The sequence below is a fragment of the Polyodon spathula genome, chromosome 6 (genome assembly GCF_017654505.1).
Source record: "Polyodon spathula isolate WHYD16114869_AA chromosome 6, ASM1765450v1, whole genome shotgun sequence".
NCBI lineage: Eukaryota > Metazoa > Chordata > Actinopteri > Acipenseriformes > Polyodontidae > Polyodon > Polyodon spathula.
In genome coordinates, this window is record NC_054539.1 from 716,390 (window position 1) to 788,478 (window position 72,089).

General features: G+C 41.8%; 1 protein-coding gene and 1 long non-coding RNA gene across 2 annotated transcripts; one reads left to right on the plus strand and one right to left on the minus strand.

The window, feature by feature from the left end:
- Positions 1 to 20,189: 20,189 nt before the first annotated feature.
- LOC121316620 (tRNA (guanine(37)-N1)-methyltransferase-like) lies at positions 20,190 to 20,934 on the minus strand (the record flags this gene model as incomplete). Its single annotated transcript, XM_041251661.1, has 3 exons — positions 20,917 to 20,934; positions 20,491 to 20,575; positions 20,190 to 20,281 (listed from the first exon to the last, which is right to left on the minus strand). Coding segments are annotated over exons 1-3 (195 nt in total), but the record flags the coding sequence as incomplete, so codon positions are not given.
- A 7,185-nt stretch (positions 20,935 to 28,119) lies between these two features.
- Positions 28,120 to 38,543, plus strand: LOC121316670. The gene is made up of 3 exons (XR_005950433.1): positions 28,120 to 28,318; positions 29,890 to 29,972; positions 37,820 to 38,543. It is a non-coding gene; the product is annotated as an uncharacterized LOC121316670 (long non-coding RNA).
- The last annotated feature ends 33,546 nt before the right edge of the window (positions 38,544 to 72,089 follow it).

Here is a 72,089-nt window from a genome sequence, read left to right on the forward strand (position 1 = left end):
AAAACAAGAACAACAACTCAGGTAAGACAACAATTAAATGTATTTATCTAAATGCTAGAAGTATCAGAAACAAAATTCTAGAACTTGAAGCTACTGCACTAACAAGTAACTATGATGTGATGGGTGTTACAGAAACTTGGTTGTCTGAGAGTGATGGCGACAAATATAATATTTGTGGATATCGACTGTATAGGAAAGACAGGCAGGACAGAAGAGGTGGATGGGTAGCTCTATACATAAGAAACAGTCTTGAAGCCCAGGTGTTAAACCTGGACAAAGAAAATAAAACTGAATCAATATGGGTCAGAATAACGGACAAAAATTCAAAGGACATAATAATAGGAGCATGCTATAGACCAGCAAAATAATCTGTTATACAATGACATTAGAAATGTGTGTAGCAAAGGAGAAGCCATACTAATGGGGGATTTCAACTTCCCATATAAAATGGGAAAACCCAGTGGGGAGCACGATGGACGAAATTGAAATGGTGGAAATGACAAATGACTGCTTCCTAACGCAATTTGTCAAGACAACGACTAGAGGGGAGGCATGCCTTGATTCAGTCTTTTCAAATAATGAAGACAGAATAACTAAAACAGAGGTCAGAGAACCACTGGCAAACTCAGACCACAGCATGGTCTCATTTGAAGTGCTTTTTAAAACCCCAAAAGTAATGACTAAAGCTAAGGTTTATAATTTTAGAAAGGCAAACTATGAAGGTATGAATCAAAGACTAACAGAAGTAGATTGGAGTAAAATAGAGAAATCATCCACAGAAAAAGGATGGCTGTTCTTCAAAAATGTAGTACTAGAGGTGCAAAACAATTACATCCCTAAAGTAGACAAATCTAAATGTAAAACTAAATTGCCCAAATGGTCTAATAGATCAATTAAAAAAAATATTCAGCGAAAAAAGGCACTTTACAGTGCGTTAAAAAGGGACCAAAAACAATGTACACAGAAAGAGTACACGGAACTGCAAACGCAAGTCAAAAATGAAGTTAGAAAGGCCAAGAGAGAAATAGAAATGAACATTGCTAAGGGGGCTAAAACCAATTCCAAAATGTTTTTCCAATATTACAACAGCAAGAGAACATTCAAAGAGGAGGTTAAATGTCTAAGAGATACAAATGGCAAAATCATAGATGAAGAAAAAAAAATAGCAAATATATTAAATGATTACTTTTCACAAGTTTTTACAAAGGAGGATATGGACAACATGTCCCACATGTCATCCAGTTCCTATCCAGTTTTAAATAACTTTAGCATAACCAAGGTAGAAGTGTTAAAGGAACTAGGAGCTCTTAAAATAAACAAATCCCCTGGGCCGGATGAGATCCTCCCAATAGTACCTCAAAGAAATGAAAGAAGTAATTTACAAACCGCTAACCAAGATCATGCAGCAGTCTCTTGACACAGGGGTGGTACTGACAGACTGGAAAATTGCAAACGTAATACCGATCCACAAAAAGGGAAACAAAACTGAACCAGGTAACTACAGACCAATAAGCCTGACTTCTATTATATGCACACTTATGGAAACTATAATAAGATCCAAAATAGAAAATTACCTATATGGTAACAGGGTCCTGGGAGACAGTCAACATTGGTAGGAAAGGGAGATCATGTCTAACCTGCTTGATTTTTTTGAGGATGCAACATTGATAATGGATAATTGCAAAGTATATGACATAGTTTATTTAGATTTCCAGAAAGCTTTTGACAAAGTCCCGCATAAAAGATTAATTCTTAAACTGAACGCAGTAGGGATTCAAGGAAACACATGTACATGGATTAGGGAGTGGTTAACATGTAGAAAACAGAAAGTACTGATTAGAGGAGAAACCTCAAAATGGAGCGAGGTAACCATTGGAGTACCACAGGGATCAGTATTAGGTCCTCTGCTATTCCTAATCTACATTAATGATTTAGATTCTGGTATAGTAAGCAAACTAGTTAAATTCACAGACGACACAAAAATAGGAGGAGTGGCAAACACTGTTGCAGCAGCAAAGGTCATTCAAAATGACCTAGACAAGATTCAGAACTGGGCAGACACATGGCAAATGACATTTAAGAGAGAAAGGTGTAAGGTACTGCTCGCAGGAAATAAAAATGTCCATTATAAATATCATATGGGAGATACTGAAATTGAAAAAAGGAATCTATGAAAAAAATTGTTTAGGATTTAGGAGTTTATGGTTTTTGTCTTCATGTCTTCATCTTGGATATATAGGATATATATATAGTGAAAAGTGTTGAATTTAAATATAATATTGTGTTCAGTTCTGGTCACCTCGATACAAAAAGGATTTTGCTGCTGTAGAAAGAGTGCAAAGAAGAGGAACCAGAATTATTCCCGGTTTAAAAGGCATGTCATAAGCAGACAGGCTAAAAGAAGTGAATCTATTCATTCTTGAACAAAGAAGACTAAACAGTGATCTGATTCAAGCGTTCAGAATTCTAAAAGGTGTTGACAATGTCGACCCAAGGGACTTTTTTGACCTGAAAACAGAAACAAGAGACCAGGGGTCACAAATGGAGTTTAGACAAAGGGGCATTCAGAACAGAAAATAGGAGACACTTTTTTACACAGAGAATTGTGAGGGTCTGGAACCAACTCCCTAGTAATGTTGTTGAAGCTGACAACCTGGGATCCTTCAAGAAGCTGCTTGATGAGATTCTGGGATCAATAAGCTACTAACAACCAAACAAGCAAGATGGTCCGAATGGCCTCCTCTTGTTTGTAAACTTTCTTATGTTCTTATGTTCTTATGTAATTCATTTGATATTATTCTACCCTGTAAATACAGGGCTTTGAATTTCTGGGAACTACTTATACAGAAGTTGGTTTGTTTTTTACTTCTCGTTTGAGTTGTAATACAAGCAGAGATGGTGCCTCTGTTTCTTTTGGTATATTTAGCTTATTATTTGTGTACAAATATTAATGACTTCCATCTGTAGCACTGCATGCTGTTTACTGGGTCTGGTAACATGACCCGCCTCCCCAGGGTTCTGCAGTACAGACTACTCATGAGAGGCCCATCCATGTAGTATCAGTAAGTAACAGCCAGACTGGCCCCCTGCTTGGCTGGCTTCAAGTCAGGGCAACAAGTTTCCCACATTATTAAACTATATTTTCCAGCCATCACACCACAGAGCTCAGCTTCGAGCCAACTCTCTGAGCTGCTAAATCTCTCTGCCTCGGTGTGGGCCAGTGAACAGATAATAGCTCTCACCTCCCTCTCTCTCTCTCTCTCTCTCTCTCTCTCTCTCTCTCTCTCTCTCTCTCTCCCGGGAGGATTTGTTCGATCACACGAAGACTCGAGTAGAGAGCTAGGTCGCCAGCAGGAGGTTCTCGAGTCACAAGCCGGTTGAGAGTCTAGGTAGAGAGAGGAGGAGGGGAGGGGAGAGCAGGTCAGGTAGGCGATAATAGGAGAGAGGGGGGCGAGGACTCTCTCTGCTTCCTCTCGCTCTCCCTCCCCGAGGAGAGTCTCTCTCCCCTCTCTCTCTCTCTCTCCCCTCTCTCTCCCCTCTCGTCTCTCTCTCTCTCTCTCCTCTCTCTCTCTCTCTCCTCTCTCTCTCTCTCTCTCTCTCTCCTCTCTCTCTCCTCTCTCTCCCCTCCCCCTCTCTCTCTCCTCTCTATCTCTCTCCTCTCTCTCTCTCTCCCCCTCCTCTCTCCCTCTCCTCTCTATCTCTCTCCTCTCTCTCTCTCTCTCTCTCTCTCTCGCTCTCTCTCTCTCTCTCTCTCACTCAAAATAGTAACTATAGATTTGTAGAAACTTGTATATTCTACAAACACTACTGTGTGGGGGAACAAATGGAACAGAAGTTTGCAAAGCAGCTAAAGACAGCCAGTGCTGTCTAGTGCCACCCTACACACAGCCATATCGAAAACTTAAAAACAGAAAATAAATGTTTTTGCAAGAAGTGTGATTTCAAACATCATAATAAGGCAAAGGGTTAGGGTTAGGGTTAGGGTAAAGAGACAGTGAAATAAATACAAATCTGTACTCTGAAGCCTACTTACCCTTTCAATAGTAAACTTGTATATATGGAAATCAAATATACCTGACAGGACAGTACAAAGCACAGTGTTCTGACAATACTCCTCCATTCTGTCACACTGTTTCCATGGTTTTCTTTGCAGAAAAAGGATGAAAGGGCTTACTTGAGCTAACAAGGCAGAGTTGTTATGATGTGCAGTTTGACATATTGAGTTATGAAAATGCCTGAGTCATATATTTCTGTGCATTCTGTGGTTGAATGTGGACTTTATGTGAATGTATACACCAGCACCCTGTATATTGGACTGATTGATCTTCTGCTTCATTGCCACCAGATGGCAATGTTGTATATCTTTTCTCAGCTCTGGCGCTATTCCAGCTATGCTCTGCACACAGACAGAATTAATTCAGTTTACAACATGGAAACTCGTCTCTAAGGCATAAGAGCAAAGGGCATCTAATTGAAAGCTGTGAAACAGTTCCAACACAAGCACTGCAAAAATGATTATTGTACTACAGTACAACAAGATGCTGTATTATTATCAGCAAGCACTCAGTCTCCTCTGCACTTCACCTGAGTACGATGCTCTGCATTACTTTATTATGTACGGCAAATTCTCGTACCCCTTATACAAGTTTACCACTGTACTTTTTGCATTGTATTTTTGCAGTTTTCCATTGCTTCCCATATACTCTGCATTTCCCATAGTTTACCCCGATTTGCCATGTGTATTAATTTTATTTATCATACCTCTCTGTGCTTTACCATGATTTCACTATACTTTATTACACTTTGTTATGCTTTTACTATGGGAGCTTTTATAAGTATATAGACTAAAAGAGTATATAGGGAAGCCAGCTAGTGTTGTCCTTTCTCTGGGGTGCTGGGGTGAAATCAGCCAGGCTTGCTGGGGGTAGGGTAGGGGCTGGTGGAACCCCTGTTAGATGTCTCCTCATGGTCAGTGATGTCCTTTCTCTGGGGTGCTGGGGAGAGATCAGCCAGGCATGCTGGGGGTAGGGTAGGGACTGGTGGAACCCCTGTGAGATGTCTCCTCATCGTCAGTGCTGTCCTTTCTCTGGGGTGGTGGGGTAAGATCAGCCAGACGTGCTGGGGGTAGGGTAGGGACTGGTGGAACCCCTGTTAGATGTCTCCTCATGGTCAGTGCTGTCCTTTCTCTGGGGTGCTGGGGAGAGATCAGCCAGGCTTGCTGGGGGTAGGGTAGAGGCTGGTGGAACCCCTGTGAGATGTCTCCTCATGGTCAGTGCTGTCCTTTCTTTGGGGTGCTGGGGTGAGATCAGCCAGGCGTGCTGCGGTAGAGTAGGGGCTGGATGAACCCCTGTGAGATGTCTCCTCATAGTTAGTGCTGTCCTTTCTCTGGGGTGCTGGGGTGAGATCAGCCAGGCGTGTTGCGGTAGGGTAGAGGCTGGTGGAACCCCTGTTAGATGTCTCCTCGGTAGTCCTGCTCTGAGCTGTTCTTCTTGTACAAGAGGGAGGCAGGCAGGCCCACTATGCTGTGCATCATCCCCACAGAGCCCTCTGTGCAGAATGCACCAGGTACAGCTGCAACTTCTCAATGCTGTGCAGACTCAGAGCGCAGATAAGAAGAAGCAGAATGTGCGGTAATGGATTTAGGGGCATTTAAGATTAAATCACAGCTCAAGTGCTCTGTACTATAACAGATTTAAGAAGGCAGATTTTTAGAAGCCTACAGTTAAATTACTGTATCCAGAATACCAAAACACAGTTTTTTGGGGAGTAAGATGATCCCTTTTTTTTAGTTTACCATGGCACGCTGACACAGTGTTTTTTAGTTTACCATGGAACGCTGACACAGTGTTTTTTAGTTTACCATGGCACGCTGACACGGTGTTTTTTAGTTTACCATGGCACGCTGACACGGTGTTTTTTAGTTTACCATGGCATGCTGACACGGTGTTTTTTAGTTTACCATGGCATGCTGACACGGTGTTTTTTAGTTTACCATGGCATGCTGACACGGTGTTTTTTAGTTTACCATGGCATGCTGACACGGTGTTTTTTAGTTTACCATGGCATGCTGACACGGTGTTTTTTAGTTTACCATGGCATGCTGACACGGTGTTTTTTAGTTTACCATGGCATGCTGACACGGTGTTTTTTAGTTTACCATGGCATGCTGACACAGTGTTTTTTAGTTTACCATGGCATGCTGACACGGTGTTTTTTAGTTTACCATGGCATGCTGACACGGTGTTTTTTAGTTTACCATGGCATGCTGACACAGTGTTTTTTAGTTTACCATGGCATGCTGACACAGTGTTTTTTAGTTTACCATGGCATGCTGACACAGTGTTTTTAGTTTACCATGGCATGCTGACACGATGTTTTTTAGTTTACCATGGCATGCTGACATGGTGTTTTTGCAGTTTACGATGCTTTGACCAAGCTTCTACCAGGTATCTGTGATTGACCATGTTTTAGCACACTATACTATGCTTTTTACCATGTTATACCTTTACTGCAAGCTGTCGCAGCTCACAGGAGGATAAAGTATTTCAGAGAGAAATTGCACAGGATAGCCAGTAGAGTAGAAGAGAACTGGTAGTGCTCAAGGTAGCTTCAACAAGTAATAGCACTTCTCCTGTAACCCCAGAGAGCAGGGTTTGCTTTTCCCATTGATGCTGTTCCCAGTACATCCAGCAGCAGGGTGGGGGAAGCTGCCGTCCCTTCACCTCCAATCAGGTACAGTGCCAGGGGCAGGTAACATCACCATAGCAATGAACGGCTAATAACAGTGATGTGTATCAGGAGAAGCTGGAATTACTGCTGAGACCACCTTGTTTAATAAACCAAAACCTTGGGAAGTTGGCTCTTTTGAGCAAAAACTATAACCCTATATATGTTTTTTTTTAAATTAAGGAAACCAAAAGACCAGTTAAAAGTACTGAATCCTAACATGCTTGACATTATTCCAGGCCCAGTAAAGTACTTTTGTCTGCTGTTATTGTGTATAAGCTGTAGATATAATTTTTCTTCTTTAATAACCAGTGTGCATTCTTTTCTACAGCAGTATGTCTTCATCTTTAGGAAGGCTGTTGTATAATAACTGTGTATTAATAACCAGTGTGCATTCTCTTCTACAGCAGTATGTCTTCATCTTTAGGAAGGCTGTTGTATAATAACCGTGTATTAATAACCAGTGTGCATTCTCTTCTACAGCAGTATGTCTTCATCTTTAGGAAGGCTGTTGTATAATAACTGTGTATTAATAACCAGTGTGCATTCTCTTCTACAGCAGTATGTCTTCATCTTTAGGAAGGCTGTTGTATAATAACTGTGTATTAATAACCAGTGTGCATTCTCTTCTACAGCAGTATGTCTTCATCTTTAGGAAGGCTGTTGAATAATAACCGTGTATTAATAACCAGTGTGCATTCTCTTCTACAGCAGTATGTCTTCATCTTTAGGAAGGCTGTTGTATAATAACCGTGTATTAATAACCAGTGTGCATTCTCTTCTACAGCAGTATGTCTTCATCTTTAGGAAGGCTGTTGTATAATAACTGTGTATTAATAACCAGTGTGCATTCTCTTCTACAGCAGTATGTCTTCATCTTTAGGAAGGCTGTTGTATAATAACTGTGTATTAATAACCAGTGTGCATTCTCTTCTACAGCAGTATGTCTTCATCTTTAGGAAGGCTGTTGTATAATAACTGTGTATTAATAACCAGTGTGCATTCTCTTCTACAGCAGTATGTCTTCATCTTTAGGAAGGCTGTTGTATAATAACCGTGTATTAATAACCAGTGTGCATTCTCTTCTACAGCAGTATGTCTTCATCTTTAGGAAGGCTGTTGTATAATAACCGTGTATTAATAACCAGTGTGCATTCTCTTCTACAGCAGTATGTCTTCATCTTTAGGAAAGCTGTTTTATAATAACTGTGTATTAATAACCAGTGTGCATTCTCTTCTACAGCAGTATGTCTTCATCTTTAGGAAGGCTGTTGTATAATAACTGTGTATTAATAACCAGTGTGCATTCTCTTCTACAGCAGTATGTCTTCATCTTTAGGAAGGCTGTTGTATAATAACCGTGTATTAATAACCAGTGTGCATTCTCTTCTACAGCAGTATGTCTTCATCTTTAGGAAGGCTGTTGTATAATAACCGTGTATTAATAACCAGTGTGCATTCTCTTCTACAGCAGTATGTCTTCATCTTTAGGAAGGCTGTTGTATAATAACTGTGTATTAATAACCAGTGTGCATTCTTTTCTACAGCAGTATGTCTTCCTCCCAAGCTCCGTCCTGTTTGTTTCACTGCCTGCCTGAGCACACGTAATAAAATAATAATAATCATTCATACACTTAACTAGCTGTGAGAGGGCAGAGTCCTGTCATTTTTACACCAGATTCAGCCTTTGACTCCTTTGATTGGACAATGCGGGGACACTCCTGTTCAATCCAACGTGCGATGAGACGTCGAAGATTAATGTAGAAATTATGGCCTCAGCTAAAACTAGCATTGCAGGAAAAGAAAAAAGAACAAAAAAAAATCTGTGATTTGTCCTACTGCCTTTAAACCAGTGGTTTTGAACCTTGTCATGTCCAGTACCACTGTTTCCAGCAGGGACCACCAGGTGTACCAGTAACTATGTGCAATCTAAAGTCCGATCTAAACTCACCACATAAACAGATGGTTTCAAATTTTTTACCGAAATTTAGTCCAGTGCGAACTGTCCATTTCTTTTTATCCCAGATAATTTTCTCAAAGATTCTCGCTTATTTTACAGGATATTGGAACCTCCTAAAAAACTGTAAAACTCAGGCGTCCTGTGTCTCTTTACTCCCTTGTGAATCAACCATGTCAGTGTTGTTATAATTGATACAGCATTTCCAGGGCATTCTCCTCAAAGTAATATCAGCCTTTGCAATAAACCATTATATAATATTAAAATTGGTATGATCTGTCCTGAGATTCTGCAATTCAGTAAAACACAACCATTGGGCATTTGAAGATATGTATGGAAATACGTATCACTCAAAGGACAAAATGTTTATTGTAGCCTATGGAAAAGAAGGAACAACAATATTAGTTATTTAAATCTGGTTCATTGTTTACAAACCATGCACAACCTCCACGGCTGGGAGGTTACTGGACATCCTCTGCTTTTGATCAACCTGAGGACACCTGTTTATTTGTCCTCTGTGAATCGTGCTTTAAACAGCTGCTGTAAAGCCGAGACCTATAAATACTCGACAAGTTTGCAATGAAAAACAGGAAGATGGAGTTGGGCAGCTAAACATCAGGTCAGGTAAGTTATTCTTTCTGTTTCTGACCGGGGAGTTGGTTCCAGACTCCCACAATTCTCTGTGTAAAAAAGTGCCTCCTATTTCCTATATTTTCCGCATAGTCTTCTTTGTTCAAGACTGAATAGATTCAATTCTTTAAGCCTATCATGCCTTTTAAACCTGGAATAATTCTGGTCGCTCTTCTTTGCACTCTTTCTAAAGCAGCAATATAAACTCCTATATAAAAGTTAACTCCTATAAAATAGTCAACATAAACTCCTAGGTCTTTTTCATAGATTCCTTCTTCAAATTCAGTATCTCCCAGATGATATTTATAATGCACATTTTTATTGCCTGCATGCAGTACCTTACACTTTTCTCTATTAAATGTCATTTGCCATGTGTCTGCTTAGTTCTGAATGCTGTCTAGATCTTTTTGAATGACCTTTGCTGCTGCAACAGTGTTTGCCGCACCTCCTATTTTTGTGTCACCTGCAAATTTAACTAGTTTTCTTACTATACCAGAACCTAAATCATTAATGTAGATTAAGAATAGCAGAGGACCTAATACTGATCCCTGTGGTACTCAACTGGTTACCTCGCTCCATTTTGAGGTTTCTCTCCCTGTTGGGATCAGGCTGCACCCTCCTCTATGATATTCTCTTGTGTTGGGATCAGGCTGCACCTCCTCTATGAGATTGTCCTGTGTTGGGATCAGGTTGCACCCTCCTCTATGAGATTGTCCTGTGTTGGGATCAGGTTGCACCTTCTCTATGAGATTCTCCTGTGTTAGGATCAGGTTGCACCCTCCTCTATGAGATTGTCCTGTGTTGGGATCAGGTTGCACCCTCCTCTATGAGATTGTCCTGTGTTGGGATCAGGTTGCACCTTCTCTATGAGATTCTCCTGTGTTAGGATCAGGTTGCACCTTCTCTATGAGATTGTCCTGTGTTGGGATCAGGTTGCACCTTCTTTATGAGATTCTCCTGTGTTAGGATCAGGTTGCACCCTCCTCTATGAGATTGTCTTGTGTTGGGATCAGGTTGCACCCTCCTCTATGAGATTGTCCTGTGTTGGGATCAGGCTGCACCTCCTCTATGAGATTGTCCTGTGTTGGGATCAGGCTGCACCTCCTCTATGAGATTGTCCTGTGTTGGGATCAGGTTGCACCTCCTCTATGAGATTCTCCTGTGTTGGGATCAGGTTGCACCTCCTCTATGAGATTGTCCTGTGTTGGGATCAGGTTGCACCCTCCTCTATGAGATTGTCCTGTGTTGGGATCAGGCTGCACCTCCTCTATGAGATTCTCCTGTGTTGGGATCAGGCTGCACCTCCTCTATGAGATTGTCCTGTGTTGGGATCAGGTTGCACCTCCTCTATGAGATTCTCCTGTGTTGGGATCAGGTTGCACCTCCTCTATGAGATTGTCCTGTGTTGGGATCAGGTTGCACCCTCCTTTATGAAATTGTCCTGTGTTGGGATCAGGTTGCACCCCCACAGTACCCACTCCCACTCCCTCCTGCTCCCGCCCTGCCCGCAGTACCCACTCCCACTCCCACCCACTCCTGCCCCACAGTACTCATTACTACTCCCTCCAGCTCCCGCCCCGCCCTGCAGTACCCACTCCTACTCCCTCCCGCTCCCGCCCCGCCCTGCAGTACCCACTTCCACTCCCACCCAACCCCATTCCTCCCCGCAGTACCCAATCCCACTTCCACCCTCTCCCGTTCTGCCCCGGAAGACGAATATATACCCAGAGATTCCCAATACATAGAATACATATACCTGGAGATTCCCAGTACACAGAATACATATACCTGGAGATTCCCAGTACACAGAATACATATACCTGGAGAGTCCCAGTACACAGAATACATATACCTGGAGATTCCCAGTACATAGAATACATATACCTGGAGATTCCCAGTACATAGAATACATATACCTGGAGATTCCCAGTACATAGAATACATATACCTGGAGATTCCCAGTACATAGAATACATATACCTGGAGATTCCCAGTACATAGAATACATATACCTGGAGATTCCCAGTACATAGAATACATATACCTGGAGATTCCCAGTACATAGAATACATATACCTGGAGATTCCCAGTACATAGAATACATATACCTGGAGATTCCCAGTACATAGAATACATATACCTGGAGATTCCCAGTACACAGAATACATATACCTGGAGATTCCCAGTACACAGAATACATATACCTGGAGATTCCCAGTACATAGAATACATATACCTGGAGATTCCCAGTACATAGAATACATATACCTGGAGATTCCCAGTACATAGAATACATATACCTGGAGATTCCCAGTACACAGAATACATATACCTGGAGACTCCCAGTACATAGAATACATATACCTGGAGATTCCCAGTACATAGAATACATATACCTGGAGACTCCCAGTACATAGAATACATATACCTGGAGATTCCCAGTATATAGAATACATATACCTGGAGATTCCCAGTACATATAATACATATACCTGGAGATTCCCAGTACATAGAATACACAAGACCAGTAACCAATTACTGAGTCATAGCTGTAGTAAGATAGCTTATGTTAACTGTGTGAAATTAGTGTTTTCGGGAACTTTCCAAAGTGCTTGAGCGTTTTTTTTGCGTGTGTCAAAATATGTATAGTAACTAGACAGTACTTGCACACTTAAATTGTACCATCTTTCCTTTGCTGTCTTCCAGAATGAAATGCCTATGGTCGCAGGTACATTTTTCTGGGGTTTTTGTGTGGAGGCATTTTTGTACATTTTGCCACAATTCTGTTTTAAATCCTCCGTATTTTAACTGTAATGTCGCTTTAAATCCCGCTAACAAGCCTCCATCCTGATTGTAAAAGCGAAGTCTCCAATAGAAATGTAGGGATGTGCTGTCACTCAGCAGCTGGGGCGGGTTTAAAGTATTCAGAACTAATCAATGACAGATACAAGTCAGAAAGGCGGGACGTTGCCCAGCAGCACTGGGAAATGTATTTATTTAGTTTTTTTTTTTTTTTTTTTTTTTTTTTTTTGTGAAATGGGTAAAGTCAACATGAATTGATGAACCATTTCCACAGTTTATTGGCTTTCCACTGAAAATCAGAAGCCCTACTTATAATATAAAACTAACAATGAATTTGGCTTATATTTTCTCACTTGAGCATTCCAGTTGGGAATAACATGACTAATAGAGAGTGATGCACCCCACCTAGATCCTTTTCATCGATTAATGTCAAAGAGATTCTGTTTTGAAAACCCCTCTTCTCTGAGTGTTCTTGATCCTCAGATGCATGACCCCCAGTATGTCTGATACTGTGCATCAGAAGTAGTGCTACAGGACTCATTTATTGTTAATGTGAATCACAGTCTGTCGTCAGAGACAGAGCTGGATTTTCGTACCACAATAAACTGCAGTCTTATTAATTGTACAAACAGCAATTCTGCCGCTTTTGATTAACCCAGAAATAATTGTTACAAGTGGCAACTGATTAAAATACAACATGCATTTCAATTGGGGACACTGAAAAACACACCAGCCTCCACACACCACATACAATAACATAAATGAAATAAGAAGAAGAAGAAGAAGAAGAAGAAGAAGAAGAAGAAGAAGAAGAAGAAGAAGAAGAAGAAGAAGAAGAAGAAGAATCTCTTATTTTGCAGGATATTGTCAGTGCTCTCAAGTTCAGTGTCATTTCATTGTTTTTGTATTTAGTCCTTGGGTTTATTCTGAGAAGTTGCAGATAAACACACTTGCTTTATCTGTTGTTGAGTCTGGGAGGTGAGCTTTAGATACCTCTTACTGTATATGAAGTGGAACTATAAGGGCAGAATCCCAGGTTACCGCGGATGGCTGTAGGGACACAGTGAAAAACACATTTTATTCGTTGATTAATAAAATGTGTATTTCAAAAACAAATACCAATGATTAGAATATACATTAAGTAAACCTAGTGTAGTTTTAGAATATGGAAAGTAAAACACAAAACATGCATGAGACATGTTTCTCCAAACAATTCTGATGTATATTCATTTGTGTTGTAGTGGCTGTTTCTCTTTTTAACAGGGCATTATTAGGTATCATAATAATGGCCTTACACTGAAGAATACAGTGAAACATGGGAGGTGGAGGTACTAAGTGGAGACTGTAATGGGCAGTGTTGTGCGATGCATTGCTGTTAATGTCAGTGAGATGAGAAGACCACAGATACAGATGAGCCGACTCTTTTGCATTGTGGTGAAGATTTTCTCTTGCGGGGCTACATAAGCAACAATATTCAAGCACCACACAATGTGGGAATTATATATATATAACCTGTAAAATGATGTTACTAGTTTTCCCAGAAGTTTCCTGTTTTTGAGGTTTTTCTGTATTGTCCTTGTCTGGATATGGTAAGTGAGGCTCCTTGTGGAAGGGGATGTTGCGAGGATTCCCAAGGCTGCCTTCCTGTAACAATGGCCCAATCAATCGGCACTGACACAGTAACTGCTCTGTTTCCGTCTGATCTCACACTCATCCTCTCAGGAAGCCTGAGGTGAATTTGTGACATCCTGCCCGGTCAGTTCCCCCTGATCCCCCAAACCCCCCCCCCCCCCCCCCCCCCCCTTCCAGCAGTCACCCCACAGGGACTCTGAAGGTCGGAGAGGGAGAGGGTGACATACAGGTCAGGAGGATCATATCCAGGTAGGTGAGGAGATCCTCCACCCCCACTCTCCTTGTTCAGAGCCCACTGGTCTTCCAGCCTCTCCTTCTCCTACTACCCAGTCAGTCCACCTGATCCTCCAGCCTCCCTCTGATCCTGGTCAGTCCCCCTGATCCTCCAGCCTCCCCCTCATCCTGGTCAGTACCCCGGATCCTCCAGCCTCCCTCTGATCCTGGTCAGTCCCCCTAATCCTCCAGCCTCCCCCTCATCCCAGTCAGTCCCCCGGATCCTACATCCTCCCTCTGATCCTGGTCAGTCCCTCTAATCCTCCAGCCTCCCCCTCATCCCAGTCACTTACTCTGATCCTCCATCCTCCCCCTCATCCCGGACAGTCCTCTTGATCCTCTGGCCTCCCGCCCTCTCCTGCACTCCCAAGTAACTGCCCTGAGTTTAGTGCTGGGGTTCAAATGGGAAGCAGTAGGGGGGTGGAGTGGATAGAGCTGTCAAAAGAGTTCAGGAAGAAAGTATAATTTCCCTTTTCTTTTGTTACATCGTCACTCTGCAGAGAATTCTCAGTGTGTGTGTGTGTGTGGGTGTGCGTGTGTGTGTGTACATGTGTGTGCGTGTGCGTGTGTGCATGTGTGTGGTGTGTGTGTGTGTGTGTGCGTGTGTGTGTGTGTGTGTGTGTGTGTGTGTGTGTGTGTGTGTGTGTGCATGTGTGTGCATGTGCGTGTGTGTGTGTGTGTGTGTGTGTGTGTGTGTGTGTGTGTGCATGTGTGTGCATGTGCATGTGTGTGTGTACATGTGTAGAAAGACAAGTTAGTTTGAGCTATGCTTTTTTTCTCAGCTAAAAAGTTGGTTTAACAGAAGCTCTTAATGCAATACATTTAGTTTATCCCCAACTTTCACGGTAGTGGTGATTAACCTTTCTTTCCCTCATTTTAATCTTTTTTGTTATTATTAATAATAATAAGAATAAGAAGAAGAAGAAGAAGAAGAAGAAGAAGAAGAAGAAGAAGAAGAAGAATCTCTTATTTTGCAGGATATTGTCAGTGCTCTCAAGTTCAGTGTCATTTCATTGTTTTTGTATTTAGTCCTTGGGTTTAATCTGAGAAGTTGCAGATAAACACACTTGCTTTATCTGTTGTTGAGTCTGGGAGGTGAGCTTTAGATACCTCTTACTGTATATGAAGTGGAACTATAAGGGCAGAATCCCAGGTTACCGCGGATTACTTCAATTATTCAATATAATGAACATAAAGAAAAGAGATAAGAAAATAAGAACATCAATTTGTTATCATAGAATCAGGCTGGGCACAGGCTGTTTCGTATGTACATAACCAATAGTTCAGTCAGGAAACTGTGATAGATTTATTAAAACAGACAACACTACTACACATATTTTACACTACATTCTTTGGCCTCCCCTTTCTACATACCCCTGTTCATAAATTAGCTTGCAGATAAGTGAACAGGCTGACTGTAGGCAAGCCATGGGCACTGGACAGGATAGCTGCCCTCCTCCATTAGACAAAGCCTAAAAGCAGGTGTTACAGGTGCATTGTTATGAATGTTACAGGGGAGTGCGTTGTTATGAATGTTACAGGGGGAGTGCATTGTTATGAATGTTACAGGGGGTGCATTGTTATGAATGTTACAGGGGGTGCATTGTTATGAATGTTACAGGGGGAGTGCATTGTTATGAATGTTACAGGGGGAGTGCGTTGTTATGAATGTTACAGGGGGTGCATTGTTATGAATGTTACAGGGGGAGTGCATTGTTATGAATGTTACAGGGGGTGTGTTATGAATGTTATTGTTATGAATGTTACAGGGGGAGTGCATTGTTATGAATGTTACAGGGGGAGTGCGTTGTTATGAATGTTACAGGGGGAGTGCGTTGTTATGAATGTTACAGGGGGAGTGCATTGTTATGAATGTTACAGGGGGAGTGCGTTGTTATGAATGTTACAGGGGGAGTGAATGTTACAGGTTGTTATGAATGTTACAGGGGGAGTGTTGTTGTTATGAATGTTACAGGGGGAGTGTGTTGTTATGAATGTTACAGGGGGAGTGCGTTGTTATGAATGTTACAGGGGGAGTGCATTGTTATGAATGTTACAGGGGGTGCATTGTTATGAATGTTACAGGGGGAGTGCGTTGTTATGAATGTTACAGGGGGAGTGCATTGTTATGAATTTTACAGGGGAGGTGCATTGTTATGAATGTTACAGGGGGGTCATTGTCATGAATCCCAGGGAACATTGTTATGAATGTTACGGGGGAGTGTGTTGTTATGAACACTTGTTACTGTTACAGGGGGAGCATGACAGGGGGAGTGCGTTGTTATGAATGTTCCAGGGGGAGTGGGTTGTTATGAATGTTACACACACACACACACACACACACACACACACACACACACAGGGGGTGCATTGTTATGAATGTTACAGGGGGACACACACAGGGGGAGTGCATTGTTATGAATGTTACAGGGGAGGTGCATTGTTATGAATGTTACAGGGGGTGACTAATGAACATGATTTCATTGATGATAGCAGATGAAAGGATAGGGTGGAGCCCAGCTTCCGCCCCCCGAACCACACTTGGGTTAACATGACAGAAGGAACATATAGCCACAAATGATAAAATACATGAGACTTTTTAGAAGTTGTTTAAGATGCCAAACTAAAACATGTTAACCTGTGTTTCAATACAAATCCTTTGAACAAAAACACACAGCGCCCAAGCACCACTGCCAGTGTTTACTTTCTTTCTTGCTGTTCAGGCTTGGTAACAACCCTCACTGACCTCTTGCTTTATCTTCAAACACTCACCTTACACTCTCTCACCACTTCCAAACAACCACTCCTTTGAGCTGTTTTTATAGGGTGTGGCCCGGGGTAATGGACAATCAATCATTCACACCTGGCCACATTCCACACTGTTCCAACCAAACATCAATCAATCACCTAACAATTCAAGAATCACGTCAATAGTAACTAATATTTAAGGAGGGACCACAACAGGTAAGAATCAAATGGTTTTATTTTCCAACACAGAATACTGAATAACGGCACAGCAGAAATCCATTTCCACTAAAACCCACAAGGGACCAGAATCTAATAGAAAATACAATATAAAACTAACTAACATTTTATACTTTAAAAAGCCACTATTACTCGTAAAATTATAAATAAATAAAGTCAATTTTACACTATTAATTCCTAAAATCTTGAGTTATAATTATCTTTATTCTTATTACATTTGTCCTAGCATTTATTATTTGACGTAAAAATTATTATAATTTTACCTGCTAACTGAGTATTTATTCCTGCCTAACTACATGCACCACAAACAATATACATAGTCAGACATAACATAACGGATCAGACCTGAACCTGAGCCTCTGTAGCATCCTTATTCTTATCCCTGTCTAACTACAATCCACCACAAACGATATATCTACCAACTGGAGGGGGGGGGGGGGGGGGGGGGGGGGGGGGGGGGGGGGGGGTCGGGGTCCTGTGCAAAAGAAAAGAAAAAAACATGTATAAAAATTTCACACAAAACTGATTTCACATAATTTCACTCAAATCATTGTAATACTTCTTGTGATATCTTTGCTGTTTCTTCATATTTTCTTTTGCCTAATTACTTCCACAGTACTCAGGATGTATTCAATAGATTTCATAAGCAACATTTTGATTTACTGCAACAATGATATGTCTCTGATTCTGTGAAATAATGACAATCCTATTCCTTCTTTTACTAAAGTTTGCCACAAGTTTAGTATTCATTGTCTAAGTGACAAAAAAATTGAACTTCATTTGTTTCTCAAGCGATTCTTTATCCGTTTCTGAATGGTTCTCATATTTCTTTGTCCATGTTTTTTACTCTTGCAATCCCCTTGCTGGGGTCCAAAAAGCATGGCTGACTTCCTGCGTGCCCTCGTTCTCGTTCTTGCTCTCATTTTCATTCTCGATCGTATTCTCATTCTCACTCTCGTTCTCGTTCTCGCTCTCATTCTCACTCTTGTTCTCGTTCTCGTTCTCGCTCTCGTTCTCACTCTTGTTCTCGTTCTCGCTTTCATTCTTGTTCTCATTCTCACTCTCGTTCTCGGTCTCGGTCTCGATCTCATTCTCATTCTCATTCTCGTTCTCGTTCTCGTTCTCGCTTGCATTCTCATTCTCGTTTTCACTCCCATACTCGCTATCATTCTGATTCTCATTCTCGCTTGCATTCTCATTCTCATTCTCATTCTCGTTCTCATTCTCATTCTTATTCTCGTTCTCGCTCTCATTCTCATTCTCGCTTGCATTCTCGTTCTCACTCTCGCTCTTGTTCTCACTCTTGATCTCGTTCTCACTCTCATTTTCGTTCTCACTCTTGCTCTCATTCTTGTTCTCGTTCTCAATCTCACTCTCATTATCGTTCTTGCTCTTGCTCTAGCTCTCGTTCTCACTCTCATTCTGGCTTTCATTCTCACTCTCGTTCTCATTCTCGTTGTCGCTCTCATTCTCGCTCTCATTCTTGTTCTCGTTCTCGCTTCTGTTCTAATTCTTGTTCTCGTTCTCTTTCTTGTTCTGGCTCTCTTTCTCATTCTCATTCTCGTTATCACTCTCATTCTCGTTCTTGTTCTCGCTCTCGCTCTCGCTCTCATTCTCACTCTCGCTCTCATTCTCATTCTTGATCTCATTCTTCCTTTCACTCTCATTCTCACTCTCGCTCTCACTCATATTCTTCTTATCGCTCTTTTTCTCCTTATTCTCGCTCTCACTCTCATTCTCGTTCTTGTTCTCACTCTCGTTCTCGCTCTTGTTCTTGTTCTCGCTCTCTTTCTCGTTCTTCCTCTGGCTCTCACTCTTGCTCTTGTTGTCACACTTGTTCTCATTCTCATTCTTGTTCTTGTTCTTGTTCCTGTTCTCGCTCTCGTTCTCACTCTTGCTCTCTTTCTCATTCTTCCTCTGGCTCTAACTTTTGCTCTTGTTGTCACACTTGTTCTCGTTCTCATTCTTGTTCTCACTCTCGTTCTCGCTCTCGTTCTCACTCTTGCTCTCTTTCTCATTCTTCTTCTGGCTCTCACTCTTGCTCTTGTTCTCACACTTGTTCTCATTCTCGTTCTTGTTCTCACTCTTGCTCTCGCTCTCCTTCTTGTTCTTGTTCTCGCTCTTGTTCTCATTCTCGTTCTCGTTCTTGTTCTGGCTCTCTTTCTCATTCTTGTTCTTGTTCTCATTCTCCCTCTCACTCTCATTCTTGCTCTTCTTCTCGTTCTTGCTATTGTTTTTGTTCCCGCTCTCACTCTCATTCTCGCTCTCACTCTCATTCTCGCTCTCGCTCTCTTTCTCGTTCTTCTGGCTCTCACTATTGCTCTTGTTCTTGCACTTGTTCTCATTCTCTCACTTGTTCTCACTCTTGCTCTCGTTCTCACTCTTGCTCTCTCTTTCTTATTCTGGCTCTTGTTCTCAAACTTGTTCTCATTCTCGCTCTTGTTCTTGTTCTCACTCTCCATCCCACTCTCGCTCTAGTTCTCGTTCTCATTCTCACTCTCGCTCTCATTCTCATTCTCGTTCTTGTTCTCGCTCTCGCTCTTGCTCTCATTCTCGTTCTTTTTCTTGCTCTCACTCTCACTCTCGCTCTCATTCTTATTCTCTCTCTCGCTCTCGTGCTCACTCTCACTCTTGTTCTCGCACTTGTTCTCGTTCTCGCTCTCACTCTCGCTCTCGCTCTCATTCTCATTCTTGTTCTCGCGCTCTCATTCTCACTCTCGCTCTCATTCTCATTCTTGTTCTCCCTCTCCCTCTCATTCTCATTCTTGTTCTCGCTCTCGCTCTCACTCTCATTCTCACTCTCACTCTCATTCTCATTCTCGCTCTCACTCTCACTCTCGCTCTCATTCTCATTCTCGCTCTCATTCTCATTCTTGTTCTCGTTCTCACTCTCGCTCTCATTCTCACTCTCGTTCTCACTCTCACTCTTGTTCTTGCTCTCACTCTCGCTCTCGCTCTCATTCTCATTCTTGTTCTCATCTCACTCTCGCTCTCATTATCATTCTTGTTCTCGCTCTCGCTCTCATTCTCATTCTCATTCTCTCATCGCTCTCATTCTCATTCTCATTCTTGTCTCGCTCTCGCTCTCATTCTCATTCTTGTTCTCGCTCTTGCTCTCATTCTCACTCTCGCTTTCATTCTCATTCTTGTTCTCACTCTCGCTCTCGCTCTCGCTCTCGCTCTCATTCTCGCTCTCATTCTCATTCTTGTTCTCACTCTCGCTCTCGCTCTCGCTCTCATTCTCATTCTTGTTCTCGCTCTCATTCTCGCTCTCATCTCATTCTTGTTCTCGCTCTCATTCTCATTCTTGTTCTCGCTCTCATTCTCATTCTCATTCTAGCTCTCATTCTCATTCTTGTTCTCGCTCTCGTTCTCGCTCTCATTCTCATTCTCATTCTTGTTCTCGCTCTCATTCTCGCTCTCGCTCTCATTCTTGTTCTCGCTCTCGCTCTCGCTCTCATTCTTGTTCTCGCTCTAATTCTCACTCTCGCTCTCATTCGCATTCTTGTTCTCGCTCTCACTCTCGCTCTCATTCTCATTCTTGTTCTCGCTCTCATTCTCACTCTCGCTCTCATTCTCATTCTTTCTCGCTCTCGCTCTCATTCTCATTCTTGTTCTCGCTCTCATTTCACTCTCGCTCTCATTCTCGCTCTCGCTCTCGCTCTCATTCTCATTCTTGTTCTCGCTCTCATTCTCATTCTTGTTCTCGCTCTCATTCTCATTCTCATTCTTGCTCTCGCTCTCATTCTCATTCTCATTCTTGTTCTCGCTCTCATCACTCTCGCTCTCATTCTCATTCTTGTTCTCGCTCTCATTCTCATTCTCGCTCTCACTCTCATTCTCGTTCTCGCTCTCGCTCTCATTCTCGCTCTCACTCTCATTCTCATTCTTGTTCTCTCTCTCATTCTCACTCTTGCGCTCATTCTCATTCTTGTTCTCGCTCTCGCTCTCATTCTCATTCTCATTCTTGTTCTCGCTCTCGCTCTCATTCTCATTCTTGTTCTCGCTCTCGCTCTCATTCTCATTCTTGTTCTCGCTCTCGCTCTCATTCTCATTCTTGTTCTCGCTCTCATTCTCATTCTCATTCTTGTTCTCGCTCTCATTCTCATTCTCATTCTTGTTCTCGCTCTCATTCTCATTCTCATTCTTGTTCTCGCTCTCGCTCTCATTCTCACTCTTGCTCTCGCTCTTGCTCTCGTTCTCGCTGTCATTCTCATCCTCACTCTTGTTCTCACTCTCGCTCTCGCTCTTGTTCTCGTTTTGTTCTTTCCCAGCTCGACTCTTCTCTGCATTTTTGGTTCCAGTTTTATAGCAGTCTGTCAATTGATTGGGAATGACATGCATCTGTGGAAATTAAAGTCTGGATCCTGGGAAAGGTATGTAACTGATTGTGCTTAATTATGAATTATTGAAACAAACCAAAAACAATAAACAATACGCACACATATTCAAACAATACATTGATCAAAAATAAACCACACAGCAGGCAATATCTTAAATCATAATAACAGTTTTCACAAAGGAACACATACCTACCCACCACAACTATAAATCATATACCACCCACACTCTAAATTAGTCACTTGTGACATTTCCATCACCAGACACCCACACACATGTGCACCCATGTGCACAATCTCTGCACACATCCTCCCCATACTCTCTCACAATAGACATATATCTATATATCTATAGTTAATGTTTATCATGATAGTGGCCCCTCTCCATGTCATCAGTGAGCTCTTGTTGAACAGGGCAAACAGGTATTGTGCTTTAATGGAGAAGACCCCCAGTCAGCATTATTACACCACTGGCTTTGAGAATACAGTCTCCTAGATGAAAAGCCTCCTTTATATCCAGCTGACTTCCTCCATGCAGCTGTGTTATGACTGCTCCATTCTTTCAAGAGATGCATCTGAAAAGAAAGCTAATAAAAACTGAGATTGCATTTAACCCTCCCAACCATGTCATTTTATTATTGTTATCATTGTTTTAGTTTTTTTTATTTTATAACCAACAGGCATGTGCTGTTATTTCAACACAAATCCCAGTTGCATGCACACAATAAATAGCTTTGCAGAAAAACAAAACAAGCAAAACAAAGTTTCTCTGGCTCCTAACTGCAACTCTTGCAGTTGTCATTGTGCAGCACCAGGAGCAGCTCAGGGGCTGGCTGGCTAAGCTTTCTGTTCATGCTCTGTCTCTTCTAGGGAAAAACCAATTGATACTTCAAGGGAGAGAGGGCAGTCATGACCTGGAGTTGATGAGAAACTGTTCAACTTCAGCAACATGACCTCATGGTCAGAGCAGCAGGGCTTGTTACACACGGCCACTCACAAGTTCCTGTGCACTGGAGCCGCTCAAAGGGGTTCAAGTGAGCTGTGTTCACATTGAGTTATTGAGACTGAAAAACTGGACTTTATTTTTCCTATTGTGGAAATATAATTTTTCATCTGAAAGTGAAACTTGCCTAAAACTAGCCTAAACTAACCTAAAACATTTTTTGAACATGTTTAGTTTTTAAAAACACTCAAATTTTTTGTTAAGTGGCCGACAATTACAAGTAATTACATAATTTATGAAATATTAGCAGGATATTTTGTGTTGCCAGTACAATGCACCCAGGTTATTTTAAATCTGGTTAATTCAGAGATAGTTCATTTTACCAGTAAATTGTAAAATAACAGTTTAGTGGCCCTTTGCAAATTCACAGTTTTCAATATTTCCAGATGTGTAACACTTTATAACGCTATAATTGGGAGCCATACGATTATGCTATTTGTGTTTGACCTGATAACGAGAATGAAGGTGCAAAGGTAAAGCTATGATTGAGCAGCCCTTATAAAGATCTCCCATCACCAAGTGTAATAAAGCACACAACATTAAAAAGCATGGTCAAACATAGGAAACCATGGGGAGGTTTGGTAATTCATGTTAAAAAACATGGAAAACCATTGTAAAATGCATTATGTGACCATGGGAAAAGTATGGGAAAACTACAAAGTTTGTGTGCAAAGGGGATTTTTTTCTAAAGGAAATGGGATGCGAGTCTTACAACTTGTTCATGGTATAAATGGTACAGTATTGCACTCAACCATGTGCCTGAGCTTACAACAATGAGTTCAGAAACAGAACAAGCTTTGACTGATTCACTGTGAGTGATGGACACATTCATATGAACCTGAAAACCTGAAGGCTTCAAAGACAGCTAGTGCATTCCTCTACTGCCTCCTCGGAGAAGGGAGTTTTCAAGGGTTATTAGACCCTTTGAGAAACCCCAAGACTCGTGAGGATATTATGAGTTGGAGTACAGCTGTACAGTCCAGGAAAAAAACTAAACAAAACATTTCTCCTTTTGTATTTGTTGATGCGTGGGCCACCTATGATATCTATGTTGAAATCTTTCCAGGCAGTGGTATTGTAGCTCCCTCTACAAGAAACTGATGAAAAGACAATGATGAAATTGAAGATAACGAACCTCCCATGCTCCAGACGTTATCTCCCCGTCTACAGACCCGCCATGCTGTTACAGCTGCTGCACACTAGAGCAGGCTGCTAGGCACTGTGATCTGGTGTGGTAGTTCCACTCCTAGTCTGCCATTGCTGCCTGTGTGTTTTAACGCTTGTGGCTGGATAAAGAGGCTTTAGCCACTGCCCGCTGCCTGTTTCAGGCTCGTCAGCATTCCTGTTTGAACTCAGTATCCCTGAAGTGAGGGAAATGCTCCCTCTCGAGCCAGCTGTACATTTTTACAATATTTATAATATACAATATTTACAATAGTATTATTATTATTATTATTATTATTATTATTATTATTATTATTATTATTATTGTTAGAGAATTACATATATATGTATGGTTATGTGCTGCAATTGCATCTCAGTCTATATGAAAAAAGTCATAGTAAAGCGATGTCATGTAAAAAGTGATAATGAAGCGATGTCATGTAAAAAATGATAATGAAGCAATATCACATAAAAAGTGATAATGAAGCAATGTCATGTAAAAAGTGATAATGAAGCGATGTCATGTAAAAAGTGATAATGAAGCAATGTCATGTAAAAAGTGATAATGAAGCAATGTCATGTAAAAAGTGATAATGAAGCAATGTCATGTAAAAAGTGATAATGAAGCAATGTCATGTAAAAAGTGATAATGAAGCAATGTCATGTAAAAAGTGATAATGAAGCAATGTCATGTAAAAAGTGATAATGAAGCAATGTCATGTAAAAAGTGATAATGAAGCGATGTCATGTAAAAAGTGATAATGAAGTGATGTCATGTAAAAAGTGATAATGAAGTGATGTCATGTAAAAAGTGATAATGAAGCGATGTCATGTAAAAAGTGATAATGAAGCAATGTCATGTAAAAAGTGATAATGAAGCGATGTCATGTAAAAAGTGATAATGAAGCGATGTCATGTAAAAAGTGATAATGAAGCGATGTCATGTAAAAAGTGATAATGAAGCGATGTCATGTAAAAAGTGATAATGAAGCGATGTCATGTAAAAAGTGATAATGAAGTGATGTCATGTAAAAAGTGATAATGAAGCGATGTCATGTAAAAAGTGATAATGAAGCAATGTCATGTAAAAAGTGATAATGAAGCGATGTCATGTAAAAAGTGATAATGAAGTGATGTCATGTAAAAAGTGATAATGAAGCGATGTCATGTAAAAAGTGATAATGAAGCAATGTCATGTAAAAAGTGATAATGAAGCGATGTCATGTAAAAAGTGATAATGAAGCAATGTCATGTAAAAAGTGATAATGAAGCAATGTCATGTAAAAAGTGATAATGAAGCGATGTCATGTAAAAAGTGATAATGAAGCAATGTCATGTAAAAAGTGATAATGAAGCAATGTCATGTAAAAAGTGATAATGAAGCAATGTCATGTAAAAAGTGATAATGAAGCAATGTCATGTAAAAAGTGATAATGAAGCAATGTCATGTAAAAAGTGATAATGAAGCGATGTCACATGAAAACAAAATTAAGGTTTCAACAACTTTGATAGGAGATGGCTGACCTAAACAATTGAAAGCGATATCACATGGAAAAAAAAAATGTCAGCAACTGCACACCACATTAAAAGGTAAGAGAACATTGAGCTAGTTAAGCTCCTTGCTGTTTAAGCAACAGCAGAATGATAAGTGGCTACAGTTTGTGCGTACATTACCCTGCCTTAAACTAGCCCCTGTCTTCTCAAAATGTTATGATATCTGTAATAACTTGCCTCTAAATATTATTTTAATTCTGCAATAACTTTGGCTGGTTCCTCCCTATCTTTGGACCCGCTCTGATCACACTTGGCATACTTTATCCGCCAGCATTAATTAAAGAAAGAGACTGCTAGTATTGTTAACAGTGTGACACCAGCATTACAATTCCATTTCACCTGCTTTTCAAAGATCTGTTACACCACCCACCACCCCCAGAAAGAAGCAAATGAGTGGGCCAGTGACCCGGTAAGGTGTGATTGCAGAATTCAGACAATGACAGAGACCTGAATACTCTCTATTGGTATCTCTGTAGCAGAACTACAGCCACGTTAGGAGGACAGACAAGCCCTGTCTGTGTCTCTACATACTAAGCAGCCTGCAAAGCTGCTTTCTTAAAGCTCTGTGTTTGGATTAGCTGCTGTGAATGGCAGCTGTGGGGAATGGGAACCTCTTTCATAACTGGGTAAAACCAGCTCTAGTTCAATGTTTCTGTAAGGTATCTGCCCCGTGCATCCAGCCAAGCAACACAGTGAGCAGGAAGGCCAGCAGATTCCCCTGAAAGTTTTCACCCCACCCACCAGAGAGGCTGGAGCTGCATTGACATCTCAGAGGAGATACAAGCCTTCATGCAACTCGTCCCCTCACCCCAGCTACCAGAGAGGTTGGAGCTGCACTGACATCTCAGAGGAGATACAAGCTTTCATGCAACCCGTCCCCTCACCCCAGCTACCAGAGAGGCTGGAGCTGCACTGACATCTCAGCAGAGACACAAGCCTCTGGTAGGCTGCCAGGAGACAGTGGGCTTTGAGGCACTTAAGTCAGAGTCAAAACAGATGATATAACCCTCTGAAACTTCTTTGTAAGATGCATGGAGGGTGGAAATGTACCTGCTTTTTTTAATTTGTTATTAAGTTTGATATTCATTCGGTAAGCCTTGTTGATATTAATTTCCTGACACTTAGCTAGAGTAATAACCGCAAAAAATGTACAACTGTCACTTGAAAAGAAGCACTGCGCTGTGCTTAATGACTCAGTGATTTGGTCGTGAATGCTGAAGTCTTCTCATGGTTTGCTTTATAAACGATACAGTAGGTCTGTGAAAAACCTTCAAACAGCAGCTGCAATGTTTCCTCAGTGTGCAAAGCGGGTGACAGTAGGGAAAGGCAATGCTGCCTCATTCAATACATTGTTTCTGCAGTGTGCAAAGCTTGTGACAGTAGGGAAAGGCAATGCTGCCTCATTCAACAAATTATTTTGACTCCAGTAAACCATATTCATTATTATTATTACTTTGTCAAGCTGGCTCTTAAAGGATCCAAGTGATTCGGCCTCAACAACATGGCGACATGGCCTCAACAAGACGAGTTCCTTCCCTCTGTCTCTAAATAATACCTGCTCTGTGCTCACTGAGGCATTTCAACCTCAGGATGACCTGGGTCAGTCATATTGACAATGTGGTCTGGTTTGCTTTGTAACCCATATGACCAATTGAACAGATAAGACTAACTCACATAGTAGCATGCTTCTGAGCACAGGTTTGAACGTGCGTTTACTCGTGATGGAAATGTACCTCAGGAATACTTTGTACTGAACTAATCAGCACTGTGTGAATTATTAAAGGGCATGGTCACTTATTGTGGTTTGTATGATGATGTGGTAGAGTGGGGATGTGGTGATGTAGTAGAGTGTGTATACATGTACGTTGTGGAGTTGTTCTGCTTTTCCTGCATTCATACCAGAATGCCCCAAATTTTACTGGTTGGGGGTGAACTAGAAAAATACCAAATTCAGTATTGGTCTAGGAGTCAGGTTTGTTACGCACTGCAACAGCACCTTACAAAGGGATGGCTTTGCATTTTTAAAATTATGTTTAACCTATTATGAATGTTTTTCCTCTTTCTTTTTTTTTCTATGCTGTGGCTGCTGTATTATGCCAGCCAGATGTTTATCGCAAAGGGTCCTTTCATCCTGTAAAAAAAATTATAATAATCAAAATGTAAAACAGAATCAATCATCTGTGAATGCACAGCGAATATGTGAATCTTGTTTTCTGTAAATAACCGGAAGTTGTGTCTATTTGCAGCATTGTCATTCAGTGGTTGTGCTCCTATTGTTTCTGTAGTAGTTGTGTGTGTTTTTCTTCTGCATTCTGCATGTCTGTTTACATTCATTCAGTCTTACAATATGTTCATGCTGGTTTATACTTGTTGTCGTTTTTGTGTTTCATGTGGTTTAAGAAAATAGTTTCTATTCATGTAGACATGAATCACAGCTTTACATAATTCTGCTTTCAGGAAATCAAACAATAAAGCAGCCTGAACCGTCTTTTCTCACAAGAAAACCTTCTTTCAATTTGCCCCAAACATTATTTAAAAAAAGGACCATCTCCTCAGGACTGATGCATGCTTTTCAAAAGATAATATGCCTGGGAACCTTTTTATCCTTTTAAAGAAATCTAATCAAAATTATTATTATTATTATTATTATTATTATTATTATTATTATTATTATTATTATTATTATATATAGTAGTTTATGTATGCATACCAACCATGAGGCACACTTATTCTTTATTCAGGAATCATTGATTGAACTACAGTGATCTCTGCTGTGCTTTTGGTCTCATAACACGATACAAAGACTTTAAAAAGACTTGGTTTGAAGACTTTAAAATCATAAATGGTATAACTTAACCCTAGATATTACTTCACATAGAGAAGAACAAGAAGAAGCAGCTAAATAAAAGTTTAGAACAGAAGCACTTTTTTACACAGAGAATTATAAAGCCTTGATGAGCCCTATTGTTTTTTCTCGTTCCCAAACTTTTCTTATGTTCTTACGAGTGTGTGTAATGGGGGCAGGGTTTAAAAGCAGTCCTCGAGTTCAAAGTGAAATGCATGTCTGCCAGTAAAAAATCTGCCTTTAACATTAAACAGCTGTGCCAGTACCAGCAGCTGACCGAGAGTGAGGGTCTGAACTTGACTGGGATGGAAAATTCCAGTCCCGCTCCCAGATCGTGGCTAATATGCTTCTCATCTCATTTGCCTCGACCCCCACTGATCCATCAGAAGGAATTGGACACTTCAACAGTAAGTAGCAGGGTTCTGAGAAATCTAGCATTACACATCGACACATTTTGTTGATAACGTACCTGTCATTTTTAAAATTATTATTATTGTTAGCATCCTTTTTACTGAGTCTGTTTCAAAGCTCTTTTCTGCTCTAGTGCACTGATAGTGTAAGGATTATTGCTCACATTGTCAAGCAGGTAACACAGCAATAACGATCCATGATGTGGTATGGGACAGAAAAGCCAGAGCACTTGCTGTCATGTTTTACAGGTGCATTATTTAAACAGTTATAGCAACATGTGGGGACGTATAATGCTACATTGTTCGTAACCCCGCTGCTGGCACTGCTGGTGTCACTGTATTTAAACATGTTTGTTTTTCTTTTTGCAATGCTTGTTCCTGCTTGCCATGAGATAAAGCATGACTTCTGGTAAAGTGATTGCACAACTGTATTTTTGGACCCAATCGCTTTCCTGCTGGAACAATCACACACTTCCTGCGCTGGGCTGAGATAGGGCTGTGTCCCGTTACGAGAGACTGTCTTAACCGTCACCTGATGCTGCCGACATGTCAAGGCAATCGATTTACTCCTTCAGAAAAACAAAACAAAAACACGTCCAGTTATTGAACTGCTTGTAACCATGCAGCATCAGCGTTGCAGCATATTCATAATGACATCCATTCATCCACAATGCGAGGCAACAGAAAGGACCTAATGCACCACGGTGCACAAAAAGATTCTTTAATGAGTGCACTTCCACATGAAAGAGAGGTGGGTCTTGCAGGTGGAATGGCTGTATCAGACAGGCTGTGTAAATACAGACAGGTACATTGATACACAGCTGGGAAGTCACAGCGCTGGCCTCACACAGCCCTTTTCATTTCTTAATCAAGCAGGTGAGATCAGTACAGAGAGGGCTATTTGGGACAGATATTAAAAGCGACTGGGGCTCATACAGAGAGTAACGTAAGATCAAAGTGCCGCTACACTGCTCTGGTTCATGGGAAACGTCACATGATATAATCCCAATATTTCCAGACCACTGGGTGTTTTTATTATTATTATTATTATTATTATTATTATTATTATTATTATTATTATTATTATTATTATTATTATTATTATTGTGAAGCTGAGACACTATAAAGCAGATTTTCAGTATGAGATTCAGAGACATTAGAATCAAAGTGTTTTCTCATTTCAAAGAGCTGAATTGCATAGATATGACTATGGGCCCCTTACATCACACTGAAAATACATGTAATACATGGAATATTTTCCCCAAAACTTTGATTTAAAAAAAACAAAAAAAAAAACTGTTATTACTTAAAAGGCATTAGTCATGGTTTTTGGCAAATGCAGTTATTGCCTGCCAGTACTCGTCTGGAGCAATCGCTGTTTACTTTATAAATGGGTACTGGAGTACACGTTTACTGCCTTTTTATGTGCTTGTGAGTCAGCAGTGAAGGAGGCAGTCCCCTGTAACCAGTGAACGCTGTGCAAATGAAGCCTGTTTGGCTTGGCTGTGCTCTCGGGTTCCAGTTCAAATCACACAGTTTGTTTCTACTTAACCTTTTCTCTTCCACAGCAAAACTAACGCTACACCCCTCCTGTGTGCTGTATAAAAAGATATGATTGACGAGAAAGCTCTTCGGGACAATGATACAGTAGGTATGTTAACTGAAAACAGATTTTTAAGTGGTGAACTGGACACCCCTAAAAGATATTTTAAAATGCATTTTGCATTATGTAAACACGTTTCTGCCACTCAAGAAGAAAAGCAACTACATGTTGTGGCAAAGTCATAGTGGGACACTACATACAATGCAGGAGGCTAGACTTAAAAACCTCTGACTTAGATTCATTTATGTTGGTCTAAAGGCCACTGCGTAAATATAGGATAGTGGTGAAGGATTTTGTTTCTGAGATAGCCGGCTAGAGATCGGGTTAAAGGACAGGAAGTCATGCCCTCTATAAATATAAAAAGAAGCCGACAATGCTCAGAAGGGGGGAGCGAACCAGGAAGTGCTGGACATTGCATGTGTTGCAACAAAAGAGGACCAGTAAGACCCTCAAGGACTGAAGGACCAGTGAGAACCTCAAGGACTGAAGGACCGGTAAGAACCTCAAAGACTGAAGGACCAGTGAGAACCTCAAGGACTGAAGGACCGGTGAGAACCTCAAGGACTGGTGAGAACTTCAAGGACTGAAGGACCGGTGAGAACCTCAAGGACTGATGAGAACCTCCAGGACCAGTGAGAACCTCAAGGACTGAAGGACCAGTGAGAACCTCTAGGACCGGTGAGAATCTCAATGACTGAAGGACTGGTGAGAACCTCAGGGACCAGTGAAAACCTCAAGGACTGAAGGAGTGGTGAGAACCTCAAGGACTGGTGAGAACCTCAAGGACTGAAGGACTGGTGAGAACCTCAAGGACCAGTGAGAACCTCAAGGACTGAAGGACCGGTGAGAACCTCAAGGACTGGTGAGAACCTCAAGGACTGAAGGACCGGTGAGAACCTCAAGGACTGGTGAGAACCTCAAGGACTGAAGGACCAGTGAGAACCTCAAGGACCGGTGAGAACTTCAAGGACTGAAGGACCAGTGAGAACCTCAAGGACTGAAGGACCAGTGAGAACCTCAAAGACTGAAGGACCAGTGAGAACATCAAGGACTGAAGGACAGGTGAGAACTTCAAGGACTGAAGGACCAGTGAGAACCTCAAGGACTGAAGGACCAGTGAGAACCTCAAAGACTGAAGGACCAGTGAGAACCTCAAGGACCAGTGAGAACCTCAAGGAATGAAGGACCTGTGAGAACCTCAAGGACTGATGGACCAGTTAGAACCTCAAGGACCAAAGGACAGGTGAGAACCTCAAAGACTGAAGGACCAGTGAGAACCTCAAAGACTGAAGGACCAGTGAGAACATCAAAGACTGAAGGACCAGTGAGAACCTCAAAGGACTGAAGGACCAGTGAGAACCTCAAAGACTGAAGGACCAGTGAGAACCTCAAAGACTGAAGGACCAGTGAGAACCTCAAAGACTGAAGGACCAGTGAGAACCTCAAAGACTGAAGGACCAGTGAGAACCTCAAAGACTGAAGGACCAGTGAGAACCTCAAGGACTGAAGGACCAGTGAGAACCTCAAGGACTGAAGGACCAGTGACCTCAAGGACTGAAGGACCAGTGAGAACCTCAAGGACCAAAGGACTTCAGGTGAGAACCTCAAGGACTGAAGGACCAGTGAGAACCTCAAAGACTGAAGGACCAGTGAGAACCTCAAGGACTGGTGAGAACCTCAAGGACTGAAGGACCGGTGAGAACCTCAAGGACCGGTGAGAACCTCAAGGACTGAAGGACCAGTGAGAACATCAAGAACATAAGAACATAAAGAAAGTTTACAAACGAGAGGAGGCCATTCGGCCCATCTTGCTCGTTTGGTTGTTAGTAGCTTATTGATCCCAAGGATCTCATCAAGCAGCTTCTTGAAGGATCCCAGGGTGTCAGCTTCAACAACATTACTGGGGAGTTGATTCCAGACCCTCACAACCTCTCTGTGTAAAAAAGTGTCTCCTATTTTCTGTTCTGAATGCCCCTTTTTCTAAACTCCATTTGTGACCCCTGGTCCTTGTTTCTTTTTTCAGGCTGAAAAAGTCCCTTGGAACCTGACACTGTCAATACCTTTTAGAATTTTGAATGCTTGAATTAGGTCGCCACGTAGTCTTCTTTGTTCAAGACTGAACAGATTCAATTCTTTTAGCCTGTCTGCATATGACATGCCTTTTAAGCCCGGAATAATTCTGGTCGCTCTTCTTTGCACTCTTTCTAGAGCAGCAATATCTTTTTTAATAGCGAGGTGACCAGAACTGCACACAATATTCAAGATGAGGTCTTACAAGTGCATTGTACAGTTTTAACATTACTTCCCTTGATTTAAATTCAACACTTTTCACAATGTATCCGAGCATCTTGTTAGCCTTTTTTATAGCTTCCCCACATTGTCTAGATGAAGACATTTCTGAGTCAACAAAAACTCCTAGGTCTTTTTCATAGATTCCTTCTCCAATTTCAATATCTCCCATATGATATTTATAATGTACATTTTTATTTCCTGCGTGCAGTACCTTACACTTTTCTCTATTAAATGTCATTTGCCATGTGTCTGCCCAGTTCTGAATCTTGTCTAGATCATTTTGAATGACCTTTGCTGCTGCAACAGTGTTTGCCACTCCTCCTACTTTTGTGTCGTCTGCAAATTTAACAAGTTTGCTTACTATACCAGAATCTAAATCATTAATGTAGATTAGGAATAGCAGAGGACCTAATACTGATCCCTGTGGTACACCGCTGGTTACCACACTCCATTCTGAGGTTTTTCCTCTAATCAGTACTTTCTGTTTTCTACATGTTAACCACTCCCTAATCCATGTACATGTGTTTCCTTGAATCCCAACTGCGTTCAGTTTGAGAATTAATCTTTTGTGCGGGACTTTGTCAAAAGCTTTCTGGAAATCTAAATAAACCATGTCATATGCTTTGCAATTATCCATTATCGATGTTGCATCCTCAAAAAAATCAAGCAAGTTAGTTAGACACGATCTCCCTTTCCTAAAACCATGTTGACTGTCTCCCAGTACCCTGTTACCATATAGGTAATTTTCCATTTTGGATCTTATTATAGTTTCCATAAGTTTGCATATAATAGAAGTCAGGCTTACTGGTCTGTAGTTACCTGGTTCAGTTTTGTTTCCCTTTTTGTGGATCGGTATTACGTTTTCTCAATTTTCCAGTCTGTCGGTACCACCCCTGTGTCAAGAGACTGCTGCATGATCTTGGTTAGCAGTTTGTAAATTACTTCTTTCATTTCTTTGAGTACTACTGGGAGGATCTCATCCGGCCCAGGGGATTTGTTTATTTTAAGAGCTCCTAGTCCCTTTAACACTTCTGCCTCAGTTATGCTAAAGTTATTTAAAACTGGATAGGAACTGGATGACATGTGGGGCATGTTGTCAGTATCTTCCTTTGTAAAAACTTGTGAAAAGTAATCATTTAACATATTTGCTATTTTTTTTTTTTTCTTCCTCTACGATTTTGCCATTTGTATCTCTTAAACATTTAATCTCCTCTTTGAATGTTCTCTTGCTGTTGTAATATTGGAAAAAACATTTTGGAATTGGTTTTAGCTCCCTTAGCAATGTTCATTTCTATTTCTCTCTTGGCCTTTCTAACTTCCTTTTTGACTTGCATTTGCAGTTCTGTGTACTCTTTCTGTGTACTTTCTTTTTGGTCCTTTTTTAATGCTCTGTAAAGTGCCTTTTTTCGCTGAATATTTTTTTAATTGATCTATTAAACCATTTTGGCAATTTAGTTTTACATTTAGATTTGTCTACTTTAGGGATATAATTGTTTTGCGCCTCTAGTACTACGTTTTTGAAGAACAACCATCCTTCTTCTGTGGGTGTTTTCTCTATTTTACTCCAATCTACTTCTGTTAGTCTCTGTTTCATGCCTTCATAGTTTGCTTTTCTAAAATTGTAAACCTTAGCTTTAGTCTTTACTTTTGAGGATTTAAAAAACACTTCAAATGAGACCATGTTGTGGTCTGAGTTTGCCAGTGGTTCTCTGACCTCTGTTTTAGTTATTCTATCTTCGTTATTTGAAAAGACTAAATCAAGGCATGCCTCCCCTCTAGTCGGTGCCTTGACAAATTGTGTTAGGAAGCAGTCATTTGTCATTTCCACCATTTCTATTTCATCCTTCGCGCTACCCACCGGGTTTTCCCATTTTATTTGGGGGAAGTTGAAATCCCCCATTAGTATGGCTTCTCCTTTGCTACACACATTTCTAATGTCATTGTATAACAGATTATTGTGCTCACCGTCTGAATCTGGCGGTCTATAGCATGCTCCTATTATTATGCCTTTTGAATTTTTGTCTGTTATTCTGACCCATATTGATTCGGTTTTATTTTCTTTGTCCAGGTTTAACACCTGGGCTTCAAGACTGTTTCTTATGTATAGCGCTACCCCTCCTCCTCGTCTGTCCTGCCTGTCTTTCCTATACAGTGTATACCCACAAATATTATATTCGTCCCCATCACTCTCAGATAACCACGTTTCTGTAACCTGTGAGAACCTCAAGGACTGATGGACCAGTTAGAACCTCAAGGACCAAAGGACTGGTGATGAACCTCAAGGACTGAAGGACCGATACAACCTCAAGGACTGAAGGACTGGTGAGAACCTCAAGGACTGGTGAGAACTTCAAGGACTGAAGGACCAGTGAGAACTTCCTTTCAAGGACTGCTTCCGAACCTGCTCGAGAACCTCAAGGACTGAAGGACCAGTGAGAACATCAAGGACTGGTGAGAACTTCAAGGACTGAAGGACCAGTGAGAACCTCAAGGACTGAAGGACCGGTGAGAACCTCAAAGACTGAAGGACCAGTGAGAACCTCAAAGACTGAAGGACCTGTGAGAACTTCAAAGACTGAAGGACCAGTGAGAACCACAAAGACTGGTTTTCCTTTGAGAACCTCAAGGACTGAAGGACCAGTGAGAACCTCAAGGACTGTCTCTTCCAATGAGAACCTCAAGGACTGAAGGACCAGTGAGAACCTCAAAGACTGAAGGACCAGTGAGAACCTCAAGGTCCAAAGGACTGGTGAGAACCTCAAGGACTGAAGGACCGCTGAGAACCTCAAGGACTGAAGGACTGGTGAGAAACTCAAGGACCAGTGAGAACCTCAAGGATTGAAGGACAGGTGAGAACCTCAAGGACCGGTGAGAACCACAAGGACTGATGAGAACCTCAAGGACTGGTGAGAACTTCAAGGACTGAAGGACCGGTGAGAACCTCAAGGACTGAAGGACTTTCTTTTTTTCAAAGACTGAAGGACCAGTGAGAACTTCAAGGACTGAAGGACAGGTGAGAACCTCATGGAAATTCCATGAAGGACCGATGAGAACCTCAAAGACTGAAGGACCAGTGAGAACATCAAAGACTGAAGGACCTGTGAGAACACTTTACGCACACTTGGTGAGAACCTCAAGGACTGAAGGACCCACATGAGAAGGTCAAGGACTGGCTTGAAGACCAGTGAGGTTTGAAGTTTAGTCAAGGACCGGTGAGAACCTCAAGGACTAAAGGACTGGTGAGAATTTCAAGGACCAGTGAGAACCTCAAGGACTGAAGGACCGGGGAGAACCTCAAGGACCAAAGGACCGGTGGGAACCTCAAGGACCGGTGAGAACCTCAAGGACTGAAGGACCGGTGAGAACCTTAAGGACCGATGAGAACCTCAAGGACCAAAGGACTGGTGAGAACTTCAAGGACCGGTGAGAACCTCAAGGATTGAAGGACCAATTTGAACGTCAAGGACCGAAGGACTGCTACCTTGGGTCAATAAGTATTCAGTTAAGTTCCAATCGTGTATTGGTAACGAAATATAAGCTAAAAAAATGTTTTGCTGTTTTTATAATAGTTGATGTTGTAATGATAGCAGAGTAAAAACTATTAAAACAGAGTGAATAAAATCTGTGAAAGCATCAAGAATCTACAGAATTAACAAATCTGTCCAACTGCCAGTGCTGTATTTACAAGGCATTGTGATTTTTCCTACCTCAAGTACTGGTCTCCAACTGGCAGACAAGTTATTAATGTATATAGGGTGGTGGAGAAAAACAAATACCACTTGTCCATAACAAAACATTGTGTGGCTTTAGTAAAGTGACAGTTTCAGGAAAGCACGACGGGTCACAGCTTTGCATGCATTTGTTTGTTTGTTTGTAAAATTGCATGATGATTTTAGAGTACTCCACTCCACTTTATAATTAAAATAATACAATTGAAATGTATAAACAAAACTGAAAACTCGAAGCAATCCCCTCAGTAATAATAATAATAATAATAATAATAATAATAATAATAATAATAATAATAATAATAATAATAATAATAATAAAAACGCATTGATTATACACATTGAAAGCACAGTGCCAGTAATGAGAATGCAGATTTTGTGTTTTGTCAGTTTGTCCATCAGCTCTGGCCCTTTAAGAGCTCAGTTCTGTAACAGCAGCTCACTGTGCAGGTAGGCTGGCTGGTCTACATTTCTGCAAACACCCAAATGTAAAGCTCAGCTATTGTTTTCATAGGTGTAAAAGTTACAACAGAAAAATGTCTATGAAAATAAGAATTTGGCACAAGGCTCCTGCTTACGTTGTTCAAAACATTGTAAGAGCTGTGTGTGTGTGTGTGTGTGTGTGTGTGTGTGTGTGTGTGTGTGTGTGTGTGTGTGTGTGTGTGTGTGTGTGTGTGTGTGTGTGTGTCAGTGTGTGTGTGTGTGTGTGTGTGTGTGTGTGTGTGTGTGTGTGTGTGTGTGTGTGTGTGTGTGTGTGTGTGTGTGTGTGTGTGTGTGTGTGTGTGTGTGTGTGTGTGTGTGTGTGTGTGTGTGTGTGTGTGTGTGTGTGTGTGTGTGTGTGTGTGTGTGTGTGTGTGTGTGTGTGTGTGTGTGTGTGTGTGTGTGTGTGTGTGTGTGTGTGTGTGTGTGTGTGTGTGTGTGTGTGTGTGTGTGTGTGTGTGTGTGTGTGTGTGTGTGTGTGTGTGTGTGTGTGTGTGTGTGTGTGTGTGTGTGTGTGTGTGTGTGTGTCAGTGTGTGTGTCTGTGTGTGTGTGTGTGTGTGTGTGTGTGTATGTGTGTGTGTGTGTGTGTGTGTGTGTGTGTGTGTGTGTGTGTGTGTGTGTGTGTGTGTGTGTGTGTGTGTGTGTGTGTGTGTGTGTGTGTGTGTGTGTGTGTGTGTGTGTGTGTGTGTGTGTGTGTGTGTGTGTGTTTGTGTGTATTTTTAGATGTCCAGTTGTATAAAATTTCCCTGTAGTAGGAGCCCTTGCTCCTGCCCCCCGAAACAAACTTGGTTACAATTTCATTGTGGCAAGTACATCACCATTTAATTGAGAAAGACATTAAGAAATGCTTCTCAGATAATTACATGGTGTTACTACATCTGAAACGCATGGACTTCACCTTTCAAGCTGACTCATAGCGCCTGTGGCAAACTGTCTTGTGTCATGCTGTCAGCGGCTTACACGTCTTGCTAATTCTGTTAAAATAAACCTTCACATTTCTTTTTTTTTCCAGCCACTCCTAAAACATAATAAACTGGTACTAAAATGGTTCATTTAAAATTGTTAACATTAACTGCTTTCAATACACCTAAAATTCCACAAAGACTCAGATAAATAAGTACAATTTGAGTTTCTTATACCATTTCAGCAGTGTGTTATCTGTTGTATGTTTTCAATAACAATCCTTTAAAAGAGTGAGCAGTTCATTTGTGAATTTGCACAGTGATTTTGCAGTTTTCCTGTGCCTTTCCCATGGTAATGTATTTATAGTAATGTATTTACCATATTGTTTGCCATGCCTTGTAATTTACTTTACCATACCTCTCTGGGCTACACAATGCTTACCTGTGCTTCACCACGCTTTCACCTCATTTCCTTTTGCTTTGTTTTTACAGTGGTTGTGTTGAAGGCATTTCCAGAGAGAGAGAGAGAGAGAGATGCAGTTATTAAAAGCTGTCCTGCATATTTAAAGTAACAGGGCACAGTCACAGGCCACCTCTTCACGTAAAGCTGTCAGCCTGAGAAAACACAAGTGCCTCGCTTCAGTGAAAATGTCAGCCCAGTCACGCAGCAGAAATGGATTTACACAGATCCCAACAAGAGCGCTTACTGAGTGCCTGGCCCGGGGCCGTGTCTGCGCTTAGTGGAGTTCACAACCTGGAGCCGCAGTCACACAGAGGGTGACACGTTTAAACAGACCTCAAGTCAGCCAGTGAGAAAGACAGAGTCTCATGAGAAGAGCAGTCTGAAACACCCTTCTTTTATTAACGGGACACATTTAATTAGATGCAATATGCTGTTGTATAAAAATAAACTTGGTCATAAAATTGTTGTGAGCTGTAGCTATTGCAAGATTCGTTGCAGTACTGCATGGGGACTCAAGGCGTTTACTCCAGTCCTGTCATTTATCTACTTGCTTCTTTTAAGGTGAAAGCTCATGATCATGTTACAAACTGATACGACTGCTCAAGAAACCTTTTAAAGAAATAGAATACTTTGTTTTTTACGTCCAGTTTTGTTAAATTTAAACTGCTGTATTTTACTGTTCATGTGACTTTGCCGTCAGAATCAGGCTCTCTGTGTAATGGAGCATGTAAAGAATAAACTTTGGGCCTGGTATTTTGTGTTTTAATGATCATATACGCTAGGAACTGGATGGATTAATAAATCTATTTTATTCCATGGGAATCCTGACAGTCAGATCCTGAATTAAATACACCTAATCCCTCTTGTCAGGCAGATTTCCTGATTGAAAGCGTCATTAATAAGAAAAAGTCATTATTGCACAAACAGGAAAGTGCATTCTTCTCTTTTCCGTTGAAACTGACTTGACTTGCTCCAGAATCTTCCACTCTTGTTTGGGAAGAGTGAATCAACAGGGATGTTCATTCTGGAAAAGCACCAGGTTTATAAAACCCTTCAAAATCAGCCAAACAAATGTGCGTTATGCTTCAGAGCGATTGATTTGTTTCCTGATAAACAGGAAACTTAATGATATCAAATTGTGTAAACTACTTATTAATGGGAAATTGACAAGAAAGACTGAATGAGCTAACATCAATATTTGAATGCACTGTAAGTGTAAGAAACTTTGGATCGAACGACACTCTAGAGAAGGAGTTCAGCAAAGTTCTTTTGGTGTCATTAAAAGCAAAGGCTGGTGGGTTAACATTTGCATTTGGCTCTGTGTTTGTGTGCATGCATAGTTACCATTTAATAGTCGCAGAGCTTGTTTTTGAAAGCAAAACATAATTTGGTTAGAAAGACACATACAGTGGGAAAGCACATAGAACAAAAGCATTCTGCCTGTTTCCAAAGGTCTCATACAATTAGATCCATTGGTTCTGACACCCTGTGGCAAAGCGGTTAACAGTGTGCAGGTGCAGGTGATCAATAATCAGACAGACAACGATAATCCAGGTGCAATGAAGGTTTAATTGTATAATCCAAAGGACAATTGATGGCAAACAACAGTAAATAACAGTGGTAATGAAGCAATACAGCAGCGTGCATTGCTTATTTGTAATTCGCGGGTTGGCTCCATAACAGTCCTGCTTCAGTTCTCCCACACATAACACAGACACAAACACCAGTCCAGTGAGGGCTCTAGGACTCATTGTGAATACAGTTCTTTAGTGAAAACAAAGTGCAGTGATGTTGATCCGGGTTTAGTGCTGGCCTTTGGCGACAGCTCCAGATCGTGTTAGCCATCCAAATAACAACAAACAGTATTTTAAATAACGACAAACAAAACACTCACGGTTCACAATACAGGTTCTCCTTGTGGTCATGCAATTTAACCAATCACAAAGGAACAGATCACATCGCTATGTCCCGTTAAATACTGTCACCCATGACCCCTTGGTCAACAAGTGCAGCCACTCCTCTAATCCACGGATGCCACATCATTTCCCTGATGATTTAGTGTACCGTAGATTTGCCCCCTTTCTAGATGGCTGACTTCCGCCTAACCCTGGGAATGAACTGTCAGGCCATCCAGTCCAGGGTACTGTGTTCCGTTTTCACAGCGCCCTCACAGGTCAGGAGGTAGATCTAACACCAAGAATCATTCGATCTCTGTCACACATCCTGCATTTGTCTAAATGGGCTTTTATACCAACTGCTCAACTACTTTTAAGGCATGGCACCACATTCATGTTACCTTACAGTAGCAGTAAAGGCACTGCAGTCATATTCAATGCAGTGGCATGCTTATGCTTCTGTCTTTTCTTTGGTTTCTGTGATGAATGTAGGCACTCACGAGCGGTGCATGAATAGGGCACTAGACAGATAATAGCAGCATCCTGGGAGACGACTATCACACTGTCATGTAATAATCCTGAGTTGAGTCACAGGGTGGACTGTCTGTTGGTCTGTGTGATGGATGGCAGTGAAAGCTTTATGCACAGTATGTCAGAAACTATAAAGGCTAACTTACAGCAGGAGCCATTGAGTTAAGGTTGGGCATCAAGTAAGCAACAAGACATGACCAGGTCTTGGTTGTAATAGAATAACCAACACCCTGGAGTGTCTTATTGCTCTTATAAAATTTTAAAAAAGTATTTTTTTTTTTAAATAAAGATATAGACACATTTCTATTTAAAAATTAATATAGGGTTATTTTTTCCTGCCACAGACGCCTGCTTCATTGCCTTGTACCCAGTGCTGGCTTACCTGTAAGGTAGCTGCCTGCTATTTTGTTTGTACAGTTTGTATTATTCTTGGCTCCACATCCTCTTCATCATCATTGCTGAGTAATAAGTCAGCATCGCTGTCACTGGTATCGAAATCCTCTGACCAACTTTACTGCCGTTGCTCATTATAGAAAGACTGCATACGTTGCCATGTTTAACTTTTGCTAAAAACTATATAAACTACAACTAAACAAGTAAAACTAATAATAAAACAAAAAAACATTTCAAACACTATATATATACTTATAAAAGTTGACTGGCTTCCTGCAATATATCTCAGTCTTCTAAGCTCCCACAGGTAGATTGGATTCACTACATGATAAGCAATTGGATACAAATGTAACCTGACCCTCCCCCGACTTTCATTGCACATTCCACAGCACTAGCACTGCTTTAGAGAATGAAACTCTAGACTGAGAAACCGCTCATAGAATAGAATGGGAAACTTGATGTATGCACGTAGAGCATGGTACTTTAAGGGGATTTTCATTTGACGTGCGTGCGTACGTCATGGTGTTGAAGTGGTTAACACTGACCAGATATTCTTCCAGGGTGTATGGTCTGTTTAAGCTCTGGTAGCACTCTCTCTAATTTATATTGTGACTTTACTTGACTCTCCCAGTGTATCAGATATTTATTTTTCAGGGTGGTGGCTATTTTAGATAACTGGGGCCTGATTACAGCAGCTGTTCTGATGCTCTGTGATGCGGATCTGGTTCTCCTCACAGCTTTCCTGGCTCTTCAGGGCCTTGAACTGGTACGAGTCGGGGTTGCTTTGGGTCAGATGACTCCAGTACTTCAAAGATCTCTTTTGTACAGTGAGCAGCAAGGGAAAACGTCCCAGCTCGGCTCTGCAAGCATCGCTTGGAGCACTCCTCTGCAACTGCAGGATGTTTTTTGCAAAATTCCAAGTGTAAGATTTCTGTTGGGCTTTTGTCCCAATTACTGTAATCACACTTTAGAACAGGACTGGTTGTATAACTTGATCAAAGAGTTTGAGCCAGACCGTGATTGATGGCTTTAGGTTATACACCCGATTCTTTATTGCATGAAAAGCTTGACTAGCTTTTTGCCTCATTGCACAGACAGCTGGGTTAAAGCTCCCCGGTGCACTGATCTTTAGTCCCAGGTCAGTGTAATGTGTTGTGTGCTCTAATGTTTTCCTGGCTTTCTTTTGGAAAATCATAATTTTTGTTTTGTTCATGTTTATGCTTGAAGGCAATGTTTCACAATACTGCTCCAGCAGGATCAAACTCTGCTGGAGCCCATACTCTGTGGGAGAGAGCAGAACCAGACCATCAGCAGAGAGCAAGCGTTTAACTTGAGTGTCATGCAGAGGGACAGAGGACTGCTCCAGCACTGCAGCCAACTCATCGACATAGATGTTAAAGAGACTGGGGCTCAGGCTACACCCTTGCCTCACTCCCCTGCGCTGTGTGAAAAACTCACTGTACTTGAATAAAGTAGTGTAATTTCCACACTACTTTTAGTTTCTGAGTACATTGATTTAATAATATCGTACACCTTGCCCTCGATGTCACTTTGGAGGAGTTTGTAGAAAAGACCAGGGTGCCAGATTGAATCAAAGGCTTTTTTTTAAAGCAAACACTTTTCCTTTGCTGATCTGATTGGCAAGTTTGTTAATAATGGCTTGCAATGTGTAGATGTGTTCTGTAGTGCAATTATTTGGTAAGAAGTCTATTTGGCTGTTCCTCAGCGCATTGTGTTCTGTTAGAAAGTTCAGAATTCAGGTGTTAATAATACTGCACATTACTTTCCCTAGGATACTGCTTACACAGACACCCCTATAATCATTAGGGTCTAATTTGTCTACATTTTTATAAATTTGTGTAATAAGCCCTTTGTTCCAAATATGTGTGAAGCAGCCTGTGCTCAGAATGATGTTAGAGAGTTTCACCAGGGTCTTGTGCAGATATGTGTGAAGCAGCCTGTGCTCAGAATGATGTTAGAGAGTTTCACGAGGGTCTCTTGCAGATATGTGTGAAGCAGCCTGTGCTCAGAATGATGTTAGAGAGTTTCACCAGGGTCTTGTGCAGATATGTGTGAAGCAGCCTGTGCTCAGAATGATGTTAGAGAGTTTCACCAGGGTCTTGTGCAGATATGTGTGAAGCAGCCTGTGCTCAGAATGATGTTAGAGAGTTTCACCAGGGTCTTGTGCAGATATGTGTGAAGCAGCCTGTGCTCAGAATGATGTTAGAGAGTTTCACTCTCTTGCAGATATGTATGAAGCAGCCTGTGCTCAGAATGATGTTAGAGAGTTTCACCAGGGTCTCGTGCAGATATGTGTGAAGCAGCCTGTGCTCAGAATGATGTTAGAGAGTTTCACCAGGGTCTCGTGCAGATATGTGTGAAGCAGCCTGTGCTCAGAATGATGTTAGAGAGTTTCACCAGGGTCTTCAGATATGTGTGAAGCAGCCTGTGCTCAGAATGATGTTAGAGAGTTTCACAAGGGTCTCTGCAGATATGTGTGAAGCAGCCTGTGCTCAGAATGATGTTAGAGAGTTTCACCAGGGTCTCTTGCAGATATGTGTGAAGCAGCCTGTGCTCAGAATGATGTTAGAGAGTTTCACCAGGGTCTCTTGCAGATATGTGTGAAGCAGCCTGTGCTCAGAATGATGTTAGAGAGTTTCACCAGGGTCTCGTGCAGATATGTGTGAAGCAGCCTGTGCTCAGAATGATGTTAGAGAGTTTCACCAGGGTCTTGTGCAGATATGTGTGAAGCAGCCTGTGCTCAGAATGATGTTAGAGAGTTTCACCAGGGTCTCTTGCAGATATGTGTGAAGCAGCCTGTGCTCAGAATGATGTTAGAGAGTTTCACCAGGGTCTCGTGCAGATATGTGTGAAGCAGCCTGTGCTCAGAATGATGTTAGAGAGTTTCACCAGGGTCTCGTGCAGATATGTGTGAAGCAGCCTGTGCTCAGAATGATGTTAGAGAGTTTCACCAGGGTCTTGTGCAGATATGTGTGAAGCAGCCTGTGCTCAGAATGATGCACCAGGGTCTCTTGCAGATATGTGTGAAGCAGCCTGTGCTCAGAATGATGTTAGAGAGTTTCACCAGGGTCTTGTGCAGATATGTGTGAAGCAGCCTGTGCTCAGAATGATGTTAGAGAGTTTCACCAGGGTCTTGTGCAGATATGTGTGAAGCAGCCTGTGCTCAGAATGATGTTAGAGAGTTTCACCAGGGTCTCTTGCAGATATGTGTGAAGCAGCCTGTGCTCAGAATGATGTTAGAGAGTTTCACCAGGGTCTCGTGCAGATATGTGTGAAGCAGCCTGTGCTCAGAATGATGTTAGAGAGTTTCACCAGGGTCTCGTGCAGATATGTGTGAAGCAGCCTGTGCTCAGAATGATGTTAGAGAGTTTCACCAGGGTCTTTACATTCACTGCCAAACCATTTTTTTAAGCTTTTGTTTTCTGGATCTTAGTAATTGCATTTGTTTCCCTTAATTCTGATTTGGCTACTGCTATTAGTAGGGTTTTGCTGAAGTCTCTCACAGCCAGATTGACTCCATTTGCATCGGTCTGATAGTGTTAATGTAAGAAATTGTTTAACATATGTTTGATTTCATCACTGTTGATGATTTTCTGGTTATTGTAAATGGTTGGTTTGTTTCTATTTATATATGGTTTGCAGATGTACTTACATAAATTTTGGGCTGTGCTGATTTTTTAAAATAAAGTAGTATCTGGCTGTGGACAGTATCTGACAGGGTGGACTGTGACCTGACTATAAAGCTATTAATGAGCTGTGGGTCCATGTCAGTGATGAAACAGTCCACCACACTGCAGCCCCGAGCAGAGCTGAATGTCACTGATGAAACAGTCCACCACACTGCAGCCCCGAGCAGAGCTGAATGTCACTGATGAAACAGTCCACCACACTGCAGCCCCGAGCAGAGCTGAATGTCACTGATGAAACAGTCTACCACACTGCAGCCCCGAGCAGAGCTGAATGTCACTGATGAAACAGTCCACCACACTGCAGCCCCGAGCAGAGCTGAATGTCACTGATGAAACAGTCCACCACACTGCAGCCCCGAGCAGAGCTGAATGTCACTGATGAAACAGTCCACCACACTGCAGCCCCGAGCAGAGCTGAATGTCACTGATGAAACAGTCTACCACACTGCAGCCCCGAGCAGAGCTGAATGTCACTGATGAAACAGTCCACCACACTGCAGCCCCGAGCAGAGCTGAATGTCAGTGATGAAACAGTCCACCACACTGCAGCCCTGAGCAGAGCTGTCACTGATGAAACAGTCCACCACACTGCAGCCCGGAGCAGAGCTGAATGTCACTGATGAAACAGTCCACCACACTGCAGCCCCGAGCAGAGCTGAATGTCACTGATGAAACAGTCCACCACACTGCAGCCCCGAGCAGAGCTGAATGTCACTGATGAAACAGTCCACCACACTGCAGCCCCGAGCAGAGCTGAATGTCACTGATGAAACAGTCCACCACACTGCAGCCCCGAGCAGAGCTGAATGTCACTGATGAAACAGTCCACCACACTGCAGCCCCGAGCAGAGCTGAATGTCACTGATGAAACAGTCCACCACACTGCAGCCCCGAGCAGAGCTGAATGTCACTGATGAAACAGTCCACCACACTGCAGCCCCGAGCAGAGCTGAATGTCACTGATGAAACAGTCCACCACACTGCAGCCCCGAGCAGAGCTGAATGTCACTGATGAAACAGTCCACCACACTGCAGCCCCGAGCAGAGCTGAATGTCACTGATGAAACAGTCCACCACACTGCAGCCCCGAGCAGAGCTGAATGTCACTGATGAAACAGTCCACCACACTGCAGCCCCGAGCAGAGCTGAATGTCACTGATGAAACAGTCCACCACACTGCAGCCCCGAGCAGAGCTGAATGTCACTGATGAAACAGTCCACCACACTGCAGCCCCGAGCAGAGCTGAATGTCACTGATGAAACAGTCCACCACACTGCAGCCCCGAGCAGAGCTGAATGTCACTGATGAAACAGTCCACCACACTGCAGCCCCGAGCAGAGCTGAATGTCACTGATGAAACAGTCCACCACACTGCAGCCCCGAGCAGAGCTGAATGTCACTGATGAAACAGTCCACCACACTGCAGCCCCGAGCAGAGCTGAATGTCACTGATGAAACAGTCCACCACACTGCAGCCCCGAGCAGAGCTGAATGTCACTGATGAAACAGTCCACCACACTGCAGCCCCGAGCAGAGCTGAATGTCACTGATGAAACAGTCCACCACACTGCAGCCCCGAGCAGAGCTGAATGTCACTGATGAAACAGTCCACCACACTGCAGCCCCGAGCAGAGCTGAATGTCACTGATGAAACAGTCCACCACACTGCAGCCCCGAGCAGAGCTGAATGTCACTGATGAAACAGTCCACCACACTGCAGCCCCGAGCAGAGCTGAATGTCACTGATGAAACAGTCCACCACACTGCAGCCCCGAGCAGAGCTGAATGTCACTGATGAAACAGTCCACCACACTGCAGCCCCGAGCAGAGCTGAATGTCACTGATGAAACAGTCCACCACACTGCAGCCCCGAGCAGAGCTGAATGTCACTGATGAAACAGTCCACCACACTGCAGCCCCGAGCAGAGCTGAATGTCACTGATGAAACAGTCCACCACACTGCAGCCCCGAGCAGAGCTGAATGTCACTGATGAAACAGTCCACCACACTGCAGCCCCGAGCAGAGCTGAATGTCACTGATGAAACAGAGCCCCGAGCAGAGCTGAATGTCACTGATGAAACAGTCCACCACACTGCAGCCCCGAGCAGAGCTGAATGTCACTGATGAAACAGTCCACCACACTGCAGCCCCGAGCAGAGCTGAATGTCACTGATGAAACAGTCCACCACACTGCAGCCCCGAGCAGAGCTGAATGTCACTGATGAAACAGTCCACCACACTGCAGCCCCGAGCAGAGCTGAATGTCACTGATGAAACAGTCCACCACACTGCAGCCCCGAGCAGAGCTGAATGTCACTGATGAAACAGTCTACCACACTGCAGCCCCGAGCAGAGCTGAATGTCACTGATGAAACAGTCCACCACACTGCAGCCCCGAGCAGAGCTGAATGTCACTGATGAAACAGTCCACCACACTGCAGCCCTGAGCAGAGCTGAATGTCACTGATGAAACAGTCCACCACACTGCAGCCCCGAGCAGAGCTGAATGTCACTGATGAAACAGTCCACCACACTGCAGCCCCGAGCAGAGCTGTCACTGATGAAACAGTCCACCACACTGCAGCCCCGAGCAGAAATGTCAGATGAAACAGTCCACACACTGCAGCCCCGAGCAGAGCTGAATGTCACTGATGAAACAGTCCACCACACTGCAGCCCCGAGCAGAGCTGAATGTCACTGATGAAACAGTCCACCACACTGCAGCCCTGAGCAGAGCTGAATGTCACTGATGAAACAGTCTACCACACTGCAGCCCCGAGCAGAGCTGAATGTCACTGATGAAACAGTCCACCACACTGCAGCCCCGAGCAGAGCTGAATGTCACTGATGAAACAGTCTACCACACTGCAGCCCTGAGCAGAGCTGAATGTCACTGATGAAACAGTCTACCACACTGCAGCCCTGAGCAGAGCTGAAGGTGACTCTTCCTAGAGTCTCCTCTAGTCCGACATTTTCAATGCACATTCCTACACGTCTGCACATCTGCAGCAGCTGTTTCCCATTCTTATTGACTACACTATCATAGCTGGTTCTGTTTAGTGTGATAGAGTCTTGGTACAAAGGAGAATTTCCAAAGATGTGCCTATTTCCCTCTATTGCTATAAAATATTTTTTTCTGCCTGTTCTGGATTTCAAATCTCCAGTACATTTGTCCGGAAATGTAACACTTTTGACCGGCTTATATGTGCAGCATACATGTAGAGATCTCTGTTCATTTGGAAAATGCTTCCTTTCACTTTTAACCATAAATGTGAAACTCCTATTTTTACTGGGCTGATGGAATGAGAAATTTCCCCTTTATACACATAATTCTGCCCACTGAGTCTCTGCCACCATTTCATATTCTTATTCCTATTCATATTCTAGACACATCTGCACTGAGCCATGCTTCACAAAGAAAAATGATATCCATGTATTTTAAAGTATTTACAAAATCAGAGACTGTGCTCTTCATTTCAAACACGCCCTGAACATTCCAGCTGCTGATTTCAGATAGATGCTACTGATAGAATTGCTTATGGTGAGATAGTTTGTGAACACAATTGTTTACGAGCCTTTCTAAAGAGTTATATTATTGCTGTTTTTATTGTAACTGTGTAACAAAAACAATTTTTTTTTTTGTTCCTGGGTAGTAAGTGTTATTTCCTAATTGCTTATGCCTCAAAAGTATAGAAAATGGCAATTATTCCCCACAAACTTTGCTTTTGTGACCAGGACAGTGATATTTCAAAATATCACTATTTCCAATGGGAAAACGGGCAAATGTGTGTCTTTTCGTTCACATAAAGTCAGAAAAAAACAACATATGAATCCAAATTAACATGTATTTATACTAAAGTAATACAAAGATAACTCCAAAAGATTTAGAAGCGAGTAGTTTTTTGAGATTTACAATTATAATGTAAATACAGTATAATTGTAAATCTCGAAAAACTACTTTCTGTGTTTGCTGTGCAGTGATTATAGTGCTTCGGGTGGTTGCGCTGTGCAGTGATTAGAGTAATTCGGGTGGTTGTGCTGTGCAGTGCAGTGATTAGAGTAATTCGGGTGGTTGTGCTGTGCTATGCAGTGATTATAGTGCTTCGGGTGGTTGTGCTGTGCAGTGCAGTGATCAGAGTAATTCGGGTGGTTGTGCAGTGCAGTGCAGTGATCAGAGTAATTCGGGTGGTTGTGTTGTGCTGTGCAGTGATCAGAGTAATTCGGGTGGTTGTGCAGTGCAGTGCAGTGATCAGAGTAATTCGGGTGGTTGTGCAGTGCAGTGCAGCGATCAGAGTAATTCAGGTGGTTGCGGTGTGCAGTGCAGTGATTAGAGTACTTTGGGTGGATGTGCTGTGCAGTGCAGTGATTAGAGTAATTCGGGTGGTTGTGCTGTGCAGTGATTACTGTGCTTCGGGTGGTTGTGCTGTGCTGTGCAGTGATTAGAGTAATTCAGGTGGTTGCGGCGTGCAGTGCAGTGATTAGAGTTATTCGGGTGGTTGTGCTGTGCAGTGCAGTGATTAGAGTTATTCGGGTGGTTGTGCTGTGCTGTGCAGTGATTAGAGTAATTCAGGTGGTTGTGCAGTGCAGTGATTACTGTGCTTCGGGTGGTTGTGCTGTGCTGTGCAGTGATTAGAGTAATTCAGGTGGTTGCGGTGTGCAGTGCAGTGATTAGAGTTATTCGGGTGGTTGTGCTGTGCAGTGCAGTGATTAGAGTTATTCGGGTGGTTGCGGTGTGCAGTGCAGTGATTAGAGTTATTCGGGTGGTTGTGCTGTGCAGTGCAGTGATTAGAGTTATTCGGATGGTTGTGCTGTGCTATGCAGTGATTATAGTGCTTCGGGTGGTTGTGCTGTGCAGTGCAGTGATTAGAGTAATTTGGATGGTTGTGCTGTGCTGTGCAGTGATTACAGTGCTTCGGTTGGTTTTGCTCTCTGGTTCCAGCTCCCTGGCTCCTAATGTTCTGCAAGACATGACAAAAACAAACAAACAAACAGCACTCCAGCTAGTTAATGCGTTCAGCATAAGGGGTTGTACTCCCGTAGCTGCGAACCCTTTGTACTACCAAACTCCTCCCTGTGATTAGCCCAGCACCCCGGTCTATCCAATCATTGCATTTCCCAGCTGAACACGATGGCCTGTGATCAGCCCAGTGCCCCGGTCTATCCAATCATTGCATCTTCCAGCTACACACGATGGCCTGTGATCAGCCCAGGGCCCCGGTCTATCCAATCATTGCATCTCCCAGCTGAACACGATTGCCTGTGATCAGCCCAGTGCCCCGGTCTATCCAATCATTGCATCTCCCAGCTGAGCATAATGGCCTGTGATCAGCCCAGGGCCCCGGTCTATCCAATCATTGCATCTCCCAGCTACACACGATGGCCTGTGATCAGCCCAGCTCCCAGGTCTATCCAATCATTGCATCTCCCAGCTGAGCACAATGGCCTGTGATCAGCCCAGGGCCCCGGTCTATCCAATCATTGCATCTCCCAGCTACACACGATGGCCTGTGATCAGCCCAGCTCCCAGGTCTATCCAATCATTGCATCTCCCAGCTACACACTGTGTGAATGAGCTGGCAGAGTTGTGTCATCAGACGGACAGGTGATGCGTGGCCTGTCTGTTATTAAGGGTTTAAAATAACAGCATTGTTGAAGTAAAGACAAAACCGAGTAGCAGGGAATGCTTTTACTCCCCTGGGATGAGACTCACTTTTCATTTACTCAACCCCATCTTTCTATCTGCTTGTATCTGCCTGTCAGTCTGTCTGCAACAGTCAGCAAGGTACTTGGTCTGACCAGACTGTCTATCAATTATTTCATCTTAAATCCTTTTTTTAAAAAACAAATTTGTTATGATATTTTACAAACAAGAGGAGGACATTCAACCCATCAATGCTTGTCTGTATATATCTGACAGCATTAACAGATACAGCAATATTTATTTACTTTGGGCTGTTAACAAAAAAGTTCAAGATGAGAAAAGAGCTTAACAGGGTTCCTGATCCCCTGGCCAGTGGCTTCTAGCAGTGCTCTCGTTGTGCTGTGCCCTGTGCGCTGGGTATTTACACAGGGCTGAGAGCTATGGAGTTATCCCTTGCTGTGGATAAGGATGCTGTAAATTCAATTCCTGCCTAATCAGAGCAGTGCATCTGGCTTCCATTTGTGTAATGCCTTGCAGATAAGCAGGATGACAAGCGAGCAGGAATGCAGGGTTACAGCTTTGGCAGGTTTCCATTCAATTAGGCCCACAGCCATGCATGATAACACTGTGTTATGACTTGTGGCTCTTACAGGGGGATTCCAGGTTCTTAAGTCATCCTTGCTCACGATAATCGAAGGCTCTGTTTGTCTGCATCCCACATTGCTTTCTTTCTTTGATTAAACTCTAGGGCTTGAGTGCAAACTCCTGTTTTTTTTTTGTCAAGATTCACATGCACTTTTTGTTTTGGTAGTATAAACATCGGTGAATGGTTTGCAATAGTGCAAAATCTTAGTAGAGCTGCTCATTAAAAAAAATAAAGAAATAATACTCCTCCTCTTGGTTCCTGGCAACCTGTGTATACCTGAAACCTATATTGTGTGTTAAATTTGTTCATCCAAGAACACACAATGCTTTTCGTCATACACCTGAAAAAATAGAAACATTTAAACATTGTAGCATTGCTTTTTGCAATGAAGCATTATAGCTGCCCATAATACAGTCAGTGGGGGAAGCTGGCTCTCAGTTCGATCTCTGTTCCCCAACCCTGGTTTATTTAGATTAGAGGTGGCCACAGTTAGCCCTTCCAGTCCTGGTCTTTGTTCAAACCCGGTTCTGAATTGTTTAATTGAACCAGTTAGCTCCAGACTGTAGACCCTGAACTACTGGACCTATTTACTTCACTGTACCTTTTATAACTGGTGTGGAATGGTCCTCCAGGACTAAACCTACCAATAACCCAGATGTGGGGGGTCACCATAGTTCCGTCTGTGGTCAGTTTCTGCTTTCAACAGTATGTACTGAAGATGGCATAGGGGATGGTGGGGGAAGATCGTTAATGTCATAAATGCATCAGAAATGCCTTGAGGTCAAAATTGGGAAGCTGGAGGGCAAAAATAAGGGTTTGTTAGGAACTTATCTAGTCCATTTCTGTGTATTGATGGTAAATACCGGGACACTATTTGTTGAGTTTTTGGTATGTTCTCTATCATTGAATTATCCAGCTAACAAAACACAGCTATAGCTCTAACCTAGCAGATTAAATATATAGAGCAAGGATATGAGCCACCCTGTCCTTGTACATACAGTCAGACTGAATAAGAATAATTACACCGCTGTGCATTGGCTGCATGATCTGCAATAGGCTTGATTAAGTGACATTGAGAATCAGCATTGAAAATACCCTTGCTTTCCCCTGCAGCCAGTGGTTTTTGGGTGGATATTTGTAATCTTGTTATTGCTTTATAGCAATAGCCAGTGCAGATGTTAAGGATTTCTTCAGGCCCGGGGCATGACTCCAGGAAGTCAACACATTAAAAAGCAAGCTTTTTCAGCAAGTCCTGGATCCTTACATGCAATCTAGTAATCTAAAAAAAAAAATATATAGCTATATATCTACGAAATTTGTTTTTGATGGTCATTGGCTGTATTCAGACTTTTTAAATTGTGTTTATGGGACATGTTGCAATAGAAATAGCTAGTTGCTTTTTGAAAATATCATCAGTATCTGAATCTTTTATTTTCTGTGGGAGAGCATTCCAGAGATTGTGTGCATAGCAACTGAAGGCCCTCTCCCATGGACCGGAGCCTAGATTGCGATACTGTTGAGAGCCCAGCATCTACAGATCTCAGGTTTCGCACAGAAGAATATACAGTTAACAAATCAGAGATATAGCTAGGAGCCAGACCATTCAAGGCCTTATATGTTAACAGTAGTAATTTAACCTCAATCCTGAACTTAAGAGGAAGCCAATGCTGAGATGCCAGGACAGGTGTAATAATGTACAAAAGATTTAGACCTAGTTAAGACTCGAGCAGCCGTGTTCTGAATATACTGTAGCCTATTAACACATTTAGAGGCTCCAGCAAACAATGCATTAGTGTTTTAGTGTGTTGTTTGTACATTGCAATTGTCTTTAATTGTTTTTCAGGACCCCCTTGTAAATGAAGCCTCGGTCTCAATGGGTAAATCTCCTGGTTAAATAAACAAATAAATACACAATTTCTAAAAGTTACAGATCATTACCATTGTTCTCATGCATTTCAGATTGCAAATGGTGCACATTTTGCAGCACAGTACAAGCCTTAGATAAGAGGAACCGTGTGACGGCCGGCTCACCAAACAGACCCGCTTGGGTTCTTTTCCCTTCTAAAAATCACGATACACACACAAGCTTGAAAGAAAAATAGCACTGATGCACAACTTTAATAACAAAAATAAGCAAAATAAAACAAAACAAATACCTAGCTCCTTCAGAGCACTAACTGAACACTCGATGCAAGATCCTAACTATCACGTAGGACGGCTAAGCCGTTTACTTGCCACAAACACTCAAAAACACAAACTCTCACAATCCCTCAATAAGACTGCTCTCACACACAGTCGGGCTCTTCTCTCAGCAGCCCTGAGCAGACTGGCTGCCTCTCTTAAATACCCTGCACCTGGCTCTAATTTACAACTACCACCAGGTGCAGGGGATAACTAAACAATAAACAATTACACAATTAAACAATTAAACAATAAAAGCCCTTAGCCCATTCACCCAACAGTGCATTTTCACATGTTGTTAAAGCAGGGAGGATTTTAACCGCTTCCCTGCTATCTCACAAACCGTATTTACATTTGCAGGAGTTGGATGCCCATGTCAAGTTCACGGCTGCCTTTTTATTTTCAGAGCTTTTCACTTTTTGCTGCAGTGTAAGTGGAGCCCTGAACCCTGAACGCAGGCCTGATTCTCGGTGTTGTTCTTAGGGGTGGTTTGGAGCTCATCCAGAACACAGTTCTGACGGTTGCCATTCCATTCCATTAGATAATATGTAACTAAAATAAAAAGGCCCTAAGCGTTCTTCCTTGTGTTACAGCCAGGTTGTAATTGCATGTTAGACATACACACCCTGTGAATGAGAACAATAACAGCAAAATCGACTCGCTTCAAAACTGTTCACCATCCTTTCTCTCCTAATACACTTTCAGCTCACCCAACTCTTCAATGGGTTCTTTCAAAACTCAGAAAAAGTCAATTCAAGTGTTAAATCATCAAATTTAACCCGGTCAACAGCCAAACAAAATGTGGATGTCAAGTTAAGTTGAAAGTGCACTTTAATTATTTTTTTTAATGTATCAAAGCAAGACTAGGTTTTATTTTAGAAGCTATCGCCATTGTTCTCTTATGTGATCTTGTGACTTCATGTGATTCTACAGCTTCCCCATGAACAAACACACCCCGATGAAGGCTAGGTCTGCTGCTACGTGTTGGTAGTCTCTGTTTGTTTTTTAGAACATGCTGGTTCCGTGTTCTATTTAAGATTCCGTTTATGGATATGCCTCATTAATAAAAGGTATTTTACCTATAAGTGTGTAAGAGCGCCTTGTTTTTTTTTTTTTTTTCACCTACTGTATATTTCTTGTTAAACACCATGCAGTGTATTCTCAGAAAATCGTATTCTAACATCAGAAAAATAATGGGAACCAAAGAAAATCCAGATGGATGACATTACAGCACAGCTGAAAATGAATAATATACTTGTTGGAACAAAACATTCACCAACAATAATTAATGTCAAATCTATCAAAGACTCACTTACATAATAAAAATTAAAAAAAAGATTGTGACAAAAATGAAATCTGGATTGCATTTTCCATTTTAAAGATATAAAAAAAATTGTGTTTACAAGAGAAGAGGTGTTTTCAGCCCTGGACGAGAATCTGATCCATTCCATTACGAGTGTCTCTGATCACACAGCCCTGGACGAGAATCTGATCCATTATGAGTGTCTCTGATCACACAGCCCTGGACGAGAATCTGATCCATTACGAGTGTCTCTGATCACACAGCCCTGGACGAGAATTTGATCCATTATGAGTGTCTCTGATCACACAGTCCTGAACCCACTGCCGTGGACGAGACTCTGATCCATTACGAGTGTCTCTGAACCCACTGCCCTGGACGAGAATCTGATCCATTACGAGTGTCTCTGATCACACAGCCCTGGACGAGAATCTGATCCATTACGAGTGTCTCTGAACCCACTGCCCTGGATGAGAATCTGATCCATTACGAGTGTCTCTGATCACACAGCCCTGGACGAGAATCTGATCCATTACGAGTGTCTCTGATCATACAGCCCTGAACCCGCTGCCGTGGACAAGAATCTGATCCATTACAAGTGTCTCTGATCACACATTCCTGAACCCGCTTCCGTGGACGAGACTCTGATCCATTACGAGTGTCTCTGATCACACAGCCCTGTACGAGAATCTGATCCATTACGAGTGTCTCTGATCACACAGCCCTGGACGAGACTCTGATCCATTACGAGTGTCTCTGATCACACAGCCCTGGACGAGACTCTGATCCATTACGAGTGTCTCTGATCACACAGCCCTGAACCCGCTGCCCTGGATGAGACTCTGATCCATTATGAGTGTCTCTGATCACACAGCCCTGAACCCGCTGCCCTGGACGAGACTCTGATCCATTATGAGCGTCTCTGATCACACAGCCCTGGACAAGACTCTGATCCATTACAAGTGTCTCTGATCACGCAGCCCTGAACCCGCTGCCCTGGACGAGACTCTGATCCATTATGAGTGTCTCTGATCACACAGCCCTGGACAAGACTCTGATCCATTACGAGTGTCTCTGACCACATAGCCCTTAGAAAGTTTGTATTTACCTAAGGATAGACACCTACTTCTCAGAACCTAGCAGATCTCAAATGTCTTCAGTTAAGATTAATTCTGCTGGCAGATCCTCCCTCAGGGCAAAATCACTATCTTGAAGGAAAGAAAAGGAAACAAACAATTCCTTTTTGCTTGACTGCAGCCGACATGAATATTTACCTATGAAAAAAACTGCCATGATTACCTAAAGGCATAGCAAGGTGAGGCCGTGGGATCTGGAAACAGGTAAAAAAGTCTAAACAATCAACAAGTGCACAATAAGCTTCAAGACGATGAATGATAGCTCAGGGCAGCTATTCACAAACAGCAGGCTGGGCTCTGACAGTTGGCTGTGGTTCAGTTAGCACTCTGTATGAGCAGAAGTAAATGCAAGAGGAATGTTTTTGTAGCTGATCAGCTGGTGTTCTGTTGGCAGACACCCGTTGCGCACCTCTTTGGAAATCTGATTATACTGTACTGCAGCATAAAAATAGATTCTATCCTACAATCATTCAAGACACACAAAAAAAAGTGAGTTCTAGAGGGACATTTGCTGCACGAAACAGATTTAGCATTTGATTATCAATGCCGGTCAAATTGGCAGGGCTATAATGAAAGGATACGTTAACCAAAACGCCATTAGCGATGTGCAATATTGAAGACCAGCAGAATTCTAACATTCTTTGATTACCTGATCGAGCTGAGGGCTAGCTTCCGACATGCAGACAAGACCATGTTTATAAAAGTAGGCTTTCTGTAGGATAAAGTATGGAGCAAAAATGTACTCATTGGGCCCATGCTGGCATACAATGGGCACCATGGGCAGGTAGCCCATGTAAAACCTGAACTGGCCCATGCGGATGTACCAGCTTACAATCACCAAAGTTGGGCTGATACTTGGGCCAGTGAAGGTCCCACTCTGTGTAATCAAATTTGATTCGAAACAAAAAATAACTAAATATCATGACAAAGATAAAGACAAACCACCTATATTCTGATCATTCAGTATTTTTTCAGCAAAAATAAAAATAAAAAAACATTAAGAAAATATCACCAGTTTTTTTCACATTCTCTTTAAAAAAATATTTAGATTATCTTTAACTACTGCACACATTAAATATCTGATTACATATATAGAACTGCATTTCAGATATTTAAAAAAAAATGTAAGCTGCTGAGGGGAAAAAAAAAAACAAAACAAAAAAAGACTCGCAAATTTCCTGTACCCGCCTTTTCCTGGCCACTCCACCAATCATAAGACAACCGTCATGATTGACATTTTAGTATAGCGATTGGACTGGGAGGGTTTGTTACGGTTGTGGAGAAGGCAGCTGCGAGACTCAGAGGTAACTCATTTGTCTAGTGATACATAATTACTTCAGTTCTAAGATTCTTCATTTGTTTTTCTGGTACTGTATTTTCTGTGTCTTGGAAATTTAATTAGTTTTATTTTACTATTTATTTTTGCTTGTTTGGGGCTGTAGTTCAAAGATTGAATGAGTGTGCTGCTGTTTCGACAATTTAAATCCAAAACAATTTAATAAATCAGCAAAAAAAGTTCAAATTATTGTGTCGTGTATATTGTATGTGAAATGTTGTGAAATATTGTTCAGAATTTGAGGTTAGTTACACGTCACCGTTTTTAAAACTGCAATACTAGTCCCAAAAAATTAAAAACAATAGAATTGGCCGGCTGCTCACATTGGCGCAGTGCCGGCTGCTCCCATTGGCGCAGTGCCGGCTGCTCGCATTGCCGCAGTGCCGGCTGCTCGCATTGCCGCAGTGCCGGCTGCTCGCATTGCCGCAGTGCCGGCTGCTCGCATTGGCGCAGTGCCGGCTGCTCACATTGCTACAGTGCCGGCTGCTCACATTGCTACAGTGCCGGCTGCTCACATTGGCGCAGTGCCGGCTGCTCACATTGGCGCAGTGCCGGCTGCTCACATTGGCGCAGTGCCGGCTGCTCACATTGCTACAGAACTGAGCTCAGAAATATCTAGACACAGGACATCTTTCCTTGTTTTGAAATCAACACATTAACGAATGGATTTATGGAATACCTGCCCATAAATACCATTTTACTTCCATTTCAGCTCCCAGACACCGATGAAGGAGAATATTAGCAGTTCAGCTGAGCAAGGAAAGCTTGGATGGCCACGTTAAATAGACTGATATTACTGCACATTCAAACTCTGTTAGACACTCTGTTGGTAAACTGTGTCTAACACGCAGAGCAGAGGTGGTGTTGGTTTATGACTGTTAGAGCTGGTTACTAGGATTAGAAAACAACACAGACAGGCCTGTTTCAATAGCAAGTTTTACACTAGGATTCACTTAGAATGATAACACAGACCAGCTGCTAGAATTCTCTTTTCCAAACCACTGGTTTCCTTTCTCCAACCCGCTTCCAAGACAATGCTTGACCCAGGGATGAAATTCTGTAGTTTGCCTTTTTTTAGATGTACACGCAAGTGAAAACTCAAATTTAACATGTGCCTTGCAAGTCGGGCCAGTGTTTGGAAAGTGTGAAGCACACCAAAATCTGTATCCCCATTCTAACTTGCTTACCAAATCTGAACCAGCTATTTGTTGATTCTGATTTATTTTAATGTTAATCTGTACTGTCCCACATATCAGCAAGGTGGTAAATCAGTAAATGGCAAAATATGCTGTGATAATGCCGGCTGTATCGCATTGACAAACACTGACGTGGATGTTTGCCTTCAAATTTATGCACAGCAACGGTTGTTCAAATATTCAGATAGTTTCTCGGCTGCTCATATTACTCTAGTGCCGGCTGCTCACATTGCTAAAGTGCCGGCTGCTCAGAATGAAAGCATTGCCCATCGACAAAAAAAAATCGACTGTAAATGATCTGATGAGAATGCACTGACGTTAATGGTGGCCAATCAGCTAACATTAAATCGAATGTAGAAAGCAACTAGCCTGCAATTGTAAATATTTATAAATATTACAATTTTAAATAGATACACTTTCAAATATAGTTAGCCCCAATTTTGCAACTTTACAACATATAAGTCAGTGCCGGCTGCTCAAACAAACAAAAAAAAACATCTTGTTCCCTCTCTTGTCTCATATCTAATTCTTGTACCCCAGAGCTCAGCTGGGCTACAAGAGGCAGGAGCTAACGACATAGGCAGTTTCTCAAATACAACACAACATGAGATTGTTGGCTAATATTTACATCAATATTTTTATTAGCATATTTATTAAATACGCAACTCCATACCCATTTTCAAAAGATTTGCCATTTCTGAATTGATAGAAGTGTCTCTGTACTGGAGACTAACTTCTTCCATGGCTGCGACCATATTGGTTTCCAACAATTCACCGACTCATAGCCTGGGTGAATCCGCTGCTTCAGCAGTGACGCACCTGAATTTAACAACATGAGAGACTCCTGGTGATTTTAACTTCCATTGAGAGCTCCCAGACACCGATGAAGGAGAATATTAGCAGTTCAGCTGAGCAAGGAAAGCTTGGATGGCCACGTTAAATAGACTGATATTACTGCACATTCAAACTCTGTTAGACACTCTGTTGGTAAACTGTGTCTAACACGCAGAGCAGAGGTGGTGTTGAGTTTAACACTGTTAGAGCTGGTTACTAGGATTAGAAAACAACACAGACAGGCCTGTTTCAATAGCAAGTTTTACACTAGGATTCACTTAGAATGATAACAACAGACCAGCTGCTAGAATTCTCTTTTCCAAACCATTGAGAGACTCCTTTCTTTAACAACGCTTCATTGAGAGACTCCTGGTGACCCAACGGATTGAGAGACTCCTGGTGAGTTTAACAACTTTTCATTGAGAGACTGGTGACAACAACAATTGAAAACTCAAATTTAACATGTGCCTTGCAAGTCGGGCCAGTGTTTGGAAAGTGTGAAGCACACCAAAATCTGTATCCCCATTCTAACTTGCTTACCAAATCTGAACAACAGCTCATTGAGAGATTCTGATTTATTTTAATGTTAATCTGGTGACTTTCCCAACATATCAGCAAGGACTGGTGAATCAACAAATGGCATTGAGATACTGCTGGTGATTTAACAATTTCATTGAGAGACTCCTGGTGATTTATCAACTATGTCTTGGTGACAAACACTGATTGAGGACTCCTGGTGCCTTTAACAAATTTCATTGAGAGACTCCTGGTGAATTTAAAACGCTTCATTGAGAGACTCCTGGTGAATTTAACAACAAAATTGAGAGACTCCTGGTGATAACAACTTTTCATTGAGAGACTCCTGGTGAAGTTAACAACGCTTCATCTCCTGGTGATTTAACAATGCTTCATTGAGAGACTCCTGGTGACAACAAAGTGAAATTGAGAACTCCTGGTGAATTTAACAACGCTTCATTGAGAGACTCCTGGTGAATTTAACAACGCATTGAGAGACTCCTGGTGAATTTAACAACGTTCATTGAGAGACTCCTGGTGAATTTAACAACGCTTCATTGAGAGACTCCTGGTGAATTTAACAACGCTTCATTGAGAGACTCCTGGTGAATTTAACAACGCTTCATTGAGAGACTCCTGGTGAATTTAACAACGCTTCATTGAGAGACTCCTGGTGAATTTAACAACGCTTCATTGAGAGACTCCTGGTGAATTTAACAACGCTTCATTGAGAGACTCCTGGTGAGTTTAACAACGCTTCATTGAGAGACTCCTGGTGAATTTAACAACAGTTCATTGAGAGACTCCTGGTGAATTTAACAACAGTTCATTGAGAGACTCCTGGTGAATTTAACAACGCTTCATTGAGAGACTCCTGGTGAATTTAACAACGCTTCATTGAGAGACTCCTGGTGAATTTAACAACGCTTCATTGAGAGACTCCTGGTGAATTTAACAACGCTTCATTGAGAGACTCCTGGTGAATTTAACAACATTGAGAGACTCCTGGTGAATTTAACAACGGTTCATTGAGAGACTCCTGGTGAATTTAACAACAGTTCATTGAGAGACTCCTGGTGAATTTAACAACGGTTCATTGAGAGACTCCTGGTGAATTTAACAACAGTTCATTGAGAGACTCCTGGTGAATTTAACAAAGCTTCATTGAGAGACTCCTGGTGAATTTAACAACAGTTCATTGAGAGACTCCTGGTGAATTTAACAACGCTTCATTGAGAGACTCCTGGTGAATTTAACAACAGTTCATTGAGAGACTCCTGGTGAATTTAACAACAGTTCATTGAGAGACTCCTGGTGAATTTAACAACAGTTCATTGAGAGACTCCTGGTGAATTTAACAACGCTTCATTGAGAGACTCCTGGTGAATTTAACAACGCTTCATTGAGAGACTCCTGGTGAATTTAACAACGCTTCATTGAGAGACTCCTGGTGAATTTAACAACGCTTCATTGAGAGACTCCTGGTGAATTTAACAACGCTTCATTGAGAGACTCCTGGTGAATTTAACAACATTGAGAGACTCCTGGTGAATTTAACAACGCTTCATTGAGAGACTCCTGGTGAATTTAACAACAGTTCATTGAGAGACTCCTGGTGAATTTAACAACAGTTCATTGAGAGACTCCTGGTGAATTTAACAACGCTTCATTGAGAGACTCCTGGTGAGTTTAACAACGGTTCATTGAGAGACTCCTGGTGAATTTAACAACAGTTCATTGAGAGACTCCTGGTGAATTTAACAACGCTTCATTGAGAGACTCCTGGTGAGTTTAACAACGCTTCATTGAGAGACTCCTGGTGAATTTAACAACAGTTCATTGAGAGACTCCTGGTGAGTTTAACAATGGTTTGGTGAATATGCTTAACATCGCTGCATGCAGTAGTGAATTTAACAACACAGCCATACAGACGGATAACTTGTCATACCGTTTTCCCTTTGAGTTTACTAAATTTCATTTTCATGTTTTTTTTGTGTTTAATTCAAGAAAAAAGACTTGTGAACAATACAATACCCTTGCTGTTAATTTATATCCTTTATTTGCTTGTTGAGGAGAGAGGAAATGGAGTTAAAACAACAACATTGTTATGACTATATATGGTTTATATATATATATAAATATTTATATATATAGATACTATAGATATCTATATATATATATATATATATTTCTAGTAATAGTAAAATCATTGGTTAGTAACCAATTATAAAAAATTTTATTCCCCCCCCCCCCCCCCCCCCCCCCCCCCCCCCCCCCAATATGAAATGTCCAATTATGTTTTTTCTCCTCACCACAGCCCCTGCCAGTTTCCCATCTCCCACCCCGGCAGCGTCAGAGCCAACATGACTTCCCCCTCAGGGTCCCCAGCAAAGTTCGACCTCTGGGCACAGCCTGGACGCAAACAGGCACCGTCCAAGCGGTGCGACTCATCCTGCACTCCCCGCGGCAGTGCTTTAACTGGATGAGCCACTCGGGACTATCCAATTAAATTTTGATTTGAATTCTGTAAGGCTCTGCTAAAACCACATTCTTTAAAACAAAAGATAAATCAATTGAAGAAATTCTGCCTTTATCGACAACTACATTTTTAGCCCAGTATAGGGTTACCATATGACTGAGTACACTAGGACAGTTTGGGACAAGTCAGGCTTTTCAGCTGACATCACAATGCATTCTGCTATGTTTTACTTATTCTCAGGTACCTTTCACAGCAGGATTACACTTACCAGAATGCATTGGGGTGCGAGTTGAAAAGCCTGAACTCTCAAACTATCTGAGTGTACATGGAGTCACATGGTAACCCTAACCCAGTAGAAGGTAGAGCCTGGAATTATTGGTGCAACATGTTTTTGCCACTTGGAAAAGTTTAACCCGGCTGCACCTGACAATACCAAGAATCGGCAATTCCAATGGACTTCCATCTGACTTTTAACAGTGCATTCAGTTACAAAGAGCTGGGGGTGACTGGGTGGTAATGAGGTGTAACTAGGTATTAATGAACACTTAAATATTGCTGATTTCACATAGCGCCAGAGCAGGGCACAAAGCATCCGTAGACATTTCAACATTAACTGATGCCTCCCACCGTTTACAGCTTCCTTTGATCTGTAACCTTATTTGCCTGGCCAGAAATGAATGGCAGAAATAGCTCAAACATACCCTATACAGCTGTGGCCAAAGGTTTTGCATCACCCTATAAAATGAACTAATTTCTATCCATAGCTGCATGCCAGGTTTCAAAGGGAAGGTCATAAATGTACCCCTGTGGCGTCTGAACTGTGCAGAGAATGCCAGGGTGGTGTGGTTTGCAGGAGAGGCACAGAAGTCTTTAGGATGTGTATATATTTGTTTGGAGAAGTGAAATAAACACTGACTGCTTAAACACCTGCATCCAAACTATAAAGAGGATTTATTGAGTGGAGGTGTTAACGCATTTCAGCATCTGGGAGACCGAACACTCACACACACAGTTGATGGTTTTTATATATTTTTTCTTGGCCTTTCCAGACGAATTAATCCTCATTAAAAAGCCAGCTGCATTTATTTTGTCCAATTTCAACTTGTAATTATATATTTAATCTACCAGTCAATTAGAAACAGGGAGTGCTTTATTTATTTCATTTATCACGTCATACGCAAATATTGATCCAAAACTCCATTTCCCTTTATGGGTTGTAGCAGGGGTGTTCTGTTACTGTGTGGGTATCTGCTGGGAAATAGAGACACACAGAGGGTTTGTATTTGAAACGCTGCTCACGCACCCAGGGTTTATTGTGGATCAAAGGCAGGTGCAGTGGTTGGTGTCCTCCACTAGGATAGCAGCAATGGCATCCCCAGCGCGGAAGGAAATACACATAGGTGTACATACTATATCAATCCAAAACAAAAAACAGTGAGAAACACAGCTCATAAAACTAAAGCTGGCCAAGCTTCGCTCCCACTGAAAGGGAGGTCCCACTTCAGGAACCTTCTCCCTGCACACATTAAATTAAACCTTTGTGTGATTAAATCTCCGTTCCTGGTTAAACATGTAATTGTGCTGTAGCTCACCCTGGTTCCTCACTCAGTGGTGAGGGTTCCTGTCCTTCAGGCTTGCACATGGAAGCACCAACCAACCAAAGAGAAACCAAACAAAGAAACTGACCTTTCAGCCTCTTTTTAAAGACAGGTGACCAGGATTTATTGATTATCAATGATGCAATTGACACCTGGCCACCTGCTGCACACTGCCATCCGCACACACTTTGTTTTTACAAAATTTAAAACATTTTATTTACAATCATCATTACTGTTCTGTATACTGAAGGACCTCTGTGTATCATTCTGTTCTGTATCATTACTGTTCTGTATACTGAAGGACGGCTCTGTGTATCATTACTGTTCTGTATACTGAAGGACGGCTCTGTGTATCATTACTGTTCTGTATACTGAAGGACGGCTCTGTGTATCATTACTGTTCTGTGTACTGAAGGACTGCTCTGTGTATCTCTGTGTATCATTACTGTTCTGTATACTGAAGGACTGACTGCTCTGTGTATCATTACTGTTCTGTATACTGAAGGACTGCTCTGTGTATCATTACTGTTCTGTATACTGAAGGACTGCTCTGTGTATCATTACTGTTCTGTATACTGAAGGACTGACTGCTCTGTGTATCATTACTGTTCTGTATACTGAAGGACTGGCTCTGTGTATCATTACTGTTCTGTATACTGAAGGACTGCTCTGCTCTGTGTATCATTACTGTTCTGTGTACTGAAGGACTGGCTCTGTGTATCATTACTGTTCTGTGTACTGAAGGACTGGCTCTGTGTATCATTACTGTTCTGTGTACTGAAGGACGGCTCTGCTGTATCATTACTGTTCTGTGTACTGAAGGACTGCTCTGTGTATCATTACTGTTCTGTGTACTGAAGGACGGCTCTGTGTATCATTACTGTTCTGTGTACTGAAGGACGGCTCTGTGTATCATTACTGTTCTGTGTACTGAAGGACTGCTCTGTGTATCATTACTGTTCTGTGTACTGAAGGACTGCTCTGTGTATCATTACTGTTCTGTATACTGAAGGACTGCTCTGTGTATCATTACTTTTCTGCTTTCTCTCACAAACTTGCCTGGATTGTCCCCTCTTTGTTGTCAAAGCAGCTCCTGCAGGGTGTGCACGCACATACTGACTGAGCCCTTGTTTAATATCATGATCTCCAACACAAGATCATCTACAGTTGTCTGTTGATCACATAAGCCCCTGTATTGTACTCCTTTCAAAGCAAACCAGACCAACACATCCTAAGATTCACCTGAATAGTTAATCAGGGCAATTTGAAACTTGTTTTTGTTTGTTTATTAAACTCTGGAAGATTAGATTTCCCCCCAAAAAGGGTCTGTTTGTTGGATGGTTTGTTGTTGCTATTTTTATTTATTTGTTTTACATCCTTGGAAAAACAGATTGAAGTACTCGTGTCCAAATTTCTTCAGGAGTGAACTGGTCCACACGTACACACACACGCAAACACATAAACACAGACACAAACACGCACACAAACACACACAATACAACACACAGAAACAAACACATGCACACGGGGACACAGACGCACACACAGACACACAATAGAACACACACAAAAACAAACACATGCACAGACACACACACAGACACACAGACACACACACACACACACACACACACACACAACACATACAGACACACACACACACACAATACAACAGACATGCACAAACACACACACACTTTTTTATTTTTTTTATATAGCGCCCTTCACACCATGACATCCCAGAGCTCTGTACACCAGTTAAAAACAAAACAAAGTAGTGCACACTCCAGTCACAACCAATTATTTAAACACACATTAAAAAAATATGCTTCAATTTAGATTGAAAAGAATCCAGTGTTTCAGCTTGACTAATGGAGTTCCACAACCGAGGAGCACAACAGCACAAAGCTCGGCGCCAGATGTTTTAAGACAACTTTGGAACAAGTAAAAGTTCTACAGCTTCTGAATCTCAAAGAACGACTAGGAATATACAGAGTTAGTACTTGGAGGTAGGATGGCCCTAATCCATGATGGGCCTTATAAATTATTACAACAAGTTTAAAATTAATTGGGTAGATCACTAGTAAGCAATGTAAGGACCTAAGCACTGGAGTAATGTGTTGAGAACGACGAGTATGAGAAAGCAGCCTGGCAGCTGCCTTCTGAACAAGCTGAAGCCTTCTGAGTTTATTAGCAGGTATACCAACAAACAAAGAACTGCAATAACCAAGACAAGACATTATAAATGCATGTATCAGCATCTCTGAATCCCTCACATCCAATACAGATTTTAATTTGGGAACATTTCTCAAGAGATAAGAAGCTATTCTGATAACAGAATTAATGTGGAAATCAAAAGAAAGCTCAGGGTCCAGAGTAACACCCAGGTTCTTTGCTCTAGTGGAAGGTAAAATGGAATTACCATAAAAAATAATATTGATTGGATTACATTTCTCTAAACCCATTTTAGAAACAATTAACAAAACCTCAGTTTTACACACACAGAAACACACACTCGGAGGACAAACAAGTCAGTACTGTTTCTGCAGGGATAGCTGACTTTAGTTAATTCAAGCAGTACACACACAGATGTGGGCTTACAAGCCTTGTGCCTTTGTGCCTAGTGGCAGCAGGAATTACTTCTAGACTGGAATTGGTACGTCGACTTTTGATGATTCAGTGATAATGACCAAGGGACATGCATTGTGCACACACACCAGAAGAAAAAAATACACAAGTAATAAAACCAAATCGCTGTAGATAGAACATCTGTAAAATAAAAACCCGAAAAGCTTTGGTAATTCCACATTAAACTACATGATTCCACATTAAACTACACTCTTACAGATTTCCCAAAAACATTGAACGCAAACAATGGTTATTATTATTACTATATATAGTGCCTTTCATAGTGGACCACCATCACAAAGCGCTTTACAAGATACAAGACTAGGGTGTGTGAACTATGCATCAGCTGCAGAGTCACTTACAACAACATCTCATCCGAAAGACGGAGCACAAGGAGGTTCAGTGACTTGCTCAGGGTCACACACGGTGAGTCAGTGGCTGAGCTGGGATTTGAACCCGGGACCTCCTGGTTACAAGACTGTTTCTTTAACCACTGGACATGCAGAAAAATACAGTAGAATAAAAACAGTTGGAGGGCAGCCTCCTCTTTTAGAGCATCCCGTTACCACCTGCTAAAAAACAAAGAATTAAATAACCAGATGAATAAAAAATATCATATACTTCCCCTTCCAGGCAAGGCTGGGATAGTGTTCGTATATAACCCAGCATTGCTGTCTGTCTATTGGAGGATAGTGTTTATATTTAACCAGCATTGCTGTCTGTCTATGGGAGGATAGTGTTTATATGTAACCAGCATTGCTGTCTGTCTATGGGAGGATAGTGTTCGTATATAACCCAGCATTGCTGTCTGTCTATGGGAGGATAGTGTTCGTATATAACCCAGCATTGCTGTCTGTCTATGGGAGGATAGTGTTCGTATATAACCCAGCATTGCACTCTGTCTATGGGAGGATAGTGTTCGTATATAACCCAGCATTGCTGTCTGTCTATGGGAGGATAGTGTTCGTATATAACCCAGCATTGCTGTCTGTCTATGGGAGGATAGTGTTCGTATATAACCCAGCATTGCTGTCTGTCTATGGGAGGATAGTGTTCGTATATAACCAGCATTGCTGTCTGTCTATGGGAGGATAGTGTTTGTATGTAACCAGCATTGCTGTCTGTCTATGGGAGGATAGTGTTTGTATGTAACCAGCAGCATTGCGTATATAACCCAGCATCTGTCTATGGAAGGATAGTGTTCGTATATAACCCAGCATTGCTGTCTGTCTATGGGAGGGTAGTGTTCGTATGTAACCAGCATTGCTGTCTGTCTATGGGAGGATAGTGTTCGTATATAACCCAGCATTGCTGTCTGTCTATGGGAGGATAGTGTTCGTATATAACCCAGCATTGCTGTCTGTCTATGGGAGGATAGTGTTCGTATATAACCCAGCATTGCTGTCTGTCTATGGGAGGATAATATTCGTATATAACCCAGCATTGCTGTCTGTCTATGGGAGGATAGTGTGCCTTGTTAGCTGGCTGGATGAACATGATGTGATTCAGCTCTTCTGGCTACATTGTAGAATTCTCTTCCTCTTTTTAATGGACATCTTTCCTGTATTTAGAATCCAGCTCCAAAGGTCACCTCCAATTGTGGGTCCCTGATGTTCTGGGAAACCACCACAAAAATAGCAGCAGCTGCGCAGAGTGTTTTGTTATCACTGGGGTCTGAGATTAGAACCGTTAATGTTAAATATACAGGTTCTACCCTGGACTACTCGGAAGAGTGTGGCTAAGGTTCAGGAGTGAAAGGAGGTGGACCCAGGCCTCGGGTTTGTGCTCACACCTCGCTGCAAACACTTACTCGTAAATGTTTGTTTTTAGGAAAGCTTTTTAACACCCATCGCAGAATGCCACATCGACAGAAAACGATGTGTGTTCTTGCATGGTTTGAGTGATTAAAATGATGTGTGTTCTTGCATGGTTTGAGTGATTAAAATGATGTGTGTTCTTGCATGGTTTGAGTGATTAAAATGATGTGTGTTCTTGCATGGTTTGAGTGATTAAAATGATGTGTGTTCTTGCATGCTTTGAGTGATTAAAACAATGTGTGTTCTTGCATGGTTTGAGTGATTAAAATGATGTGTGTTCTTGCATGGTTTGAGTGATTAAAACAATGTGTGTTCTTGCATGGTTTGAGTGATTAAAACAATGTGTGTTCTTGCATGCTTTGAGTGATTAAAACAATGTGTGTTCTTGCATGCTTTGAGTGATTAAAACGATGTGTGTTCTTGCATGGTTTGAGTGATTAAAACAATGTGTGTTCTTGCATGGTTTGAGTGATTAAAACAATGTGTGTTCTTGCATGGTTTGAGTGATTAAAACGATGTGTGTTCTTGCATGGTTTGAGTGATTAAAACGATGTGTGTTTTTGCATGGTTTGAGTGATTAAAATGATGTGTGTTCTTGCATGGTTTGAGTGATTAAAACAATGTGTGTTCTTGCATGCTTTGAGTGATTAAAACAATGTGTGTTCTTGCATGCTTTGAGTGATTAAAACGATGTGTGTTCTTGCATGGTTTGAGTGATTAAAACAATGTGTGTTCTTGCATGGTTTGAGTGATTAAAGCGATGTGTGTTTTTGCATGCTTTGAATGATTAAAACGATGGCTCACTGTTGTATTGGTCATTTTCATAATAAACTGCAAAACTATATTTCAAGCGTTGCTTGTTCCCTGGGCCTATGAAAAAAGAAACAAGGACCAGGGGTTACAAATGGAGAAAGAATAGAAAATACGAGGCCCTTTTTTACACAGAGAAGTCTGGGAGTCTGGAACCAACTCCTCAGTAATGTTGTTGAAGCTGGCACCCTGGGATCCTTCAAGAAGCTGCCTTATGAGATTCTGGGATCAATAAGCTACTAACAATGCAGTAATTCAAGCTGCTGTGTAAACAACACTCCTCAGCCTCTCTGAGGGACCCCCTGACTCTCGTATGATAAACCCAACAACGACGCAGCAGTAATTCAAGGTGCTGTGCTAAATAAAGCTCCTCAGCCTCTCTGAGGGACCCCATGACTCTCGTATGATAAACCCAACAACGACGCAGCGGTAATTCAAGGTGCTGTGCTAAATAAAGCTGCTCAGCCTCTCTGAGGGACCCCATGACTCTCGTATGATAAACCCAACAACGACGCAGCGGTAATTCAAGGTGCTGTGCTAAATAAAGCTCCTCAGCCTCTCTGAGGGACCCCATGACTCTCGTATGATAAACCCAACAACGACGCAGCGGTAATTCAAGGTGCTGTGCTAAATAAAGCTGCTCAGCCTCTCTGAAGGACCCCCTGACCTCAGTTGTTTTCCATTAACCTTGAGAGAGGTGCCCCTTCCTTCCTCCCCACAGGGACCATTTCCTGTTGCTGGAAATAGCCTGCAATTAAGATTAATGAAGACCGCAAGCTGAGAAAACAAATCAGCCAAGAACCGATTGTACTGATAACCGGGAACTGATAATGAAGGTAAATACAACTGCCAAACAAATATATACAAAAAAACAAAACATTTAAATAGGACGCCAACAAATCTGAGAAATTATGGTCAAACTTATAAACAGAGCCCCTTGTTGGGTACTTCATTGAGCTTTATTTTTAGGAATTGTCTCCAGAGATGCATAAGTACTGGTATGGCATGAAATCAGCGGTTGTTATTTTGTGTATCTTTGAATATGCAGTAATTCGAGGTTGTTTTAATCATGAAATGACCTGCCAGATTCATTAAATCGGGAGACCAGACCCCTGCTGCAAGTTACTGCATTGGCCACAATGGATGAAACAGCATTTTAATGACAAAAACAACCAAATCCAAAAATAATCGACAATGCAACATAAGTTAATGCATTGTTTCACAGCTCAACCATTCCTTTTTGTTGTTTATTTTTTCAGTGTATTTATGTATAATAATTCTAACACTGTAATTCCCTCATGAGTGGATTCTGTATATATGATTGGGCTCCAGTACAACCCTCCTAGTTCTGTATATAGGGCAGTGCTTGCGTGACAACAGTTTATGAGCCAGTGCAACAACACCACCCTAACATATAAAGTTACAGTGTGGTAGTGGCTTTTCTCTTTGAAAGGAACATAGAAAATGATCATTGCAAGGAATGCTGCTTTGATTAAATATGTTTTCTGACATATAAGTGAGCTGGATGGCTGATAGAGTGAGCTGAATTATAAATATAGCTTTTGCCGCCCCAGATTTTCTTAAGCATCAGCCCATGTATTTAGTGTTGGCAGAAGAAATGCTTGACTTTTTTGTGATCCCAGAGCTAATCCCATACTAATGATGACATGCCTGCACGATGTCAACCTTGGGTAAGGGACTGAGTCCAGCAGAGTCTTCCAATATGCACTTCGGGGACAAAAGCCATCATTCACTGGGTGCCCCCCGGCAAGTGCTGTCCTTCCAGGCTGCAGCTCCAGATACTGAAGAGACTGCACTGGCCCATCTGAGCAAATAAAAGCTGTGTGTTAGTGATGGATGGAGGCCAATCGGACCACTATATCGATGCTGTTTTCAACGAAGAGTAAACCTCTCCAAACCACAAGGGGCTCTCTTGAGCAAGCCTGCAGATAGCACACAGTTAATCCTCTGGAATGTCATTTTCCAGGACCAGAACCTCTCATGATTCGAAGCCTGATAACTTCTGCTATGTCTGCTGTCTTGCCAAGTCAGCAGCGCAGAGTGTTGATTTATTTTTTGATTTGGCTCAACATGTGCTGTGGCTTATCATTACGGTCTACAGAAACCTGTGGAAAATATGAGTTGTCTCAGGGTGCAATGTGCCATTCATTTAACTGCTTTCACGCACAGATTAAGGGCACAGTTCACAAATACAGAACACCCTTCCATTATAAATTACTGTATATAGTATGTGTTATACCAAGGGGTGAAATTCTCAGGTACTCATGTGCGCAGCCAGGTGGACTAGACTTGTGGTTGATTTCATTTTTCTTCCTACACATAAACATTAAAGACAAAAAACAACCGTGCTATGAACAAATTCAAATTAAACAATGCGCAACAGGGGCTAAAACACAGCTCTTTCTTAATGGAAAAAAAGACGACCCTTTTAATTGTATTCTCTGAAATCATACTTACACTGATAGCCTTGAATTAGAACATATATCCATGTTTCTTTTATTTATTTTTACTTATTACTTATCTGCAATAATATATTCTGTCTGCTTTTCGTGTTTCTGGTTAGATTAATTACCATGAACTATTCTAGACAAAGACAAAAGTTCATGAAATGGCTTCTCAATGCTGAATAAGAGCCAATCTGATTGGGATGCTGTGTTACACATACACTGCACACCTTAAATTGATTTTTCATCATACTGGGATTGTCTCCCCCCCCACACACTTTCTGGCAATCAGCTTTGAGAAGTATTTTCAGGAAAACATTTTGAAAACATATTTGCTACTAGCATGGCAAATACTTATATTATTTATAAAACTGAAAGTTACAGCTTTGATAAAGCTATTTTAAGATTTTGTCAACTTTCTCAAACAAACATTTTTGGTGGCCTCAGAGTGCAGCCCCCAACACTTACTGGTTGCCACACTGCTAATCTTTTCATAAAAATGCTAACTATATCGTATGAAGAATAAAGAAAATATTTCTAGAATAAAACCAATGTTTCTCATTTAAAAATATAGCAGCCCTCTCTTAACTCTCTACTGGATCTGAATTCCCAGTCCCATCTGATAATAATCTGGAGACAAAAAACAGGTGTTCTGCCACATTTTCTTTTTTATTATTATTATTGCTGTGACAACAGGTCAAGCTTAATAGGTTAATCAGTCATATTAATTTATATAAATTAATACAATACCTAAGCTAAAGTATATTACTAATGTATTGAAGTGAAATCAATACAAAAAAAAAACGTTCACTGTCCTGTTCTAATCACATGCTGCACAATTCCAAGCTAAATCTAACAAACGTATAACGATTTGCAATGCTGTTATAGCATAATACGGTGTCCCAAAACGTGTGGTATCCCGCTTGCAGCTTGTTCAGAATACCGCTGCTAGAATTCTGACTAAAACCAGGAACAGTGAACATATTTCCCCTGTGCAGTATAGAATTGGTTTTAAGATTTTGCTGTTAACTTACAAGGCCCTGAATGGATTAGCACCTAGTTATTTGTAGGAGTTACTGACCCTGTATCTTCCAAACCGCACTCTGAGATCACAGGATGCAGGGCTGCTGGTTATTCCTAGGGTCAACAAAAGCAACACAGGAGGTAGGGCTTTTTCTTGTAGAG